This window comes from Adiantum capillus-veneris, chromosome 29 (genome assembly GCF_014529385.1).
Source record: "Adiantum capillus-veneris isolate H3 chromosome 29, ASM1452938v2, whole genome shotgun sequence".
Taxonomy (NCBI): Eukaryota; Viridiplantae; Streptophyta; class Polypodiopsida; order Polypodiales; family Pteridaceae; genus Adiantum; species Adiantum capillus-veneris.
Genome location: NC_140959.1, coordinates 35,504,034 through 35,567,916, shown reverse-complemented (window position 1 = coordinate 35,567,916; position 63,883 = coordinate 35,504,034). Strand labels below are relative to the sequence as shown.

Below are 63,883 nucleotides of genomic sequence, written 5' to 3'. Positions count from 1 at the left end.
GGCATTGCTTAAGAAAGTGAGAAGTTTGTTACAAGCAGGTTTCATATATCCTGTTGAAGACTCAGAATGGGTCTCCCCAGTAGTAGTCACACCAAAAAAAAAGGTAAGTGGAGAGTCTGTGTGGATTATAAACCTCTCAATGCAGCCACGAAGAGAGACCACTTTCCCCTCCCATTCCAGGATGAAATACTCAATGAAGTGGCATGTCGCGAACGATACACAGTATGCGATGGCTACTTAGGATACGTCCAGATTAGCATTGCGGAGGAGGATCAGAAGAAGACAACCTTCATCACACCTTGGGGATGTTTTGCCTATAGAGTGATGCCGTTTGGCCTCACTAATGTCCCAGCCACGTTTCAACGCTATGTGAATTTTGTTTTCCAACCCTACTTTGGAGCATCAATACGGGTTTTCATAGATGATTTTTGCATCTATAGCTCACGAGCCCTTCATTTAAGCAAAGTCTATGATGGCTTAACCAAGCTGCAAACCTTGGGTGGCCAACTCAACATGGACAAGTGTCACATTGGTGAGAGCAAAGTCACTCTCCTTGGTCATGTAATTTCAGCAAAAGGAATCGAAGCTGATCCTAGCAAGATTCAGGCTCTGGTATCTTTATCATCACCCACCACCGCCATGCAGCTGGTTTCTTTCCTTCAGAAGGTAAGATACTTAAGCAGGTTCATTCACCTGCTATCTCAAGTGGTCCTTCCCCTACAACAACTCACCCAGAGGGATGTCTTCTCATGGAGTGAAGAGAATGAGCAGCAGTTTACTGAGGTGAAGAAAATCCTAGCTAAGCTTCCCACTATTTCACCTCCTAAGTGGGACGAGCCATTTTATGTGAACCCTAGTGTGGGAAATGATACACTAGGAGCAGTGCTAATGCAAAAGGACTATTTACTTCTTTCATGCGCCCTATTTACTTCTCTAGTCGAGTCATGACCCCATCAGAAAAAGGATTTACCGAAGTAGAACACATGGTTCTGGCACTAATGTTTGCTACCACAAAATTCCACGACTATCTCTTGCCTAGACCATTTGTAATCTTGACAATGGAGGAGGTTTTCCCATATGTAATGCGACACATAGATGTCTCATCTAGGATCTCAAAGTGGTTAATTAGACTACAAGAGTTTGACTACACCATGCAAGTAGAAAACTCCACCAGGGCTAGTTTAGCGGGAATTCTCACTCATCGCCATTATGAGAAGAAGCTAAAGGTCAACACGTAAGCAAAGGAAGGAACACTAGCGATAGAAAGTCCTAAGCTAGAGAGAGCTCACTCTCTTTTCTTTGACGGAGCATGCAAGAGAACAATGGATCAGTCTGCAGGCAGACATGGTCATTTTCAATGAACAGCAAGAAAGAGTATTCTCCATGGGACAGTTATTACACTCCCACTCCAACAATGAAGCAGAATACGCAGCCCTAATCCTTGGGTTGAACAATGTATTTCACAAAGAATTCAGCGCCTAAATGTGTTCGGCGACGCTTTGCTTTTGATAAGACAGATAAGTGGCACCTGGGAGTGCAAAAATCAAGTTTTACTTGGTCAACTTCGCCAAGTTAAGGACCTTCTAAAGAAGTTTGAAGCAGTGAAACTCTTCCATGTCCCCAGAGCAGAAAATCAAGAGGCAGATGCACTAGCTAAAGAAAGAATACAAGACGTTCTCGTAGGAGCAATCAAATTAAAACTACCCCTCTTCCAAGGTAGTGATGCTATGCCTGATATCATCAGCTTTCTAGATACAGGAGAATGTCCAGCAGGACACACTAAAGGCCAAAAACAATGGCTGGTAAGGAAGGCTACTAGGTACCGCGTTATACACGACCACTTGTATTGTAAGGACAAAGATCAAATTCTCAGGCGGGTGCCAACCTCTAGTGAAATCACAGAGGTAATTTCAAGTTGCCATGACGACATCTGCGGCAGTCATTTTGCTCTAGGTATCACCAGTAGGAAGATTCTACAGGCAAGATACTTTTTGCCTAGTTTGAACAGCGATGTACACCATTGGTGTAAAACATGTAAGGCTTGTCAAGTGGCTAGTGATCGCACGTTAACCTACGAGCCACAAACCCCTATCATTTCATATGGTCCTTTTGAGAAATGGGGAATAGATGCAATCGGTCCCTTACCAAGGGCCCAATCAGGTAAACTGTACATCATAGTGGGTGTAGACTACATGATGCGATGGGCAGAAGCAACGGCCACCACCCGCATTATAGCTCAAGAGGTGGCAAAGTTCATTTTTGAGCATATCCTTTGCCATTTTGGCACTCCTCTTGAGATAATATCAGATAGAGGACCAGGATTCAGAGGTGATTTGGTGGGAGAACTGATGAACAAATTAGGCATCACACGTAGGCATTCCACACCATACTACCCACAATGCAATGGTCTGGTAGAGAAGGTAAATGGAATGATTTGCAAAATCATCACAAAACAGGTGAACAACCACACAGGGGACTGGGATAAACATCTCATGGCAGTTCTTTGGGCCTACAGAACAACGTTCCAAACATCACTAGGTTTCACTCCTTTCCATCTAGTTTATGGGAAGGAGGCAATTCTACCCATTGAGGTACAAATAGCCAGCTTACGAGTCTTGGCTAGCCAGACACACCGTCCAATTGTAAACCTCCGAAAACACATCTTGGATCTAGAGAGACTCCAACTGGATAGGGAAGAAGCAATCAATCACTATACAGCACAGGTAGAGCGACGTCGGCTCACTTTCAATCAAGGGCTTAAAGAAAAGGGACTGAAAAAAGGCATGTTAGTACTGCGATACGACAACAGATTTGACACTAGGAAAAATAAGAAATTTCAACCCAGATGGGAAGGGCCATTCATCATCAAGAAACGTTATGACAACGACAGCCACAAGACTAGGGTCAATGGATGGAGACTGAAAAGGTATTTTCTTAGGTTTGACCCAGAATTCGTGCTAGACATTCCAAAAGAGGGAGAACCCTCTAACTCTACAGCTGAAGAAGCAGAAGAAGGGCTAGAAGCATGAATGCCTCTAGCCAAAGGGAGAGGGCTAATGATAGCCGACTTTCGGAAATCAAAGAAAAAAAAACTCATCCCCCCCCCCCCCCCCCCCCCCCCCCCCCCCACTCTCAGTACCCCCCACCGTAGCTTATTCCCCCCCCCCCCACCCTACAGGCATTGGCTAAAAACACCCTCTCTCTCTCTGTCTCTCTCTCTCTCTCATTTTCCCTACATACCCCTTCCTAATATCTCTCTCTCCCAATTTACCCTCTCCGGCTAGGCGGAAACTTTGAACCCCCCCCCCCCCCCCCCGACCCCTCTCTCGTTCTCCCTCGGTGTGAGCCGTATGGAAACCCCCCCCCCCCCCTTTGGCCCGCTAATATTCCCTCCCCGACCCCTCCTCCCTCTTCCCCACCCGCTCGCCTCACCCTCCCCTCGGCCTCATTCCCCCCCTCTTGGCCCGCTGATATATTCCCTCACTCCCACCCATTGACTTGTTCCCCCCCCCCCCCCCCTCGTCCTCAAGCTCCCATGCAAGACAGTAGAACCCCCCCCTCTCCCTCTCACCCACACATCTCCCCTACCCCACTCCAAAGCCTCACCCTCCCTCTCTCTCTCTCTCTCTCTCTCTCTCTCTCTCTCTCTCTCTCTTATCCACACCTCACCCCTCCCTCTCCCTCACAATCTCTCTCAGCTCAGTCCGCGGACACTCTCTCTCTCTCTCTCACCCGGGCGCTCAGGCCACGCAAGCAGCGGAATTCTCTCTCTCTCTCTCTCTCTCTCTCTCTCTCTCTCTCTCTCTCTCTCTCTTCCCACGGATAGCAGCAGTAGATAGGACCACTCTCTCTCTCTCACCACACACACAAACAATCACCCCCCTCCCCCCCCCCCCCTCTCCCCTCTCTCCCTTCGGCGATGTGCGCGCAGTCCGCAATACACACACACACCCACCCGGGCGCTCGCGCAGGCAGCAGGCCATACACACACCATACCTACATACATACACACACACACACACACACACACACACACACCGCACACACACTCTCTCTACCCCTACCCCATATTCCCCCCCATCTGCCTCGTGCAGAAGCAGGCCATCCGCCGTCTGCCATCAACCAAAAAAAAAAACAAAAACAAAAACAAAAATACATATATATATATATATATATATATATATATATATATATATATATATATATATAAGCCCCCCTTTCCACGCACATTTTTCGCGCACACATACATATACATACACGCACACCCGTCCTCATGCACGAATACATACACACACACGCGTATACACGTCACACCACAAATACAAAGGAGGAAAAACGACTACGACATCGACAAATAAAAGAAGAAGGATCCAAAGCACGCGCCGCCAACAACAAAAAGAGAAAATGCGCCGAAGGCATGCCCCAACCGACTCCGAAAAGAAGTACGCTCGACACCGACGCACCAACAACACACCATTCGCCGGAAACACGCAACCACGATGCCATCCCAGTAATTTATAGGTTATTTTCATCCTTATCTTCAGTTTTCACCGGAGCCATTGTAAATTTCCACTTTTTGTAAATATCCTCTCTCTAGGTGATGGTCACAAAGGCCCACCTAGAGATTCCCATCTTTTAATAACCCCCCAAAACAAAGCAAGGGTCAACCACACCAGGCCCACCACTTGCTTTGTCTCCCCGATTAAGCTTACCCTAACCACACTGGGATTACCATAATCCAAGCAGCCAACACCTATAAATTGGCACTGAGAGGTCACTATCGAGGGGGGGGGGGGGGGGGGGGGGGGGGGGGGGGGGGGAATTCATGAGGAGCCAAGCATTTGGTAGAGTGTAGTGGGAAGGATTGGCACTATCACCATCACGGGGAGAGGGCTTGTGTGTTGGGTTTGCCTTGAGAATTGCACCATGCGAAGGAAACCACATCCATCTCTCGACTCCAATGGTCGATGCACACACGTATGCACGTTTTTGGTCGTAAGTATTCACAATCATTGAGTCGTCTTAGAGAACGCACCAAGTAGGTTGCACCACCTCCTCTCCCTACCTCTCTACCACTATGGCATGCCACTTTGTAAATATTGTAGAAATAATTCACCCTCACACCCCCGAGGGTTTTCATCATTTGCAAATCTCTCTCTCTCTCTCTCTCTCTCTCTCTCTCTCTCTCTCTGTGTGTGTGTGTGTGTGTGTGTGTGTGTGTGTGTGTGTAGGCTTGCAGTGTTCATATCATCGTGGTTTTGCGTCCTAGCCGCTCAAAGCTAGGTGGTGCCCCCTATTCACTTTACCGTGGTGGCAGGCTTGAGGCGCGTCATTCGACCCCCATCGTTTTAGAGGTCGTCGGGGTTCGGGGTTCGCTTTGCGTCCGTCACCCACAATTATGCTACCTTCTTTCTTGTTCCTTGTGTGGTGAAAGAGTTGAGTCATTAGGGAGAATTTGGACTCTCAAAGAGGCTTTATTAGGATGTTTGACTTTTTCTCTCTTGTCCAGAGTGGGCAACATGGTGAAGTCCATGAAGGCTTCTTCAAAAACCCATCAAGGGACATCTCATTGGAAAGATCTTGGAAAGTAAATTGTAGATCCATGAATGTTGACAAATTCGGATCTCATTTGCGAAAGTTATCACTAAAGTTGAAATGTGGGAGAAATGAAATCTTTTAGAATACGAGGAATCTAATGATGAGCTATGTATCAATAGAAAGATCTAAAAAGTATATTTTAACTTCAAAAGGTTTGACAACTTTTGGGTTCATTTTGTGAAATTTTTTATCATGAGCTTATTTTGGACAAGAGAAAGAAATTCAACATGCTTATATGGCCCCTTGAGAGTCCAAATTTTCTCTAATAGGCATTGATTCATCCAATATCATTGCAATGCTTCTCTCTCTCTCTCTCTCTCTCTCCCCCCCCCCCCCCCCCCCCACCCACACGTCCAACACAAAATCCAAACTATATCAAATTTGGAACAAGCTAAATGTAAACTAAGTGGTGGCCTTACATTTTTCAAATTGTGTTGGGTGTAAATGGTTGTGTATTGTTGGTGGGATTTTTGTTTTGTGTTTGCATTATATCACAGTCTGTATGAGCAACATTGTAGCTTGAAGAGGTAATTAGAGGCCACTTTACTTCTTTCTTGTCTTGGATTGCATCATTTTTTTGGTGCATCGTTAAGGAGGGCTTTTTATTTTTCCTAAAGGTTATTAAGAATTTAACCATTGCATCCAAAGTAAATAAATTCAATGGTACCAGATTTCATACTTGACAGACAAAGGTTAAAGCTTATTTAACCTAACCTTTAACCTTATGGAAAAACTTAATGAACAATTACAAAGCCTCTTGAATCATATATTGTGGGTACATATATTGCTATTGCACAAGCTTTATCTGCCTACACAAACAAAAAGACAAACATGCTCTTCCATTAGATCTTGCAGGTACATCTGCAAGATGTACCTGCAAGATCTTGCAGGTACATCTGCTGCTATTGCACAACCTTTATTGGTTGAGGATGATTTTATACATTATTTGAGTGATGTGAATTCTACTTCTAATGCTTGGACTACGTTGAAGACCTTATTGGGAGGAAATAGTAATCAAGTCATGTGGTATTGACTACCAACACACATTTGCACTAGTAGAATTTGGAGAGAAGTCTAACTATAATTATATCGGTTTGTGAGAAAGCTAAAGAAGAGCCCTACAATAGTGTCCATCACCAATTCATACTCTGATCAAGCCCTACAGGCGACCAATAAGACTAGTTACACACCAATGGGTAGGCATGCACCCTCATTTTGGGGTGGTGGGCAAGCAGTCGTGCTTTACACATCCACATGTCCAACCTCAAATAAATATTAAATAAACGTGTCACTTTTCAACAAATGTCGTGCAACGTGTTGGTTTTTCTTTCCCTCAGCACTAAGTAACACGGGGTCTTCAATGAATCCCCCCAACCATGAGATCCACGGTGGGGAACTGCAGGCAAGAATCACGAGAAGCACGGCACCCTCCGATCGGTGAAAAGTAAACTAGGATACAATTAGTAAACAAGGACAAGGGAAGGTGGGCGTCAGAGTTTAGTTATAAACGTTATGTTTGTCGTTGCGACATGCGTAGTGTAGGGATGCAATCGCATAAAAATAATTGATGCAAAGGATCAGATTGCTAAAAAATATATCTTTCCCTTCATATGTTCTTAAAAAACAACCCTCTCATCACCATGGCATTGTTTCGATTGAGCACGTTATGGTTGCCTGCTCCACATGAATCTCATAAGCAAGAGTATTAGGGATGGCTTTGCACCTCTTCTCTTGCCCTTGGCTCTCTACTACCTTCCTTGCCCAACTTTATAATGACCTTAGGCACATTTTTTGCAAGTGGGCACCGGATACTGCCAAAAGTTTGGCAATTTGCCCCAAAATTTGGAACTTGGAAACTTTTGTGAGGATGGTTCCTTAAAGTTGGATTTTTCGATAGAAGAGGCAAGGGTTTAGGCCATTGTGGGCTTGATCCCACCCCAAAAAATGAGGTCACCTCTTAGTCCTTGAGGTGGTGAGAGTCCCTTTTGCAAATAAAAAAGAAGAAGATTGGCAATTTACCATTGACCAAAGCTCCTGCAATGAAGGGTTTTTGTGGCCGCAATTGCAAATAATGATTCTCTCATGCAAAGAAAATGTGCCCAACTTCAACTTCAAGGCCACCTCCCACCGGTTCTTCTATCCTCTTCTCTCCTTTCAAACTCTTACGAGGATTAACTCAAAAACCTTCTAAAACCACAAGGGATTCACTAGTAGTACTAGGGAGACATCACCTCCATGCACCAAAATTGCCTTTTTCACCTCTATATACAAGAACCTCCTTTGTAAAATCTATCCTTTTTTCCTTATAAAACCTCTTATGTACGAGAACCTCCTTCATAAAATCTATCTTTTTTTCCTAATAAAATCACGTGAACCATAGGATAACCCTTAGTTACTACCCCATATCTAAAACCTCTTGTGACAATGTTGATTAACAAAATATTGTGGTGGATCGGCGGCTTAGCCTCTAGACCATGTATCATACTACTATCTCATATTTTATGCCATGATTTGGTTCTATTGGGCTTGTAGATTCTCCCTATGCCCTCACAATAATTTTTTGGACCCACCTAAGTCCACGACTAATTATCTACTAGCTTGAAGTCTACATGCCCATTTTTTAATCCTTTACCTTCTTTTTTTTTTAGCAGTCCGGGCATTCCTGCTCGGGCAGATACAAGAGGGCGTCTTCGAGCGTCACCCAACCGCAATCAAACCCATGACCCAGGTCACGGAGTTCGAATGGTCAACCAACTAGGATGGCTCTCCCGTCAACAATCCTTTACCTTCTTGTTGATGCCCTTGTGAATTTTACCTTTACATTTGTCTTCCAAATAGTATTCTCTTACTTTGGAGCACTTTTTGTGTCATCCAAGTTTTTTCCCTTTGCCACTTATTTTGCTTAGATTTGTGTGTCTCAAAATCATTACTTCAAGTGGAAGATTGAGTTACCACTCGAGAGGCACTCCATACATAGCAAGGTCTATGGTGCCTTTAGAGTGGAAGCTCATGATGTGGTTTATTAAGCTCATGTTGTAGGAATTTGTTTATTAAGCTCTTGTGAGTAAGCTTACCTCTTGCATCTTTTTTTGCCCCCCGACACACAAGAGGGCCCACATGGAGAGGTGCTTTTCCCATCCAAATATTAGCCATGTTACATGGTCGGGCAAGGGCCGCGTACCATCAGGCAAGAGCCACGCATAGGCATCACCATGGCCACCTAATTGATGCACCATGTGCTAGGAACAACGGAGAGAACTCGTAGCAACCAGCTAGGAACCTCCTCCTCAAGTGATCCACCCCAAGAGGAGGATGCACTCGAGTACCCAAGGGCAAGATCCCTAGCAACATGAACACCAAGTGAGCACAAGGTGTCCCTCTACAGTGTGACCTAACAGTGGATGTTAACGCACAACCCATAGGTTGAGAGGCCAAAGCTTTACCGTTAGACCAACTCTTTGGGGACCTCTTGCGTCATTTTTCAAAACGCAAGAGATCACACTCTACAAATGTTATACTATTGAGGAACAATGCTAAGCAACTATAAATTGTCTATCCTTTTCATCTATGGTGAAGGGCATCAAGCTCGTCTCTTGCATTAGGTGTCTACCGATAGATGCCCATACCATAAAATTGTATATCCTCCTCATCTATGGTGAAGGGCTTCCATCAAGCTCGTCTCTTGCCTTAGGTGTCTACCTCATAGACGCCCATATCATAAAACGCAACTCTTAAAAGGGGAACAAACACAAGTTTAACAACGCAAGAGAGCCCTGATTATCGAAATAGGTGCCTTTTGCCATTGTTTGGTATCTCCCTCGTCACTATATGACACAGGATTCCCTCTAAAGGGAATCCATGGCTCCTATCACCTGGCGCGAGGTAAGGAGAATCTGGGCCATCCAATCTTTATCGATAAGTAAACTAACATAGATACAAATGACTTAATGAGAAGGAGGTGAACAAGGTTAAACTAAGGGGGAGTGAGCTAAAATTACATGGTAAACTACACATCCCATGGCATGAGACGTGTGATAGCGTGATGGTAAGGCGTTGGCGAATTGGGGGTCATGGGTGAACTAGGAGTAAATTGGGTGCCTTTTAACCACCACCTCTCTCTCTCTCTCTCTCTCTCTCTCTCTCTCTCTCTCACACACACACACACACACACACACACACAGCTTACCCCTAGTTCACTCAACCATCAAACAGCCCAAATCCCCCCCCCCCGCCACGCGGATTGAGGAGAGCCATAGGGGACCCCATGCCATATAGTGACAAGGCTATCCTTTTGCATAACTTTTCCATCTTATAACCATTGATATATGACTTGGCTCTTCGAAGATCCTCGTCTCGAGATTAAGACCTGCATCCCAAGATTAGCTTTCCCCGCACTTATCTTGGCATCCTTCGTCTCTATCTACCACAAGGTAGAATAAATGGGATCAATGATCCCTGTGCAATGGCAAGCCCATCGCTTCATCTTGTGCATAGATCTATAAAAACTAATCCCGAAATTAGTTTTTATCCTACGATTAGCATTTTTAGAACTATAACCACACAAGCCCGCATCTAAAACAAGATACACACACAGACGTAATGGTTAGCACGTTGGACTCTCACCACATTAGCAAGGATTCAAATCGTGGATGTGGAGATAGGGCGTCCCAAGATTAGGATCCGCATCCTAAGATTAGTTTTCCCCGCACAAATTTGGACATCCCAAGGTTAGGTTTTACTGCACAACAACTAAGATACCCCACATCCCCGAGATCCATCCTCCATTGAGGTTCCCATTCAACCCGCCCCATGGGAGATAAAGCCGAGGTTCAAAGATACTAAACCTTGAGCGAAGATAATTCGAGCAAGGAAACCCATCTCCTCGATAAGAGTTAGATAAGGCCTATGTTCCTTTGCAGAGGAGAAGGGGGGGGCGGGGCAAGGGGGGTGTTCAGCTATAAAAATGCAAAGTATAGCACATGAGTTCAAAATAAAGTTTATTTGGTAAAGAATTTAGAATTTAAAAGATTTTACATCACAAAAGGAGTTTTTATATTGCATTTTGAGAAAAAAAAAAGGTTCTTGCGAGATAGGTTCATATTATCATCTCATGGCATGCAAGTAAAGAGGTTTTATTAATGTCCTTTTAATGCACAACATTTCCTATAGATCCATCCCTCCAACTAAATTCCTTAAAAAGAAGGATACCAAGGTCACAAGACTTCAGACTTAATCTATCTATCTATATCTATACTATTATAAAAGGGGGAGGGATTCTGGCCAAGCTCAAAATGTGTCAAAACAAAGCACAAGGTTTAAAGATGAATCCAAGATAAGCCCATTCAAGGGAAAGTGCAGGGTATAGACTCATGGGAGTCACCCACAAGACAATAGTGGACCACTTGAAGCCACACTACAATATTATGTATTACTTCACGACCCACACTAAAATATTGTTTGATGTCTGCGAACCTGCTGTTTCAAATTAAGCGAATTATCAGAACTCACAATGGAATGTGTTATTAATAGCAGAAATGAAAATTGAAGTAATCTTTCTATCATAATAAATGTGTTCTACAATCAAAAATCTGTGCCTATACAGCTAGCACAAGCCCCAAATCAAGGCTTGCCAAGAGTATTCCCACCAAAATCGAGTAAGACCTGACCTATTTCATAGGAGTGTCTTCTTTGGTCGCTTTGGCAATGGCACCCACATTCACTACATTAATTCAAAGTCAGGGGCAACCATTTATTAGAGATCTAATTTCTACATCAATTTCTTGATGAAGTGCCCCTTGTCATTCTAAGCAACGATTTACAGACAACAATACATATAAGGGTTCAATGACCAAATGGAAGAGGGAAACAATCCTAGTAATGCTCCTCTTAAATTTAGCACATTATTGACCTATTCTGGTCTGCAGAGTGCCTGAATGTCAGGCACGAACTATGATAGCGTAAGAATAATTTTGTTGCGCTTGATGACCACCTGGAATCGCTGCAGAGCTGGCACTTCAAGAATGGAAGAACCAAGCGCATACATCCATGACAATGCTCTTCCATATCTAAGCACACTCTTGATCTATCCCATTCTGCAGATCAAAGAAAGACTTCAGACAATATAAATAAGCCGGCAGAATTGGCATAAATCAATAATAAATAACTAACTAAAGGGATGACCAAAACTCACGAAAATGGGATGGAAGCCATACCATACAGTCAACTGTTAGTGTGCTTACATTTAATTAAAATAAAAATTGGGGTGTGTTAAGCTGAGAATTGCTTTCTTTTTTCAATTAATCATCATTAGCTAGAAGGTCGAAAAATCAAACAGAAGTGACATTTTCTTCAGTTCAATGACAAAGTGGAAGCCTGCAGAGAAGGGCAGTTCAAGAATAGCACAACCCAGGACACACCCCCCTACCAACCATAGTTACAAGAAAACTCTGTTTCGAGGCCTATTGGATTGGAGACTCCGTTTCCATAGTCCCCTGTTCCTCGTTTCCACTTAGCCTTTTCTTCAGGAAGTTCCAAACATACATACACCTATAAAAAGCCATTCCAAACCGTTCCAGTGAAAAGAGCTATCCGTTTCCGTCTTTGATGGCCTTTCCCATTTCTCCTTCCATGTGATTATGCTACCGACCCACTTCTATATTCCACAACAATACTTACCTATTCTGTTGTGCAGAATGCTCAAATCGGACAAAATGCCACTGGATTAGCCAAGAAGGCAAGGACAATTTTCTTATGTTCGTCTATTTTGGCCAAGACTTGTACCCACTACTCCCCACTGCTTTGTGAACCCAATGGCAACCGCAAATTTGCATTTGGTTTCAGTTTTGGTCAAATCCCTAACAATTCAGAGTTTACATATTAATTAGGCCGGGTTCAGACGAGCCCGGCGGCAGTTTCCGTGCTTTCCTTTTGCCACCAAAGGGGGGGGGGGGGGGGGGGGGGGGGGGGTTCTTTTGCTGTCTGTGGGCTGTTTTCAGTGTACCAATCGATTGCATTGACGTCTTTGCCCTCTTCTTTTCAGCAGCAACACAAAATGGCGGCCCCTCCTCCACCTCAAAGGGACTCAGGAAGCCCCCTCGTTCGACACCCTAGAACCGACCCTTCAATTTGCTCTTTCACTATAAGAGCAAGCGAGCTTGATAGCTGATGTGGAACGGCTCCAAGCCACCTCGGTCATTCACAAGATTGTTGGCACACGGCCCAGCAAAGGTAATATTCAGGACTTGCTCCAAGCCCAACTCCTCACCGAAGTGGGCAAGATCATTGATGTGCACATTCTCAGAGAGGCTATTACCAGATAGAGTTTGAGTCTCCAGAGATGGCAACCAAAATGATTCGATGAGGCCGCTAGGTATCTGGGCGGCTCGAGCTTACTTCAGACAATGGCACCACGGCTTCGAACCGACTTAGATGTGCTTGAGGAGGTAGATCTTCCTATCTCAGTCTACTTCCCAGGCTTGCAGTGGGAATATCTTCCTTTACTTTCAGGATTGGTTCCATGATTGAGACGGTTTTGGAGAACCCGCACACTTCAGCATCAGTTGTGGCCAAGGCTGCATGGTTACCCACTACGGGTTCTTGTTCAGCTGAAAGAACTTCTGAAGCACCAACCGTGGGGCCCGAAACCCTAAAAAGACCAAAATCTTGAACTTTGAGGCCTTCCATAAAAGGCATTGATATGCTGACGTGGTACTCCGTACGAAAGATGACGTGGCAGGGCTGTACAGATTTTTTGCATTTTGTGCTGCTCTGCTAACGTGGCAAGCTATACGGATTTTCGTAAATTACGCTCGCAGCTTTTGCAAATTCCAATGCTAGCTTTTGGGGACCATAGATTTTGAAGTTTAATGCTCTTAGAACTGATTGCTTTTGAAGCTCTGCTTTTGGGCATCCCTTGTAAGAATAAAAGAGCCCTTGGGCCTCTCACTCCGCAGAGCATCTAGACGCAAATTCTAAGGACCCCTGGGAATTTGTACTTCGCAGTGATCAATAATAAAGAAATATCGAAAGGCGCGCCAATCTTTTGGGCCAGTGCTTCTGGGCGTGGAACTCCCTTGTGCTCTCTCTCTCTCTCCCTTGTGCCCCTAAATAGTCCCTGTTTCAAGGTTGCATCTGTATGTACATACGGATTCGTACAATACGGTACATCCATACGGTATGGGTCCTTACGTTATCATTAAAAAAAAATTGGCCATCCTCTCTAACGTCGTGTTAGGTGTAGCGGAATGAATGTTTGCGCTTTGCTCAAGATGAGTGCTCCGAACTGTGCTCAAGGGTTCCTTTTACTTACGGAAGGGAGAGCTTTCCGTTCCTTTAGTGAGAGAGTGCAATGGACACAAAGTGAATGAACACTCTGAATGGAGGTGTATGAGACTAAGAGATAGAGAGAGAAGAGAGATACGACACCAGAGACGTTGTAAAACCCTCCTCCGAAGGCCCCACTCTTGTCGGCGAGAGTGGTCTACTTATAATTGCACAATCTGGTACAAATGGAATGCATGTGACTGATGCAAGTCTAGGCTATGTTGACGACGACGAGGGGGATGACGAAGTCGACCTAAGGGCTGAAATCTGCAATCTTTCTACTGCCGTCCAAAAACGCTATGGGCTGAAATCTGCGACTAGTCCAAAAACGCTGATTTGGAGACTGTATTCTGTGGGTCTTTGTTGCTGAAAATCTGCAGGTTTAGGGCTGAAAACTGAAGTTCTTCAAGGCTGAAAACTGATGGTCTTTCCGGGGCTGAATCTGCTACTCTTCGAGGGCTAAATCTGCAACTATTTCATTGCTGAAAATCGCTGCATTGCTGTGGGTGGTATCTGCTGAAAACGCTAGTCATGGGCTCCCAAACGTGATGTATCCTCCTACAATTCCTTGTGCTACCTTTTCATCTAAAGTAAGCTTAAGCTTAGCAATTGTGTTAGCCTTACCCTTAGATCCATTGGAAATATTCTTTTCTGAGAGACTGTTGGAAGATAGGCTAGAAGAGTTACCATTCTTACCGTTCTTACCGATCTGAGAAGTTTGCAAGGTACTTGTGGAAGTCTTGGTCTCATTAGGCTTTCCCTTGTTGTGCTTCATCTCCTGTGCGAGAGCAATCGCTACCGCCTTGTTGAGATCGATTGGATCGAGCACCTCGACATCGTACTTGATATACTCGTCCAATCCATAAAGGAATGCCTCCTTGCGTTCATCATCCGACTTGCGTAATTAGGTACCTAGTTGCAAAACATGATTAGAAAAAGACATAACCGGCATACCATTTTGCTTGAGAGCGCGCCAATCGTCCTTCAATCGTGCGAGGTACTGAGGTGGCATAAACCGCGCCTTGAGCTTGTCTTGGAAATCAACCCAATTGAAGGAAAGGGGCGTGAATTCGTCGGCTTCCTCTAGGTGCGCGGCTAGCTGTGCCTCTTGCCATGCGTGGTACCAATTGATGGCATCACCGGCAAGGTACATAGCTGCTGTCAATACCTTGCTATTCCCTGTCTTCTTAGTTGTCGCAAAATAAGCATTAAATTGATGCAACCAAGAATAAATAACCGTAGAATCCATCTTACCATCATACTTACTGAAAGTCAACTTCTCTGTGACTGGGTTGTTGGAATCCGCATCGTGGCTTGCGCCACTTGAGGAACTCCCACGATCTTTGGCTGGTTCGGATTTCGAGACAAGTACTTGTCGAATCAATTCTTGAGTGCGTAGTTCTCTTTGAGCCTCACGCTCGATCTCCAAGGCCACTCTTTGAGCTGCACGCTCGGCCTCCAAGGCTACGCTTCGCGCTGCCACTTCTTCCTTTCTTTGTTCTTTTCTTTCTTTTCGTTCGTCGCGTTCACGTTCCAAAGCAATGCGAGTCTCTTCTTGTTTGGCCATCATATTAATGCGATTTGCTTCTTGTTGTGCGGCAATTCTTTCGTTTGCTCTGCAAAAACGCTGGGCTTGAGAGGATCTTGCGGGGGAATCTTGCTTCTTGCTTGGAGGGAATCCACCAAGTAGTCTTGTTGAGAAGTTGCCTGCTGAGCTTGGCGCATGTTGCCTCTTCTGCCATTTAGTGCTAACTTTGTTTGCTTATATATTTTCTTACTCAAATTGCCCTACCTACTTTTGTTGGAAAGTCACTTAAATTAATAAGTGAAAAATGCCAAAAATAGGTAAAATAGGCTAAATACACTGGAAAATCCCCCTAACTGATTCTATTGGATTCTGATGGGAATGCTTATGATCATGCTGTGTGCAACCAGAGGATATGCATCTACACTAAGTGACTGGGCATGCACGGTCTACAAATAGACTCACAAAAGTGCCAGATCACTTCTAAATCTAGACTGACTGGACTGACTGAACACTTGTCGTGTTGTAGCTTGTCCACGGACACATAGGGTTGGATGTGTCACATGACATGTCATGTGGGCGCGTCGGGCATGCGATAAGGTTATTTGGTGTTTAAAAGGCTTGGGAAGTGTGAAGGCCAACAAACCCCCCTATATGAAATTTAACAAATCCAAAGAGTAGACTCTTGTTGTAAAGAGTTGCAGAGAGGCCTGCACACACCTACACCAGCTAGTTTCCTCGTCTAGCTTCCTGCTTGAGTTTTCAGTTTAAGTTTTAAGCATTGTACAATGTATTCGATATAAGTCTAGCAAGTCACTGGGTTAGAGGTGACAGGTCCATGAAAAACTCAATAAATAAAGGGTTGTTTACAAACGATACACATTGATTACGTACCTACAAAAGTATTCGGTAAAAAAATACGTCCCATACGTATGAATACCGTACCGTACCTGACGTACCTTTTCACCTTGCTCTCTTTCTCTCGGTCTAACCACACGGTAGGAGGTATGAATCTATCTAGGATAGATTGTTTTTACGCTAGTGACCACATCTATGACATGGGAGGATCGGTTTGCATTTTGGTAGGGACTACTTTTTCGGATCATTCGCCAGTGGTTCTTACCCTGTCAAATAGATAATGGGCGGGCAGTGTCATGCTACGTATCCCAGAGAAGATTTTAAAGCTCAGAGAGCAAGTTGTGGAGCTTTGAACAGAGTATTTGGACACGCAGGGGGGCCCTGCTGCTAGAGCAGCCACTGGCCTTGTGGAGCATAGTCATTTCTTCGAATCTGCAGCTTGCTTGGTTGCAACTAGGGAGAAGGAGAAGCGACTCCGGCTGGGCATTGCCTCTTTACAATGGATACAAGGCGCCACCCAGGGCCGAGGCACCCCTTGGATCAAGGAACAAATGCAATAGGCTCGGCAAGAGCTGATAAACATCGAGGAGCGGCGCCACGAGTTTGCCTTTCATCGTCACGCTTCTCAGTGGACTCGGGTGGGCGACAAAGTTATTAGTGAGTTTTTTGAGATTGTGGGTCCACGCCATGCGCACACCAATGTTGGCCTGCTGAGGAGGCCCGATGGGTCTGTTGTTGCAGAGCCCAAGGATATGCACGCAGTCAGAGCGTTAAGATGCATGCAGAGAGCAGGTGTGGGCACAGATGCCTTGTTTAGTCACTAAGGAGATGCGCCAAAGACTTGAGAGCCCGCTCCAGCTACAAGAGGCCCTCAAAGCATTTCCTAGCGGTAGCTGCCCACGAGAGGATGGTTTGACTCCCAGTTTTTTCTTAGAGTATTGGGAGGTGCTTGGTAGAGACCTTTGTAATGCTTAGCAGCACATTTTGCACACTGGGGAGATGCAAGACAGCATGAGTGAGGGATTGATCTATATTATCCCCAAGGAGGGAGGCTCCGTGGACGAGATTCGACAATGGCGAACTATCACCATTCTCAACTCAGCCTACAAAATCTTAGCAAAGGCTCTGAGTTTGAGAATTCAGCTGCTACTTCAGAGCATCATAACGAGACACAAGCAAGCTTTGTCAAGGAGCGCACGATCTGAAACTAACCCGTAGGGCGGTAGGCTTTGGCTTTCACCAGAAATTCTTTACTTCTCACACACACAGAGAGAACGTGCAAAGGAAACCTGCTACGGGAATAAACAGTTAAGCACACACACGGCTCAAAAGCTAGAATAGGCCCTGAGATTGGCGCCCTTTTCGATATTTCTTTATATTTTTTTTCCTGGAAAAAAAAAACTTCTGTTAGTTAATGAAACTGCCCATAGGGCTACAACCACCTCTACAAGAGAGGGCTACAACAATCATGATGGGGAGACTCTCCCAATGAAAAAACAGAATATGTACAATGAGGCTAAATCAAGAAATGGGAGGGGGGAAAAGCCACACAGATGGACGGTAATGCAATCTGAGTACACCCTCGACCATAGTGAAAAAAGGCATACTCAAGCATAGGCAAATATTGTTCCCACTTGCACTTGTTATCTGGCACATAGCATTTCAGCAGATTTAAGACTGTAGAATCATCCTCTTTTGACTGTCCATCAGTTTCTGGATGAAACGAAGACGAGAACTTGAGCGTAGTGCCCATGTTCTCAAACAATCCTCTCCAGGACAAACTGGTCATGCGAGGATCACGATCACTGATAATCGAATGTGGCATACCATGGTACTTAAACACATTGTACATGAACAAGCGTGCCATCTGATTAGATTTTATCTTCTTCCTGATAGGGATAAAATGGGCCTGCTTGTTGAACCTGCAGATAATGGTCCATATACCATCATTCCCTGTTGGCGTTCTTGGAAGATCATAGCAATGCTTTCCCATGGCTTATCCGAAATCAATAGTGGTTGTAACAGCCCTAGTGCCTTTTGCCTATCAAACTTGACCTTTTGGCAAATTATGCATACTCGCACAAAGGCATCCACATCTCTCCTCAAGGTAGGCCAATAGAAGAATGTCTCTACCGCTTTAACTGTTGCATCAATACCACGATGCCCTGCATACGGTGAGACATGACTCTCTTCCATGACCTTATGTCGCAATGACCTAGTGACACAAAGTCTGCCATGCATCATCATAAAACCATCTCTGAGGAGGTAGTGTTCATGATGTTGCCCCTCTTGCAACTGTTCAAAGATCCTTGCAAACTCTTCATCAGTAGCATACTGTTCCTTCATGTCATCTAACTCATGATGATAAGGAATTGACACTACTGAAATCTGTGGCTTTCTTGATAACGCATCAGCCACAACATTCTTCTTGCCTTCCACATGCATAATCTGGAAGTGGAAAATGGAAAGAATGTTTGCCCATCGCATATGCTTTTCTAAAAACTTTGACTGTGTCAAGAAGTATAGAAAGGTCTGATGATCTATTTGGACAACAAAATCAGCACCTAAGAGGTAGCGCTTCCAGCTAGAAAGCGCATGAATCAGGGCCAAGAGCTCTTTCTCATAGACTTGCATAGTCTTCTCTGGCCCTTGCAAAATTCGGCTTTCATAAGCTACTACCCGTCCTTCTTGCATTAGCACTGCTCCGATGCTACTGCCACACGCATCACACTGGACCACAAATGACTTCCTGAGATCTGGCAAAACAATTACTGGATCTGAAGTCAACTTTTCCTTTAAGAGACTAAAAGCTGAAATCTCTTTTTAGGTCCATTTAAAGTGACCTCTTTCTTTTGCAAAGCGTGAAGAGGTGATGCTATCTCTGCAAAATTCCTGATAAACCTTCTATAGTAGGAACACAATCCCAAGAAGCTTCTGACATCGTGCATAGTCTTCAAGTCTAGCCATGTCTTAATAGCTTCGACCTTTGCGGGATCCATTCTGACACCATCCTTTGAGACTATATGGCCAAGAAAGTGGATCTCTTCTAGGAAGAATTCACTTTTCTTAGGATTGACAAGTAGCCTGTGACTGCGCAGCTCTTCAAACACAATGGTCAAGTGACGCCTATGCTCCTCTTCATTCTTCAAATAGACTATCATGTCATCGAAGAACGTCCCAACCAACTGTTGATGGGAGCGGAAAATCCGGTCCATCATTTTGTTGAACGTGGCAGGAGCATTGGTTAGACCAAACGGCATCACTAAAAACTCATAAAGACCAATTGTCATTCTAAACGCAATCGTGTGCACATCCTCTGGCCTTATACAAATCTGATGGTACCAACTCTTAAGGTCTATCCTGCTGAAAATTGCAGCACCCTCTAAACAATCGAGAATATCATCAATTCGAAGAATAGGAAACCTATTCTTGATGGTATTCTTATTCAACGCACGGTAATCAATACACATGCGCCATGAGCCATCCTTTTTCTGCACTAGGAGCACTGAGGAGCAAAAGGGTGAAGAATTAAGCAAAATCAGCCCATTCTCTAATAACTCCTCAACCTGGCCCATAATCTCTTACTAACCTTGTAGGGAGATCTATTTGGTGGCCTACACCCTGGCACCGAATCTATCCAATGGTCCTCAAGTCTCTCTGGCGACAATTGCAACGGTAATGAATTACAGAAACAGTCACTAAACTCTCGCAAAAATGCTGACTTTTCTTTATCTAACACAGATATATTTGACTGACAATTATCTAAGACATCACATGCAAAAATCAAGTACACAGAAAGATGATTCTTTATTACAGAAGTGATAGCAAAAGCAAATACAATAGGGACAGACTCCCCTTTTGAGTTTTACATCCAAAACATGAGTTTTGTCCCTATGCTGAAGGATGATCGTCTTGCCGAAAGCATCCAACATGCCATGCACTCTAAACATCCAGGGAATTCCAAGTAGCGCATTGCACCCTTCCAATGGCATGATATAAAATTCTTCTGTGTCTACATACAACTGGATATGCAGACGCAGCTTTCCAATAATGGGAGTAACATACTCTCAGTGGCCAGGACATGCCAACCCTGCCTGTGCTGTGTACCCCATCTCTTCATCTCTGATGCCCAGCTTCATAGCTAACTCTGGTGAGATAAAGTTGGCTTTGGCACCTGGATCAAAGAAGATGAGTGTCGTCCGATCCCTAACTTTACCCCATGCCCTGCATAACTCACTGGCATCTGTACTGGGCCTATCACCCACCATATCTAGCACTAAACCTGCCGTGCGTTTAGGCTTCTTGCCTTTTTGGTCTTCTTTATCATCTGAGGCAGCTGGTCTTTTCCTTTGTGGACAGTTGGTAGCAAAATGACCAGGTTGCTCGCATATAAAGCATTTATTTTCAGCCACTAGAACCTTCTTTTCCTCGAGCGACTTGCGCGCAAAAGGCTTCCTAGTCTGTTTCTTTGCCTGCGCTCCAAAAGTCCCAACTGAATCCTTGTCTTTGGTGGCCTTTTCTGACCCCTGTGACACTTCAGGAGCCGTTTTCACAAAGGGGTTCTTCACTGAATTTTTCTTTTGCTGCCCTCCTTTCTCGTTGCTCGGAAACCCACTGTCCTCTCCTTTCAACAAGGCAAGACCAGTGTTAGCAACTTCCATAAGCTGAGTGAGGGTAGCCACTCTGTTCTTGGTACAGTAATCGCGAAGCCCTTTAGGCAACCCACAACAGTACTTCTCTATCTGCTCTGTCAATGGCACAAATCTACAGGAGGTCACTAAGAGTAGCGCTTTACAAAACCTCCAATTGTACTCCAGCAAGCTCTTGCATGTAGCCGAAGTAAGCTGGTGCCAGTCTGTCATGACGTCGCCTTCAAATTCATGACAGCCAAGCAGATGCAAACATTTGCTTGAAGTAAACCCCAGTGGCGGGTGCCTGTCCTTACATTAACAGTGTCACTGAGAGTAGCGCTTTACAAAACCTCCAATTGTACTCCAGCAAGCTCTTGCATGTAGCCGAAGTAAGCTGGTGCCAGTCTGTCATGACGTCGCCTTCAAATTCATGACAGCCAAGCAGATGCAAACATTTGCTTGAAGTAAACCCCAGTGGCGGGTGCCTGTCCTTACATTAACAGTGTCGTCCACCATGTAAGCGCATTGTCCTTTAAGAAAGTGGCAGTTTTTCTTACTTTAGAGGCCTCTATCAAATTCCCTCCTGCATAAGTTGTATCAAGCTGCTGGAGGAAAGTGAGGGCCTTTGCTTTATCCTCGAAGCCACTGAAAGTGCTGAACTTTACAGCTACACCACCTTCTTTGTAAGCTTTCGGCTTCTCTAGTGCCCCCAAATTGTCATAAGGAATAGTCTGCAACATGGACACTATAGTAGGTGAAAAGGGCCCATAGGGCGGTAGACGTTGGCTTTCACCCGAAATTCTTTACTTTAGACACACACAGAGCACTTTGCAAAGATGACCTATAACGGGGATTAACACCTAAGTACACACACGGCTCGGAAGCTAGAATGCTCCGAGCAGACGCCGACAACCTGTAGGCCCCAAAATTGGCGCCCCTTTCGGTATTTCTTTATTCTTTAACAGAGGGAATAAAGCCTGTGATCTCCTACGAGCTGCCCCACACAATCTACGATTTCGGTAGCATAATTGTACTAGGACGCTTAACAGTTAGTATCCCCACGCAATGGATGACTTTCCTGACACATACGGACACTTTGTGAAACCTGGCAAGAGCTGAATTCTCTGTTTTCTGCCCCGAAAATGCGCCAGATCACCTGTACAACGGTCCCCTCGCGTCCCCGAACCTCCTGGGGGTATTAGGGTCCGTTTAGGGCCGAAACCCTAAACCTGCAAAAATACACAGCAGGCTGTAATTCCCTGTTTTGGGCTCCGTTTCACGTGCCGGTCGCATCTGTAGCAAGACCTCGAGCTCCCGCACCTGTAGGGCTACTTGCCCTTTGAATCGGACGAGATTTCTCACGTGAAACCTCTCCAAATTCACCTGTACCTAGGGGGATTAGCCACTAGCTAACCCAGTACCTGTACAAGAGTCTCTTGCCTCGGCAATCGCGCATGAACCCACATAACTGTACATTGGTCAAATGAAAAGCCCACTAGAGGGGCATAACATACTGCTCATAGGGGAGAGAGAGAGCAGTACGTAGCGTGCAGGGCATCACTCCTGGCACCGCACTGTACATAAGAGGGAAAGGAAGCACTCCATAGCTCTTAACCTGTGACAGAGAGCTTGCAAATGAGCCTCCCAGCTATAGATTCAGCGCCACTTCTTCTTTGCATTAAGCAAGTGCACAAAAATGTGCCACTTGGCACATTTACAAGCATTTTCCCGTTTCGGGTTTGCCGCTTAAAAATATCCCGACTGGTTGCTCAGTTGACTTCGCGGCAGAGTTGTAAAATGTTCCCCTAGTCATACCAGAGGTAATGACACGAACACATTTCACGGCCCAAAATAGCAGTTCCCTAAATTTTAGGAAATGATTCCATTGGGCTCCCACAGGTCTTCTGACCATCTATCCTCATTGGGACCGCATCCAAAAGTGCAATGTGGCCCAACTGTCGGATACTTTCTGTCGGTAGTCACACCTTGACTTTAGGCCTTTATTGAGTTCACTTCCTAGTATCCACCAACTTGCTAAGTGCGATGGGGGGACCTATATGATCTTGCTCTGAGCCTAGGCATCCTCCTACTATACAAATTCCAGTGCCGACCACTTCCCGTCTGCGGATGAAACTACCATTCACATTGGCCATACAATGTCCGACCGTTTGCTACTTCTAAAAGAGGGTCTCAAAAATAAAACAAAACCCACTGGAAAGAAACCAACAACTAAAGTTAGCAGTTGCCACGTCCTCGTGACATAGTTAACAGTTACCACGTCCCAGTAGGCATGATCGGCACATCTTGGCCATTAACATTTTGTGTCAGAGGTGCGATACTGCTGTCCAGAAAAACCAGCCATGCCAAAATGACCCTGTGGCACCCCAAATTGGCCCTGCTTGCACTGAAAACCTTGTTGCATGCCGATGCTACCATACATGGGGTTTGGCATCATGCCTTGCATACCCCCAAACACTGTTCCTAGCATGTACAGCTGACTTCCAGGTGCATAACCAGCCATACTTTGGAACACTGATCCACCCCCGAAATGCCCAGGATGTACTGTGGGTGATGGAAAACTCGTGCATTGCCTGGTAACCAGTTCCCTGTCCATTCAAGACAGCATGCGGGCTCTGAAAGGTGGCGGGCTGAACTGGCATAACCTATCGAATAGGCGCTCTAGCCACCTGTTCAAGCACGGGAGGAACGTTTATTGGAGCCCCCGACTCCGCAACATGAGAGTGTTCCCTATTCTGCAGAGTCGCATGAAGTACTTGGGCCCTTCAAATAAAGCAAGTCAATCACACACTCACTGTAACTATGTCAGTTTTTGTAAATAATTAATTTATTTACTAGAAAACAATTATTTAAATAGTTGTGTGCACACCAGAATAGAACTAGTAGTTCTAGGGCCTTAGGTGCGCCTAAATGTGGACCTAGTGAAAAATACCCTGAAGCCCTAGTGATTGGGAAATCCGGCCTTTAGAAGAGGTAGATACTAGATAGTAGCCTCAAATTGTTGGCTTAGAAAAGTTGCGTGCGTCAATGCTAGCACAGGAATGAGATGGGCTTCTTAGGATAGTGATCCTAAGGTAGGTATTATTTTTAATAAGGCCTGAGGATAAGTTAATTAAACTAAATTTATTTATTTGTGCCCGGGCCAAATGGCTGGATAAGTGCAAACAGGTGATGCAAGAGCAGTGCCAGTATGGCCTTGTGCCGGGGAGCATATGATGTTTTTCGTAAGTAGCATTCATGTGATCAATTGTGAGCTAATTGCACATTTAATAATGGCCTAGTGAACTTTTATTTAAAAGTTGAATGGTTTTGAAGTGTGCACTTGGCACACTTACCCATGCAAACTCTCTCTCTCTCTCTCTCTCTCTCTCTCTCTCTCTCTCTCTCTCTCTCTCTCATCTACTAACGCCCCCTCTTCTTGATGGCTATAAGAGCAGCACCTCTCTCACTAGAGAGGTTAGCAGTGCACCCACTCCCCCTAATGTGAGCGTGCTCTACGCACTAGAGCTCTCCATTGAAGCTTGAGGATCAGCCCTTGTGGTGTATGTGGAGACCTTGAGCTCCCATCACTTAGAACAAGGTAGCTCTTTATCATAGGTTGCTGTGGGAGAAGATTGGTCGCGAGAAGTGGAAGGAGACTCTTCTTCTCTCACGATTAGCTGCTGTATATTCTCTGTTTCCAGCCAATAATCACCTCTATTAGGGTGAATTTCAGCAGAGCACTCCTAGAATCTCAGTCTCCTCTACCTCCCCTATGCATACACAAAGTTTGGTGCAATTCCACCACGAAAAAGGCCTCCGTTTTGGCATTGGTGTGTGCATAGGGTAAGATTTTTAGGTTATGTGCAAAAAATTACAGCAAGCGTATGTGTGCGCGTTTTGCGTATTTTCTTCCTTGTGTTCATTGCAGGAATGATTAGATATGAAAGGGACAAGCTAGTGGAAGATAGAAACTCCTCTTTGATAGCTTTCGAGAAGATTTGTGGAAGATAGGCTCTCATTTTAGAGAGCTTCCAAAATCTCATAGAAGAGGGAAAAATCCTTGTAGTAGTTAGAGAGTAGTTCTCTCACTCTCTCAGTCAAAAGCAAAAAAAGGACAAGAAAGAATGGAGGACGGGCGTTTGTCCCGTTCCTGTGCTTGTAAAGATTCTCCCTTAGTAATAAAGATACTCTCTTTATGAATAAAGATACTCTCTTTATGGAGGGGTACCAACCCATCTTCTCGTCCCCAATGATTGTCTTCTCTCTCTCTCTCTCTCTCTCTCTCTCTCTCTCTCTCTCTCTCTCTCCAATTCTCTTGAGTAAATGAATTGCATTTAAAAGTTAGTTTACGCTTCCGTCTTTTGTGAGAGTGGTATCAAAGCAAGGTGATCTCTCTCTTTCTTAAGGGATTGACGACTCTTGGCAGACTCCAGAAATGGAAGGACCTGAGATAGAGTTCACTCTCCTCCACCAACAAGTGGCAGAGTTACATGAAGCTTTCTCCCATCCAGAAGTTTAGAAGATTCTTCATACCCTTAGAAAAGAGAAGGAGAAAGTGTTGTTGGAGTAGGGAGAAATCCCGCATAACCCAAAGAGACAAGAGCCTCAGAAAGATCCTCTAGTTGGAACCTCCAACATACACGAGAGTCAGATTAAGCCTCCAGAACATCATGTGCGGTTTAAACCAAAGGTTCAAGGACTGAATCCTCTTAATTCTCTTGAGTTCTCTTTTATGAAAGACTTGGTTGACATAGTCTCTCCAAAAGACATGTTCCTTGACGAACCGCTGCAGCAGGAACTGCAGCCAAAGGAAAGAACTCCTGTCGACAAGGAGTCTAGACATAGAAAGAAGGGAGTATCATAAGACAAAGCACCACAGGCAGAAATCATTCAAGTCAGGCGACAAAGATGTAAAGTTTGATTCCTACAACAGACGGCGGGACAACCACAAAGATCTAGCTTTCATCCGCCGGTTTGAAGTCGCATTTGTAGAAGGGAATTTTAAAGAAAGGTCTAAGCTTTGCCATGCCAGTATGTACTTGAAAGGCATTGGTGGTTGACTCTTATCCTCGAAAAACACAAGCCTCAAGATTGGACTTCCTTCAAGAAGTAATTCTATACTCAATTCTTTTCTCTCGACTATGAGAAAGAAGTAAAGAAAGAATGGGTTCAACTTTCTCAATTAGAGAAGGAATTCTATACTCAATTCTTTCCTCTCAACTATGAGGAAGAAGTAAAGAAAGAATGGGATCGACTTTCTCGGTCAGATAAGTTTTGGGACGTTCTCTTGAAAGTGACCCCATTCAAGAAGATTAAAAATTCGGAGAAAATGAGGAAATTTGAAGCCGGGTTGCATGAAGCCTTGCAAAAGGCTATGAAGCTTTACCCACGAGGCAACTTACAAATACTTATGGAATCAGCTTGCATAGTTGATGCTATACACTAGAAGGGAACTCCCAAGAAGCTGGAACAAAGCACTTATCACGCTAAGCAGAAAGCTCTTAATAATCAGCCCATTTCTACTTCTTCTTCTCAAAAGAAGAAAAGAACTGCCTCAGATGTAGAAGCAAAACCCAATCAACCCAAGAAAGGGAAATATCTCTCTCTTGCAGAATCGAGAACTTATATTAGTGAAGGGAGATGCTTCAAGTGTGGACAAATTGGACACATGAAGGGTGATTGCCCCACTAAAGCCCCGTAGCTCCCTTGTTCTAATGTAGTAACAGATGTGCAGGGAAATACAACAAAGGATGGTAAAGGACGATCTCTTCTAAAAGCATTGGGTAGCATCAACAAACAGCACACTTATATTGTTTGATCCACGTAGTACACATCTACAAAGCTTGCCAAAGATCTTACAACAGACACTTATACTGTTTGATCCACGTAGTACACATCTACGAAGCTTGCCAAAGATCTTAATGTACAACCCAACCGCTTTGGAGTCTCTATTCAAGCATCATGTGTTTTCAAAGGCCAAAACTCAAGTTCTACTCCTATCATAGGGAAGCTGAAATTAAAGGTAGATAACTACAAAGATCAAGAATCCTTCTTACTAGCTTCACTTGAGGGATGTGATGTAATCCTGGGAATGCCTTGGCACTACAAGATGCACCCCATCCCTGATTATGTTCAGAAAACCATGTCCTTGGATCATAAAGGAAAGCAATATGTTGTAACTGCGGATGCAGGTGAATGGTGTATTCCCATCGCCAACCACATTGCGATTAAGAAAGAAATGAAAAAGTGTGTTTCAACGTACTTAATTTTTTCAAGAGAGAGATGTGTCTTCTTCACAACGTTCTTCATTCCGTCGTCCACCCGGATACAATGGTTGGAGTACGTATGGTTTTCCCTATTGTTATCCACATCATGGAGTTGGACCAAATCAACCAAAGGATTTCAAGGATGGGGAAACTACAGTAACATTTTTCACTTTTTTTGGAGTGAGATATCAAGAATGCCTTGCAGTTCCTGCAACAGTATCATCATCTATGCCTTGGGAACTACACAAAAGAATTAAAGATCTCTCGAGGTGCGGGATTTCTGAAAGATAACGCTATGCTGTGGTGGAGTTCAATTGCTACCTAACCGCATGCTCCAAGGACTTGGCAGGCTTTCAAGAATATTTTTGCGTGAAGCTACATGACCTCCTTATTCGAACTACAACTTTTGGGAGAATGGGGTAATCTGACAATTATTGCCATAAAAACCATGGAAGACTACAACCAAAGGTTCGTCGATGTGTACCTTCCGGTGTCTTTCTTCAAGTTGATTACCTTGGGAGGACCAATGCGAGCCCTACGAAATTGGACTGCCATCACCATTACATAAATATTGTCTATCTAAACAAGCATCTACGATGCATGGACCATGCTGCCGTTGGTTACAAACAAATGTGTTACAAAGCGCAACCGACCAACACTCAGAATCCTCGACCACGACGAAGCACTGCTCAGGGCTCTCACGACAACGCGACTCAAGTAGCTATACCTCGTTTGACTGAATGCCAATGAGACGCTCTACTCTAAGAAGCCTGATGCTTTGAATGTTTCCAGATGGAACACTTACAACAATTGTCCTACTAGAGGGGATACGCGGCACGCCTCCAGAACCACCACATGCAAAAACTGCAGTGGCCTCAACAAGCTCCGTTCGTGGTGTAGGTTGTCTATTTTGCTGTTGCACTCGTGGCGCTTGCAAGAACTCCATAAACCTTGGATTTTGCACCAGTTGCGAAAAGACATTCACCGCGGCAACTAACCGAGTCCTGAACACATCATCCTGAAGTTGCCCAGTCATAAAGCCCTGTACTATTTGAGGGACATTCACATCAACAGGAGGTACGATCTGACGTGGCCGTGAGCTATCGCTAATCTCGAACACCATAGCAGTCTTTACCCAAAACAACCAAGGCTCACTCTTTGAAGAAAAAGCGATTGATATCCCGGCAATGGAACCTTGAAACCGGCCCGTAGGGCGGTAGGCTTTGGCTTTCACCCGAAATACTTTACTTTAGACACACACACACAGAACGTGCAAAGGAAACCTGCGACGGGAATTAACACTTAAGCACACACATGGCTCAGAAGCTAGAATGCTCCAAGTAGACGCCGACAACCTGTAGGCCCCAAAATTGGCGCCCCTTTCGATATTTCTTTATACTTTGAGAGGGTAAATTACAAAGTAGAGTCTTGGGAATCCTTTACCTGTATCCAGCTAGATACCAACTGTTTTGGCCAAATTTCAGCAACATAACAACCCCAAAACTTACGCGAAACCAAGTCCCCTGTTGGAACTCACTTCCACTGGCATAAACCCTCTGGCATAAACCCTCTGATTCCTGCCCAAAAACAGTAAATTCAGTACGCTGTATTTACTGGTTTTTGCCCTGTTTTCAGCCCCAAACAGTCCCCTAACCGTCCTCTGCCAGTGGGGCACTATTCCCAATGGCTCTGGCGTCCATATGGCTGAAAAACAGTCAATTTACAGCACATACACAGCGCTGAAAGCGCACCTGTACGGTGAGATTATGACCCTCACCGGTGCTTTGGAGTAGCAATTAGCTACCCCTGTTCCTGCTCAAGGAGGCTCTTGCCTCAGCACACAAGCATGAAACCACACAGCTGTACATCAGTCAAATGAAGAACCCTCTTGTGGGGCATCATGTAACTGCACGTAGGAGGGAGAGAGAGCGGTGTGTAGTGTGCAGGGCATCACTCCTAGCACCACACTGTACAATGAGTGGAAAGAAAGCACTCCATAGCTCTTAACCTGTGAGAGGAAGCAAATGAGGCCTCTCCCAGCTTAAAATTCAGCGCCCATTTTTCTGAATGAGGCAAGTACACAGGAAAGTGCCACTTCGCACTTTTCAAGCATTTGCCCGTTTCGGGGTTGCCGCCTAAAACTCTCCCGACTGGTTGCCCAGTTGACTTCGCGGCAGAGTTGTAAAGTGTTCCCCTAGTCATACAGAAGGTAATGACGCGAACACATTTCACGGCCCAAGATAGCAATTCCCTAATTTTTAGGAGATGCTTCTGTTGGGCTCCCACTGGTCTTTTGACCATCTATCCTCATGGGGACCGCATCCAAAAGTGCAATGTGGCCCAACTATCGAATACTTTCAGTTGGTGATCCCACCTTGACTTTATGCCTTTATTGAGTTCACTTTCTAGTATCCACCAACTTGCTAAGTGTGACGGGGGGGACCTACATAATCTTGCACTGAGCCTAGACATCCTCTTACTATACGAATTCCAGTGCCGACCAACTTCCCGTCTGCGAGTGAAACTACCATTCACATTGGCCATACAATGTCCATTTGCAACTTCAAAAAGAGGGTCTCAAAAATAAAACAAAAATCATTGGAAAGAAACCAACAACTAAGGTTAGCAGTTGCCCCGTCCTCGTGACATAGTTAACAGCTGCCACGTCCTCGTGACACGATCCTTGAAAACATTTTTACCTTTTGGGAGGCGACCACCCTCGCACGTCTCCGAGGAAGGGATTTTGTGGTACTCCTCAATTTTGAGAAAGCGTATGACACAATTGATTGGGATTTCCTTGCGGGCACTATGTACCGGATGGGATTTCCAGATGCTTGGATTAGGAGAGTGTCAAGTCTCTTCAGGTGTGCACACAATCAAGTGTTGTTGGCAAGGGGAAGAGGGAAACGCTTTATGCTCACACAATCGGTTCGACACGGCTGCCCTCTTGCCCCCTTCCTGTTTCTCTGCTATGATGAGGCGATGAGCAAGTGCTTGACCTCACAGGAGGTTGATTTGCGTGGTCTACAACTGCCTGTTCGGGGAGATGAGCTTTTGGACATCAAGTTTGCCAATGACTCAGGCATGTTTTTTGGTTGGGGGGGGGGGGGGGCAACTTGCCTAGGTGTGAGCAGGCGCTTGAGGTGTTCTGTTGTGCCTTGGAGAGGGCTTTAGGTGGATTCCTCAAGGGACACCAATACGCTACTTGGGTTGTCAGGTTGGTTTGAATCTGTCTCCAGAGCAGCAGATTGCTCCTCTCCTCTTCATTAGGAGGAAGCTGCTCTATTGGAGTTCGGCACGGCTTTCTCTTGCTGGCAGGGTTGTGGTAGCCAACCAGGTATTGTTGGCCACTATGCGCCGTGCGGTACGTCACGTCTTGCTGGATTTCTCGAGTTCTTATATCAGCCATCTGGACAGGAAAACCAAGAACTTCTTGTGGTCAGGGTGTGACACACAGTCGGCTCAAGCCAAGGTCTCCTGGCAACTCATCACTTTACCTTGCTCTCAGGGAGGGTTGGGGATCATCGACCCAGCACAGTAGAATAGAGCCCTTCTTCGAAAGCTTGTGGTCAAAGTATTTCTTCCAAGGGAGGAGCCCTAGAAGGAGCTGTAGCTACACCAGATTCGGGCCCAAGTGCCACAGACGAGCGGCCCACGGCCGGCCTACACTCCAGCCAGCCACAAAGTTAGTCCCTCGGGAGTTAGGCAGAGATAGAGAGTGGTGTTGGGAGCTCATCTGCAAACTGACACTGTGGTTCATCTAGTGAGCTCGCTGCTTCCACATCTTCAAGGCTCGACCCATCCCACCGGTGGTGGAGACTGTCCGTAACATTTGGCTGGAGCTGATCCACACACTTAGGGGCCAGTTTGAGAGACTCCAGGGTAACTCCGACCGCATGGGGGAGCACCGTGGGACTTTCTTGCGACTTTGGCACCCACGGCCGTTCTTCACCATGGTTCATGGCACGCCTAGCTGGCAGTACCGTCCACCAGTGTGGTTGTTTCCCCCTCCCATCTCCTGATTTAGCCATCATTGTACATATCTTGTCTTTTCTTTGGGAGAGTCTCCCCACATGTCGATGTAGCCCTGACAGATTGAAGCCCATTGGGCAGTTTTTTCTTAACTAATGGAATGATCTTGTTCTTGCAAAAAACAAAATAACAAACCAAACAATTGAGGCAGCTGTGCATTTTGCAGATCAATATGTGGATTTGTGCACTGTTTTGTGGTCCAAACAAATTCAAACTTGATATACAACGACAACATGTATGAGCAGATTGTATGCATATCTTAAGAATCGTGATTCTTAACAATTGACGAAAATTTGGAGTTTTGAGGTTCAGCCTGTAGCAGAGTATCTAGGAAGTGATTTTGCACTTCTGTCAAGTATGAAACACAATAGGTGCAAAGGTATCGTAGAACCACACTTAGCTGTAAACAACAGCTACCCTGCTCTGATACCTTACTCAATCATCCTTAACTTTCCTGAACATGGCAAAAACTAAAGAAAAGGCACCAAACAAAACAGAACGATAGGAGAAGGCATACCTCATGATTAACCAGCCTTTGCTACTGCATTCAGCAAGGATTTATATGCTGCACCGCAATCCTTGAACTTCGCCTCTGCTCTGACCTACAGTAAAGTCATACGGCAACCTAAATAAATAACTATTTTGTGGAAGTTCCACCTCAAAAATCTAAGACCCATGTAGCAAAGGGGGGGTGGGGTATAGCCAAAAAAAGGTCATGGAAGTTGTCTGACTTTGTAAGAAGCCCTATTTATTTGGGCATAATACACCTCCTGTTGTTCAAGTTCCATAGCTCAAAAAGTCTATTAAAGGTGCACGAGGTCTTACTGTCTAGCCATTAGTAATTTGCATCTTCACAGACAATTCAACTTCCCCAAGTCCATGTTGGAGACAGCACGACAGTCAATACCACCAGAATTCCCAAACCTATCAGCACATTTAATTATCAAATTTAACTAAGAAAGAAATAGCGCATGGTGGATTGCCTCCAAGCCTTCTTGCATAAAAGATAAGAGGGAGTCTGACTTAGAAGCATGACGCCAAGGTCCAAAGCCATAAGCTCAGCTCCTCAGTACAAGTTAAGAAGTGACATTTGACGCTTAGTGGTGCTTCAGGTACCACTTGCAGACTTAGAAGCATGACGCCAAGGTCCAAAGCCATAAGCTCAGCTCCTCAGTACAAGTTAAGAAATGACATTTTGATGCTTAGTGGTGCTTCAGGTACCACATGCAGACTTAGAAGAGGACTCTTTGCCTCCTATACAGATAGAGCTTCTAAGAAGTCATGCACTCCATCTTAAAGATGCTGGCCATTTGCCATGGCCAAAACCTCAGTGGGCACTTGAGTCAAGCGCACACACAGTCATCAATTTCCTTGCCTCCACTAACCATAAAAACGTACCACTTGAACATCAGCCCCAGAGTCCAATAGTAACAGAAGCAAAGGAGTCCTCACCCGCTCTATGCCTACCTAGACTTTGATGCTACTCAGAGGCACATTACTACATAAAGCTTAGGCTCCCAAGCTTCTACAGCATGAATCAACTTTCAGTTTCTCAGTACACCACTTGTTAAAAACAATGGTGATCGCTTAGCCACTGCACAATGAGAGAATACAGTTTAAAGGAGAATTTAGGTTCCTAGAAGTGAGATCTGCTTCAAAAGTATACTGCCAAGTTTTTTGATACAAAGGTTAGAGAAGGGACATATCATCGTACAGATTTGGTAACTACTTTCAACGGTTTGTATGAAAGATAAATAATTATACCCCGAAAAAAATAGTAATACTGACCTTGGCTGCATCTGCATGTCTGTCTGGATGCCATTTCAATGCAGATGCACGAAACCTTCATAATATCAAGAAAGACATTTATTAACTTCTATTAGGACATGCTAATGTGGCATATCAGCTATGAACACTAAGGTTACTGAATCGAAAGACTTCATAAACAGCATACAGTGGAACTGCCAAAATGCTTACGCTTTTTTCAATTCTTCAATTGTCAAAGAACCAGAGGGAGATAGACCAAGTGTTTGCCTATCTGAAGGTGACCCAATAGTTTGGGGTCCAACCTTTGCCTTCTTTTTGCCCGGGTTATCATCGCACGAACAGCGACATGTACTGGTTCTACCTGTGCTTCTACCTGTTGTATAAGATGAACCAGGCTCAAATTCAAAGTCCTCATGGAAGAAATCTCCCCACCATTCAGTGTAAGAATCCTGCCAGGTGAACTGAGAACGATCTCTTTGGCCGGCGTATTGAGCAGCTCCTGAAACCAACCGTATGATATGTTGACATTAGCATAGATAACATTTTATTTGAAAAATGTCATGACACATACCTACTTAACTTAAAATCCCCTTCAGTGCCTTTCAAGTGAACTCCTTCCAATCTATCTGGCTTTCACCCTCTCAGACTTGTCACCCAACACCACATCTCCTACCCACATCCTCAGATGATCATGTATGCAGATGCATGCCAGAAAATTAGAGCTCTAACCATGAATTCTCCGTGATAAAGATTGAGAGAACTCATGTGCGTACACTCCAATATGCCGGTAGTCTTCTTGGACAGCCTTAATCTCTTCTTTTGGCAGTGATGTCTGAAGCCATCAAAACATCCCTATGATACCTAGCATATATCCTTTTGAGAGCTCACTGTATTTTGTCCACACCTGCTCATACTGGCTCAATTTTCCTTGGGAGATTTCTCTTTTCAGTAAATAAAATTATGGGGAAATTACCAAAATACCCTCGAACTTCAAAAATTCCCAAAATACCCTTGTATCAATTTGGGATGGACTGCTCCAAATTTTGCATAATTTAGCCTCTTCGACAATAGATGTCAAACTTTAAGTGGCTTATATAGAAAAATTGCACCAATGAGCTCACAAATGGAGGCATTTCTGTCTACTAACAATAAGCCATTTCAGCTTGAGGGCCCATAATGCCACCCAAAATCCTAGTTCTATCATCTTCGGTTGAGGGAGAATTAATCTTCTTATAAAGAGTTGCAAAAAGGGAAATGGTTGGAGATGTTTGTGAGAATAACGAGGGGTAAAAATTGTAAGGCATTTTCGGAGTTTCTGGGTAAAATATGAGGGGTATTTTGGGAATTTTTGAAATTTGATGGGTATTTTGGGAATTTCCCCAAATTTCAGGAGTATTTTGGTCATTTTCCCTAACATTATTTGGAGTTCAATTAAGCCTAAAGAATTTAGGATGGTCTTTAACCTCCAAACCCCTCCAGAGTTCAAGGGCCTCAAACCTCATGTTTTTGCTCCTCAACAAGGACTATGACTCCTACTGATATTATTGATCTTCACAGCTATTTGATGCTACTGTCTTATGTTGATTTATGTTCCATTTATGGGCTGAAAACATAGCGTATTACAGATCATCAATGCCATGAATGAGTATCCAAGCATGGGCCAAAAACCTGGCATATTACAGGTCATCAATTCCATGGATGGTCTACAACCCCTGTCCTTTTAATAAGTCCTGTTGAATATCCAGGAAACATATAGTAATCTGCAGAGTCCCCTGCCAAAAAGCAAGCCCTTGAATAGCAACAATCTGAATGACTTGATTGAACCCCACTAGCAACCCCATATCTACTGTCAGCGTCATCTGAACCTTACTTTGAAGCCCTCTTTTGTGTACATATAAGCTGAATAGGAGGATTTTCTTGAAACATAACAGTAGCAAGACCTCCAATCTATTAAACCAAAAGGGTGCCCATTCTTGATCTTCACTATCTGCAATCTGAGTAGAACGTAGATTTTTATGTTACAGCAAGAAGCTCATACCCCATCTATCAAGCTATTCGCATGCAGAAAAGGGTATAAAAAGTGAAAATTACTTTTTTGGTTCTTGGATCCATACTGTACATCAAAATCGCTATAATCCTTGTAGGAAGAGTATCTAGCAGGGCCCCATCGCTTTTGAAATTTACGCATATTCACACCACGACACCGATATAACTGGAAAAGTACAAATGTCTTACATGACGTAATCAATACCAACTTAACTTTTATGACGTAAGTCGGCTATTTCATAAACTTTGACGCTTGTTGTACATACCTGCTCGACATAAATTTCACATGACACCCATCTTAAACATTCCAATTTTTCAGCTGCTCTTCTCTTTCTCTTCAGATACTTAAAATAGTCCTGCAGGAACGCAGTTTGAGCAAAGGCTCTGAGCAGAGAGCTCATTACATCTTGTAAACATATGCAAGCAGGTAGCAATTCATAATTATCCAGATTGAATTCTGTAGCTGAAAGAAAATACCTTCAGGTTGTAACCATTGGAAGCCTGAAACATGAAACAAGATAAAAAATGGGTCTCTCTCTCTCTCTCTCTCTCTCTCTCTCTCTCTCTCTCTCTCTCTCTCTCTCTCTCTCCAACGGAATGAATGATGAACTTTGCTCAAGATGAGTGCTCCAAACTATGCTCAAGGTTCCTTTTTCTTATGGAAGGGAGAGCCTTCCGTTCCTTTAGTGAGAGAGTGCAATGGACACAAACAAAGTGAATGGACACTGTGAATGGAAGTGCATGAGACTGAAAGATAGAGAAGAGAACACGACACCAGAGACGTTATAAAACCCTCCTCTGAAGGCCCCACTCTCGTTGGCGAGAGTGGTCTACTATTGATTGCACAAATCTCTACAATGCTTGGACTTGCCGACGATGTCGACGACAATGAGGACGACGACGAGATGGGCTGAAATCTGAAAATGCTAATGGCTGAAATCTGCAAATCTTTATTTGATGAATTCTGACTCTATGTCGGTCACGATGTCGATGACGACGATGCGACGATGATGCGCTGAAAACGCAGATGCTGCATTTTCTGGGCTGAAACTGTAAACCTTGCGGAAACTGACCGTGCAGCGAGGAACTGCTGCGGGAAGGTGAGATTTGCGAGGTTCGGGACTTGATTTGCGGTGTCTAAGGGATGAAAACTGAAAATGCTGAGGTTTCTTGATGTTCCGTCGCAGGAAATCTGCAAAACGCTGGGGCTGATCTGCAAATCAAAAACGCTAGGGCTGAAGATGGTTCTGCTATCGCCGGATGTCCTGCAAATGCAAAACGCTAGGCTTCTTGTTGAGTCTTCTGTCGCCAGGGATCTGCAAGAGCAAAAACACTGGCTGATCTGGTCCAAAAACGCTAGGTGGTTGCTTTGGAGCAAAAACGCTAGGGCTTGGGGTTCTGCTGAGAAGTTGCCTGTTGAGCAATGGTGCTCCTGCTGCCAATTAGTGCTAGCCTAGGTTTGCTTATATACAAACTTACTCAATTTGCCCTACCTACTTGCCAACAAAAGTCACTTAAAATAATAAATGAAAAATGTCAAAAATAGGAAAAATAGGCTAAATGCACTGGAAAATTCCCCTGAAGGATTCTGATGGATTCTCATGGGAATGCTTATGATCATGTTGTGTGCAACCAGAGGATATGCATCTACACTAAGTGTCTAGGCATGCACGGTCTGCGAACAGACTCACAAAAGTGCTAGATCACTTCTAAATCTAGACTGACTGGACTGACTAAACCCTTGTTATGAAGTAGCTTGTCCACGAACACATAGGGTTGGATGTGTCACATGACATCCCCTCCTTTTCAAAGTGAGGTACTGGTACCGAACTGTATGGCGTCAAGGGAGATCGCCAACGATGTCCGGAATCCTCGAAAGGACTCTTCGCCGGCCCACTCTGATGTGTGGGTCGTGCGATACTTGAACTTCATAAAGGTTTGCAAAGTCTTCTTCTTTGGGCCGCACCAAAAGCGACACAAAGTCATCTTCAATGCTTCCACTTCGTCTGGAGTCATGCGTCTACCTTCTTCAAGAATCTACGATGCTGAAAATTCCTGAAACCACTTCCAACACAAAAACATGAACATACCCATTCCATGTAAAGTGACTGGAAAAAATCTCATCTTCTCTAAAGACTGTGCATGCAATGTAGATGAACAAATAGACGGAGTGTCAACCCGTTCACCACACACACGCAAACAATGAGATCGAATCTTGTGTGTCTGATCTAAATCAATCAACTGTGGCAAATCACAATGGAAATGCCGATGCTTGATGCTCAATCCTTCTTGTGCTCTTTCTACGACTGTGTCATGCCAAGGAAGAGACATGGAATGTGACTTCCTTGAATGCATAGTTTTCAGCTTTTCATGAAAATCCCGCATACATTCGTGCTCAACACACAATATGTCATGCCTAGGAAAAGGGATCACATAAAGATGCTGACTAAAATACAGGAAACGATCACGAATGAAACACTCGAACAATGCATGCGTATCAATCATGCGAACACATAATACTTCCTGTGAGGGTTCTTTGGACCTAGACTCGAGAGCCAAGATCGATCCTTCGTGATTGATCGAATCTACAACGAGGTTAGCTTCGCTAGCAAAAGCATCCACTAACTCATCATCCTTGTGAACAATCACGTCATCTTTATGCAAATCATCATGCTTGTGAGAAATCACATCTTGATCATGCAAATCATCATGCTTGTCAGTGTCATCCAACTCATCATGCTCATCATTATCATTCAAATCATCATCCGTATCATCATGCAAATCCTGCATGTTATGCTGTGGAGAAGAAGAGACTGAGAGAGTCTCCTTTTCCCGAATCTCTTGCATCTGTGCCTGCACTTCAGAAAAGAGTCGCAACATCTCTTGCATTCTTGCTTTGTTCTCGCGATCAAATTCTGCTAGTCTTTCTTTGTTCTCACGATCAAATTTTGCTTCTCTTGCTTTGGCTTCTAAGCGTGCTTGCTCGCTCTCACGCGCTATGGCTGCCATTCTTTCTTCATATTTGCGGTCGATGGCTACTATTCTTTCTTCGCTTTCTAACTTCCTGTCCATCATCCTCTTGTCGAAAGCCTCCATAGGAGTTAGTGCAATCCTTGACGTAGATGGGGAAGGGGGAGGATCAGAAAAACCTCCTGGTGGGGAGAATTCTTCTTCGCCTCTCTCATGCTCATCACCTCCAAGCGAAGTATCCATTCCGCTTCGAGTGATGACCATCCACTGAAGTCTGGGGTTCTTGTGGTCTTGGGTTCTTAAGTTCACGAGGAACTTGAGTTCTTGTGGGTCTTGGGTCTTACGGTTCTTGGGTTCTTGGGTTCTTGGGATTCTTGAGGGTCTTCTTTTGCTTGCAATCTGTGTTAGAGAAGGATCTTCTCTTCACCCGAGTTCTACTCCTTTCCGCGGGCACACTCCTTGGCGGCCTTGCGCTCACACCAAGGTTGCTTTTTCCCACCTCACGTCGATTGGCCGGCCGCTAAGTGCACGGTCCGCTCTCAATGAGTGAAAAGAAACACAGGGGGAGGCTGGACAAGCCCTTCTTTCCTGGGATTCCTGTCACTCTTCAAAAACACGATTAGGAATCGACACGCCCAAGCGAACTTGGGTTCATGCGACCGCAACAAGCAAAAAAAATTCTTATGATTCTTGTGGTTCTTTCCTTGAGTGATATAGAACACTGCCAAAGCTCTGATACCAATGTTAGGTGCAATGGAATGAATGATGAACTTTACTCAAGATGAGTGCTCCGAACTGTGCTCAAGGTTCCTTTTTCTTATGGAAGGGAGAGCCTTCCGTTCCTTTAGTGAGAGAGTGCAATGGACACAAACAAAGTGAATGGACACAAACAAAGTGAATGGACACTGTGAATGGAAGTGCATGAGACTAAGAGATAGAGAAGAGAATACGACACCAGAGACGTAAAACCCTCCTCCGAAGGCCTCACTCTCGTTGGCAAGAGCGGTCTACTATTGATTGTACAAATCTCTACAATGCTTGGACTTGCCAATGATGTCGACAACGATGAGGACGACGACAAGACAGGCTGAAATCTGAAAATGCTAATGGCTGAAATCTGCAAATCTTTATCTGATCAATTCTGACTCTATGTCGGTGACGATGTCGATGACGACGATGCGACGACGATGCGCTGAAAACGCAGATGCTGCGTTTTCTAGGCTGAAACTGTAAACCTTGCGGGAACTGACCGTGCGGCGAGGAACTGCTGCGGGAAGGTGAGATTTGCGAGGTTCGGGACTTGATCTGCGGTGTCTAAGGGCTGAAAACTGAAAATGCTGAGGTTTCTTGATGTTCCGTCGTGGGAAATCTGCAAAACGTTGGGGCTGATCTGCAAATCAAAAACACTAGGGCTGAAAATGGTTCTGTTGTCGGCCGGATGTTCTGCAAATGCAAAACGCTAGGCTTCTTGTTGAGTCTTCTATCGCCAGGGATCTGCAAGAGTAAAAACGCTGGCTGATCTGGTCCAAAAACGCTAGGTGGTTGCTCTGGAGCAAAAACGCTAGGGCTTGGGGTTCTGCTGAGAAGTTGCTTGTTGAGCAATGGTGCTCCTGCTGCCTCTTCTGCCAATTAGTACTAGCCTAGGTTTGCTTATATACAAACTTACTCAATTTGCCCTACCTACTTTCCAACAAAAGTCACTTAAAAATAATAAGTGAAAAATGTCAAAAATAGGGAAAATAGGCTAAATGCACTGGAAAATTCCCCTAAAGGACTCTGATGGATTCTTATGGGAATGCTTATGATCATGCTGTGTGCAACCAGAGGATATGCATCTACACTAAGTGTCTGGACATGCATGGTCTGCAAACAGACTCACAAAAGTGCCAGATCACTTCTAAATCTAGACTCACTGGACTGACTGAACCCTTATTATGAAGTAGCTTGTCCACGGACACATAGGGTTGGATGTGTCACGTGACTCTCTCTCTCTCTCTCTCTCTCTCTCTCTCTCTCTCTCTCTCTCTATGGGATGGAAAGGTGGTGGTATTGGAGCGACGCCCCGCATGACGATGCGAGACCTATGGGACCACAGTAAAGATGGCAACCTGGAACTGTAATGGGTCACTCCGTCTTGATGTAGGGGCCTTTGAGGATAGTTTCACGGGGAGAGACATCATTTTCTACTCTGAGATGCATCAAGCACCTGGGCAATCCATGCCACAGGTGAGCGGATATAAATGGGAGACAGCGTGCAGACAGGAGACCAGATCGGAGCATCAAGGACGAGGCTCGGGGAGAGTGGCAGTTCTATTCAGGGAGGAGTTGCAGCCATTGATTCGAATACGTCAGACCTTGAAACAAAAAGAACGATAAGATTTTCTATAAGCTCAAGCTGACTGTTTCTCTGAGGGCTTACCAGGCGAGTTCCTTCCTTTGCATCCTGAAGATCATACGATTGATTTGTCTAGTGCATCGGTACTTAGAGTCAGTGTCTACTGAACTCGTTTATGGCTTATGTTTGATGTTGTAGGCGTAATCAAGGGCGATCACAATTCTTTCAAGAGGGGGGTATGTCACAAACCGATGACAGTGCATGACCACCCACGAACAGAAAATGATGACATGGCATTGTCTGCTGTACGGACAAGCTGACGTGGCAGTTGTACGGACCGACGCATTTTGCACTGACATGCCACGTGGGCAACAGTACGGATTTTCGCGTTTTGCGCTAACAGATGCTGACGTGGCAGGCTATACGAATTTTCGAAAATTACGCTGGCAATTTTTGGCCAGTAGCCTTTGAGTTTGAAGTTTTTGGACTAACTGCTTTTGGGGCTCTGCTTTTGGCACCCTTGTAAACTTTATAAGAGCCCCTAGGGCCTTGCTCTACAGGGGATCTAGACGTAGAGACTGAGAGAAGAGGACCCCTCAGGAGTTGTACTTGGCAATGATTTTTGATAAAGAAATACCGAAAGGGGCGCCAAACTTTGGGGCCAATACCTCAAGGCACGGAACTACGCCAGGCCATGTCGACTCTCTCTCTCTCTCTCTCTCTCTCTCTCTCTCTCTCTATATATATATATATATTAATTAAAGTTCAGTCATTTTGAAGTTTATGTTCGTGTGTTGCTATTGATTTCTCGCTTGGAGTGTCCAAGCTTGTTACACCCATACTGGTATTAGTACTTAACATAGTGATTATTACTTATACGCACTGATCAGTCCATATGCATGCATATATGCATCCATGTATATTAGGTTATAAACATATGTATGCATATATGTCGGTGTGTATGCATATTTACATGTACGCAACCATGCCTAAGACATGTACATCTTTTGTAATCAGTACTTAATGTATTTTTTGTATTGGTAGTGATTACACATACTGTACAACATTTTTTATCGTATTTTCCCTACCGTATTTATCGTACGTATCCACCTTGTTGTGATGCAATCCATTGACATTCCAAGTAACAATATGCAAATCTATGTGACAAACAATGGTGAACTCGAAACCTCAAATGACATTCCAAGTAACAATATGCAAATCTATGTGACAAACAATGGTGAACTTGAAACCTCATAGGCATACATCAACTGTGTCAACATCTATAGGCTGAAAATCAATGTCGAGCCCTCTTGATCCTTGGTCTAAGCCGTGGAAAAAAGCCAAAGGAAGGTCATCCTCATCGTGTGGTAAAAGCCTGAGGAGCTATCCCAGAACAAAGGAGTGAGCAGTTGTAAACCAAGAGCTGAAGTAGTCTGAAGAGCATCGCAGTGTGCTAACAACTCTGGACTCTGACCATACTCGCATTGTGCAAGAGATCGAGGTAGTATGGTCCACAAACAGTGTTGCTAGATTAGCTTCATCTGAAGGGAATATAATTCTAAATGAATTATTGGATTTAAAAGTAAGAGGGCTTTCTCGCTTGAGACACCTAGGAAAAATGTAACAGACTTGGGCACCCCAAGTCTAGAATCTTTCGCGACACGAGAGAGAGATTCACTGAAAATACTTCACAACTTAAATCACAGTTCAATTCGAGACGACACGACCGGCGTAGTTCCGTGCCCAAAGGTATTGGCCCCAAAACCTGGCGTCCCTTTCGGTATTTCTTTATTATATTAAATCTTGAGCAAAGTACAACTCCCGTAGGGGTCCTTTGCTCTCAAACTCTGCATCCAGATGCTTTGGAAATTGAGGCCCTTGGGTGTCACGTGACACATCCCAACCCTATGTGTCCGTGGACAAGCTACACCACAGCAGGGTTCAGTCAGTTCAGTCAAGTCTAGATTAGCAGTGATCTAGCACTTTTGTGAGTCTATGCCCAGTCACTTAGCATAGATGCATATCCTCCGGTTGCACACAGCATGATCATCAAAATTCCCATCAGAATCCATTAGCATCAGTTAGGGGAATTTTCCAGTGCATTTAGCCTATTTTCCTATTTATTGGGATTTTCACTTATTATTTTTAAGTGACTTTCCTACAAAAGTAGGTAGGGCAATTTTGCTAAGTTTCTATATAAGAAAACCCAAGTTAACACTAGATGGCAGAAGAGGCAGCAGGAGCTTCCCGCTCAACAGGCAACTTCTCAACAATACCCCCCCTTATGACCCATCGCCATCCACCTCCCATGCCTGGCGTTTCCTCCCACAGTCCCTAGATCCAGCATCGCCAACAACCAACCTTGCCTGGCGTTTTTATCACATGCAGATCAGCCCCATCATAGCAAGTCACTTCAGCGTTTTCTCATCAAGCACTAACGCTAGACCTTGCTGCCCATCCCAGCGTTTTTGCTAGCAAATCATCAGCGATTTCAGCCTTCTAGACCAGCGTTTTTCAGCAGGTGTTCCTCATCATTGGCCGCGTTTTCAGCGGGTGCAGGCCCTAAAACGCAGCTCAGCAGGTACAAAGCATCAGCGTTTTCATCTGCAGCATGAACCCCGAAGGAAGAGATCATTTTCAGCCATAACCACAGCAAGAAAACAGTCATTTTCAGCCTTGAAACAGTCCCAGAAATTCAGCATCTAGAAGATCCCAGATTTCAGCCTAAGCCGTCGTCATCGCCGTCGTCGTCATTGGCATAGACCAAGTTGCATAGTCCATTGCATACGCATTGTACACCTTTGTGCAATCAAAGAATAGACCACTCTCGCCGACGAGAGTGGGGCCTTCGGAGGAGGGTTTTACAACCTCTCGGGTGTCGTATCTCTTCTCTCAGTCTCATGCACTTGCATGCACAATCCACTCACTTTGTTCGTGACCACAGCACTCTACAAGACGGAAAGCTCTCTTTCCCTAAGAACTAAAAGGAACCTTGAGCGATAAAGATCACTAATCTTGAGAAAATACAACATTCATTCCGCTGCACCTAACATTGGTATCAGAGCTTTGGAAGTGTTCTGCATTACTCATGGGAAGAACCACAAGAATGTTTTTTGCTTGTTGCGGTCGCAGGAACCCAAGTTTACTTGGGCGTGGCGATTCCTAATCGTGTTTTGTTAAAGAGTGACAGGAATCCCAAGAAAGAAGGGCTTGTCCAGCCTCCCCTTGTGTCTCTTTTCACTCATTGAGAGCGGACCGTGCACTTAGCGGCCAGCCAATCGACGTGAGGTGGGAAAAAGCAACCTTGGTGTGAGCGCAAGGCCGCCAAGGGGTGCGCCCGCAGAAAAGGGTAGAACTCGGGTGAAGAGAAGATCCTTCTCCAACGCGATTTGCAAGCGAAAGAACACCTCAAGAACCCTAGATTCTCACGAATCAAGGACCTCAAGAACCCAAGTTCCTCGTGAACTTAAGAACCCAAGACCCACAAGAACCCAAGTTCCTCATGAACTTAAGAACCCAAGGCCCCCAAAGAACCCACAAGAACCACGACTTCAGAATGGTCATCACTCGAAGCGGCATGGATGCTTCGCTTGTAGGTGATGAGCATGAGAGAGGCGAAGAAGAATTTTTCCCACCAGGAGGTTTTTCCGACCCTTCCCCATCTACGACACTGATTGCATTAACTCCAAAGAAGGAGTTGAAGCTGTTGTTTATGGAACAGGATTTACAACGCAAAGCAAGATATGCCGTAAGGATGGCAGCCATAGCGCGTGAGCACGAGCAAGCACGCTTGGAAGCCATAGAACGACAAGCCACATTGGATCGTGAATCCAAAGAAAGAAAAGATGAAATTGAACGCAGACACACGGAGAACCAAGCAAGACAAGCAGAATTTTATCGCGAGAACAAAGCCCTCAAAGAACAGAGCGACCGACAGAACAAAGAGATGTTGCGACTTTTTTCTCAAGTACAGGCGTACTTTGCACAGAATCAAGGAAAGGAGACTGTCTCAGTCTCTTCTTCTCCAAAGGATGATACAAAGGATTGGATTTGCATGATTGTGTGAAGCATGATGATGAATTGAATGATAATGATTTGCATGATGATTTGAAGCACAATGATAAGCATGATGATTTGCATGATCAAGATGTGATTTCTCCCAAGCATGATGAGTTGCATGAAGAAGATGTGATTGTTCACAAGGATGATGTGTTAGTGGATGCTTTTTCTAGCGAAGCTAACCTCGTTGTAGATTCAATCAATCACCAAGAATCGATCTTGGCTTTCGAGTCGAGGTCCACAGATCCCCCACAAGAAGATTCGATAGATCACGAAGGATCGATCTTGGCTCTTGAGCCTAGGTCAACAGAACCCCCTCAAAAAGAACCCACTCAAGAAGAACCCCTTCAGGAAGCACAGATCTTGGCTCTTGTGCCTAGGTCTCACGAACCATCACAAGAAGTATTATGTGTTCGCATGATTGATACGCACGCATTGTTCGAGTGTTTCATTCATGAAGGTTTCTTGTATTTTAGTCAGCATCGTTATGTCATCCCTTTTCCTAGGCATGACATATTGTATGTCGAGCACGTTTCTCTCATGGATGAGCACGAATGTATGCGGATTGTTCATGAAAAGTTGAAAAGTTTGTATGTAAGGAAGTCGCATTCCATGTCTCTTCCTTGGCATGACACAATTTCCGAATGAGCACATGATTGTATGAGTACCAAGCATGGGCATTTCCATTGTGATTTGCCACGGTTGATTGATTTTGATCAAACAGAAAAGATTCGATCGCATTGTTTGCATGTGTTTGATGAACGGGTTGTCACTCTGTCTCTATGTTCATCTACATTGCATACATAGTCTTTAGAGAAGACTAGATTTTTTTCCTTCACTTTACATGGAATGGGTATGTTCATGGTTTTGTGTTGGAGATTGTTTCAGGAATTTTCAACCATGGAGATTCTTGAAGACGAAAGAAGCAGGAATATAGACGAAGTTGAAGCAAGAAAGGAGATTCAGAAGACTTTGTGTTGCTTTCGGCACGGCCCAAAGAAGCAAACGTTGCAGACCTTTATGAAGTTTAAGTACCGCACGACCCACACCTCAGAGTGGGCCGGCGAAGAGTCCCTTCCAGGATTCCGGATGCTGTTGGCGATCTCCCTCGACGCCATACAGTTCGGTACCAGTACCTCACTTTGAAAAGGAGGGGATGTCACGTGACACATCCCAACCCTATGTGTCCGTGGACAAGCTACACCACAGCAGGGTTCAGTCACTTCAGTCAAGTCTAGATTAGCAGTGATCTGGCACTTTTGTGAGTCTATTCGTAGACCGTGCATGCCCAGTCACTTAGCATAGATGCATATCCTCCGGTTGCACACAGCATGATCATCAAAAATCCCATCAGAATCCATTAGCATCAGTTAGGAGAATTTTCCAGTGCATTTAGCCTATTTTCCTATTTATTGGGATTTTCACTTATTATTTTTAAGTGACTTTCCTACAAAAGTAGGTAGGGCAATTTTGCTAAGTTTCTATATAAGCAAACCCAAGTTAACACAAAATGGCAGAAGAGGCAGCAAGAGCTTCCCGCTCAACAGGCAACTTCTCAGCAGTACCCCCCCTTATGACCCATCGCCATCCACCTCCCATGCCTGGCGTTTCCTCCCACAGTCCCTAGATCCAGCATCGCCAACAACCAACCTTGCCTGGCGTTTTCACCACATGCAGATCAGCCCCATCATAGCAAGTCACTTCAGCGTTTTCTCATCAAGCACTAACGCTAGACCTTGCTGCCCATCCCAGCGTTTTTGCCAACAGATCATCAGCGATTTCAGCCTTCTAGACCAGCGTTTTTCAGCAGGTGTTCCTCATCATTGGCAGCGTTTTCAGCAGGTGCAAATCTGCCCTAAAACGCAGCTCAACAGGTACAAAGCATCAGCGTTTTCATCTGCAGCATGAACCCCGAAGGAAGAGATCATTTTCAGCCATAACCACAGCAAGAAAACAGTCATTTTCAGCCTTGAAACAGTCCCAGAAATTCAGCATCTAGAAGATCCCAGATTTCAGCCTAAGTCTCGTTGTCGTCGTCGTCGGCGGCATAGACCAAGTTGCATAGTCCATTGCATACGCATTGCAAAAAATCAATTGGTCAAAAATCTTCTAGCAAAAGCATCAACACAATTTGCGAAAATCCGTACAGCAGTGTAATGTGCAGCAGAAGTGAATGATGGTGTATGGCTCAGGATGAGTGAACAATAAGTGCTCAGGGTTCCTTTTACTGACGGGAAGGGAGAGCCTTCCTTGACTTAATGAGAGAATGTGCAATGACCACAACACGTAAGTGGAATGCAAACTATGAGTGGGTGTGCAAGAGAGTGCTAGAGAGAGAGAGAGGAGACGACACCAGATGGGGTCCCAAACTCCCCTCCAAGGGCCCCCTCTCTATTGCTAGAGAGGTATTTGCTTTAGATTGCACAAAGTCAAGTACAATGCTTCTAGATGTTGTGGTACTGATGACGACTATGTCGACAACGATGATGGAGACTGTGACGATGACGACGGAGGTGTCATCGTCAAGTCCGGGATCTGCGATGAAGGTGTCATCGTCAAGATGGGAATCTGCAATGATGATGACGATGTCGACGACGACAGCGTCAAGGCTGAAAACTGAAAATGCTAGGTAGTCTCCTGGGGATCTGCAACCGCTGCGTCGGGCTAGGGCTGAAATGCAAAAACGCTGGCTGATCTGGCTGAAATTGCAAAACGCTAGGCTGATCTGCTGAAATCTAAAAACGCTAGGTTGATCTGTGTCTTGACGGGGAAACTGGCGAGTATCTGCAACCGGGTTCTCGCGAGGCTAAGGCTGGAAACTGAAAACGCTGATGAAAGCACTGAGGTCTACAGCTCCAAAGACGCTCGCTGATTGTGGGCTGGCTCTGTTGCATTTCTTCACTTGTGCATTGATGCCTTCATCTGTGTGCTTCTACTGAGTGCCCAATGGGTTTTATTTATAGGAATTATATGCTGGGTAGGGCAAGCTTCCCAACAAACTTACAAAAAAGAATTCCAAAGTCACTTTTAATCAAATGACTTATAAGAGGTGTTTCACACGCTGTCGCAAAATTGAGTCAATGTGGGGAAAATGCTCATGCTTGGTATTGTATCATGATGCTAATGATCTTGGGTTGTGCAATCAGAGGGTATGTAGCTACTCTTAAGTGCCTGGACATGCACGGCCTACACACAGGCTCACAAAGGTGCCACAACACTTCCTAGGCTTCCTAAACCTTTGAAGTAGCAACAGCTTGTCCACATAGGGTTAGATGTGCACCTGACAAGCAGCCACGTCATAAGTCAGTGTGAAATCCGGAGATCCATACAACGTGCCACGTCAGCATCCGTACATCATGCCACGTCAGCGTCCGTACATCATGCCACGTCAGCAGTTTGTTAGCGTCTGTACAGCCTGATCATGACACGTCACCATTTTGTGGCATACCCCCTTCTTGAAAGGATTGTAATCGCCCTCGATTACGCCTACAAAACAGACATAAACCATAAACCAGGTCAGTAGACACTCACTCTAAGTACTGACGCACTAGAAAACCCATATGCAGCACTTGTACAAAGACGACAGTCACATCACATCACATTCAGATCACAGTCGGATCACATCACATAGAATCTAGAACCGTAATTCCTAGCGATGTATTTAGCAATCGCATCTAGATAAGCACCGGACCTCACTAATGTCGATTAACTAATCCCACATCGCGATCACATCGATTCTGAGACCAAAATGTTGCAGTCATTTAGTCAATCATTCCACTCAAGCACTGTCGTGTGCGTGTAATCATTTTCAGAAATCCCATGTCGAAGTACTTCTCATAAAGTCATTCAATAGAATACTATTAGCGAAAAGGGAAATCAATCACTTTATTCCATCCAGGTAATCTGTGACAAAGGAGTGGAGTAACTCCCCTCTTGTGCACTCCCGCTTGCACCAGATTCAACACGTTGATCTGTGGGAACTCTTGGAATAGCCACAGCTAGACCAAAAGCGTCGAGGTAAAGTTCCAAATCTGAGGAGTATCTGTTGGGTCGTCCTCCATCCAATTCGCATTTAATGCCGGATGGTTCTTAACTAAGAACCACCGTTCACTTTACCTTTCTCTTTCCTGTCTTGGAAAGTCAGTATCTATTCCTGAAACACTATCTTCTCACTCTTTTTCAATTCAGGTTCAAGGGGAGCTATCATCGCTCCAAAGCCATCATCATCATCTCATTCATAATCGTGTTATATGCTTACAAATAACAGGTTGTTTCATACAACATTGGTCTCATCCAAAAAGAATCAAAATCTTCTTCCAAAAAGTCTTATTTCAAAAATTCATACAGCAAAATAATGCTAATTCATCCATAATGCTCTATCTAAAATCTGTTATGGAACGAGTATCTCCTTGTCCTGCTGTATTTTCATTTTGCCAGTCATCCTTATTCTTGTGCTTGTTGGGGCATCGTGCGGCGATATGTCCTTGTTCTCCACATTCAAAACACTTTCTTCCTTTGAGATATTCATCTTTCTGGTCTTCTGTCAGTCGAGGTCGTGTATCTGTCTGTTGTCTGTTTCTGTTCTTACTTGTCGAAGGTTCATCTGGTGGGTAAGTCAAGTTACCTGAATGCAAAGCGAATCCCCGCTTAGCATGTCCCATCAATTGTTGAATGGACTATGACTTCTTCTCAAGACAGTAGTCTCGAATTTCTGTGGGCAGTCCACAACAAAACCTCTCAATCTGCTCCTTAAAAACTGATCTTCTTGAAAGAAGAGTCGGAAGAAAAGTATGCCAAAATCTTTCACAGTAATAAACCATCTTAGGAGCATCTTGAAACCCTAAAAAGGTTTCAAACTTTACTGCTTGTCCATCCTCTTTGAATTCCTTGGCCTTCTTGCCCTTTTTGACCTCATCACTCGAGCAGGGTTTAGGGTTTAGGGTTTAGGATGAGCTATCCGAGCTGTCGGAAGAAGATGAGGACGTCGAACTGGATAATGCTTTCAAGTGTACACGCTTCTTCTGTTTTCTTGCTTTCTCAATAGAGGATTTTCGGCCCAAAAGTAACCAAAGAAGTCAATAGTTGATTCTCCTTTGACCCAAATAGTTGGTTGACTCGTTTTTCGACAATGTCCTCGAATTCATCTTCAGTAAATATCCATGGGACAGAAGGTTTCTTGATTGTCGGTTTTATTGGGGACTCAATGGCTTTCTGCCAATGAGTATGCACTTCATCCATCGCGTGCCCGGTCAAAATTTTGTCATACTGTGGGTCCTAAACAAACTGGAGCATCGACTTTGCACATTCATCAACCTGTTGTTGACGTTGCATCTCCACAAGTTGATACTGCGTAGGCCAAGGTGGTCCGTACTCGTTCTCTCCTAATCCACTTGAATTTTCCGTACCGCCTCCCGTTTTCGAGGTAGCAGGAGGAGTCATCTGATTCTTGCCTGAATCCATGTGTCGCGAGAAGAAGGATCGGATTCCCGATAGAAGAGAAATCGGTCGTTCTTTGATACCACTGAAACAGACTCGGGCACCCCAAGTCTAGAATCTGTCACGACACGAGAGAGAGATTCACTGAAAATACTTCACAACTTAAATCACAGTTCAATTCAAGACGACACGGCCCGTCGTAGTTCAGTGCTTAGAGGTATTGGCCCAAAAACCTATGGCCCCTTTCAATATTCTTTATTATATTAAATCTTGAGCAAAGTACAACTACCGTAGCGGTCCTCTACTCTCAGACTCTGCATCCAGATGCTCTGAAAAGTGAGGCCCTTAGGCTCTTTTTATTCTTACAAGCGATGCCAAAAGCAAAGCCCCAAAAGCTTAAACTCAAAAGTAAAAGAGTTCCAAAAATCAATTGGTGAAAAATCTGCTAGCAAAAAGCATCAGCGCAATTTGCGAAAATCCGTACAGCAGCCATGTCATCAGTCAACGTGAAATCCGGAGATCCGTACAACGTGCCACGTGAGCATCCATACTGCCTGCCACATTAGCAGTCTGCCAGCGTCCATACTGCCTGATCATGGCACGTCACCATTTTGTGACAAAAAATAATTCTAAATGAATTATTGGAATTATAAGTGAAAGGGTTTTTCTCGCTTGAGACATCGGAGTACAGATATTTCTAGTGCATCATTCAGAGTAATGACGGAAGCACTATGAATGGGAATATTTGTAGGGCCACAAAGAATGGGTACTTCTGATGCGTCATATCGGATGGGTGACAACATCGGGAAGAAGTATTCGACTATCCGGAACACACATCTCTGATGCGTCATGGGATGGGTGACATAGAGCATTGCGAAGGAGATTGTACCGTAAGTTCGGAGAGAAAGGACTAGGTGATGGGTATTCCTAATGCATCACATGGTGGGTGACGAGAGCATCGAAAAAGGAACATTCCATAATCAAGAGGGATTCCGGACTAAGTTAGAATTTTGCACAAGAAATGAGGCAAGCACTTGAATGAAGATGGGTTCAAAGGAAACTTTGAGGAAATACAAATGCTTTCCCGTTAAGGAGTCTATGTTCGCATTGCATCTATGCATGAGACTGCATCCAGGGACACCTAGGTTGTGATTGTTATTATGTAAGCATTGTTTTCAGCTTATAAGGTTTTACTCAGTTTTTGGCAGGTTCAAACCATTTTTTAATGTGACCAGCCACCCACTTAATATGTCGGAAGCACAGGATTTAAAAAAAGCACCAAAAACCAAGGCGCCCCCTCTCTCTCTTTTTTAGTAGAAGAAAAAGCGACCTCTTTCTCTCGCTAGCCCTAGGTGCCCCCTCTCTGCCCTATTTCTACTGGGAAGACCCCCTCTATTCCTGCCGGTTGCCAGAAGCTATAAAAGCGGTCTCTCTTACTCTTAGGCACCAGAAAGGCCAGCACTGAAGATCAACCCATGCTGCCGCAAATTTCAGCCACCAAGATGACGCCGCCGAGGACTCCCATGGCTGCCCCAAGTGTATCGGATGTTGCAGCGACCAAGTAGGCAAGTTTTATCGCAAAGAAGTGCCTACGGAGATTGTTTCCATCACAAAAAGTAGTAGTTTTTCTCTGTTTTCAGCCTATGAACGTCATAGACGAGGCTGATTTACAAGAAGGAACCCAAGAACACACCAGATTGGAAGAGAGGTTTCTCTGCATAAGATCTCTTCCGCGAAGTTGCTTTTTGAGAACCGAGTCACGCTCTAAGTTTCGAGACTTCGCACGTGACTTTTTTCATGTTTTGATCTGAGTGTTGGTTTGCAGTCAAGGCCAGTGTTTTGGGTCTCTCCATCTCCAGTATTTTCTCTCTCTAGCAACGTTTTCTCTCAAGCGTTTTCCTCTCTAGTGTTTTTCTCTCCTAGCATAGGTGTTCCAAATCCCCCCTCTCCCCTCTGCCTTGGCATTTTTGCAAATCTCTCCTTCTGTGCCCTCTCCTACCCTAGGCGACTCTCCTCCCACAAGTACCTTGTAGATCTGGGAGCTCACCGCGACAAGGTTGCTCTCGGCAGCTCCACATTCGAACGTTGTTGTCTGACATCGGATACGAGAGCTTTTTTTTTCTTTTGGCGAGAAAAGGAATTGTATTCTGTGTACATAAGTGATACTCAATGGCCTATCACCCAGAGGAAACAAAAGAGAAGCGACAATGTGTAGGCTTATATAAACATCAAGGTGATCCGTACGATGAATGTAGAATGTACCATTGTGGGGATGCAGAATGCCATGTGGTGTGACCCCGATCCAACAGAAAAGAACTGACGACCGCACCCATGTGTGAAGAAAGACGCATCGACGTTGCTCCGTTGCCCTAGAGGAGGCAGCTGAAGAATCCCACCGACTGCAAAGAGTATGCAGCTATGTCCAGATGGCTGTCAAAATGGTGGACGTAGGGGAGGATTGTGAGCCCAGAATGTGAGCACATCGAGCCTTCCACATGGTCCAACCCGTGATGTTGCATATCATGGTGAAAAATGTCTCTCGCTGGCAGAAATCCAACTCGTGACCTGCATCTAGGATCATCTGTATAGTGCAGCAGCCAGTGTGGAAGGCAGATTGTTGTTTGTTGATTAGAGTGGTCATCCATGATGGGTTAGTGAAGTGAGGGGCATTTGCATGGCTTTTGCATTTCCCGGGGTCACACAACTTTTTTTAAGGCTTACCGACAAATCTCGTCTTCCTCCTTACTCCCTTGGGTTATAGACTGGCAAAAGGACAAACCCAGAAACAGTGCCTCAAAGACTCAGGCTCTGAAGTACATCTCTGGCAAGTCAGATCATGACCACTGGTCGCCGACCAAGTGCCAACAACAGGCAATCCTGCATGGGCTATCATCCACATGAAAAAACATATCCTGTGGCTGATCCAGAGGGTCCAAATGCATGACCAAACTGTCTCTGGAAAGGAAGGAGGATGCGTTGATCCTGCCATACCTCAAACTGGCGTGGACGGTGAGGAGGTTGCCGAGTCTGCAAAAGCAACCTCCTCCCAAGGGAGACAGTGTACTTCTTCATCCTTCAACGAAAACCATTGCCACTCACCAGGATCCCAGTCCAGCTCAACAAGTGGCTTTCCTTGCCACAGCCACAGTCTCCAAAGTGGTGCCTCCTCAGTAGTGAAAACAAGGTCAACACATAACCTCCTCTAGAAAGAGCCTACCACTCGACAGGCTGTCAATGGGCAGTCAACTGTTGATTAGGCGAAACCTCACCCTGAAACTCCAGTTTGATGTGACATCCATGATGGCCAGCTCCGCAATGCTAAAAACTTGGATTCCGATACGATAGCTTGTGCACCTGTTGCCGCTGTTTTCAGCCATATCCGTCCATCTTCCGCTGCCACTTCCGACACACCTCAATATAGTTAAGGATGGAGCTAGCCAGATTGCATACCATGCTTTGTATTACATTATGAGCCCAACAGCAGAGCTCCATCCTCATTCCCCCACTCACTATATACTCCAGATTGAATCCTAGCGTTAATTTATCACTCCGTTATAGTCTTTCATTTTCAGTTCAGCTTTACTTTTTTCAGGATGACAGAGGATACATCACACACGTGCATTGATTTGTCTCATAAGTCGAGTTCTGCCTATCGAAGCCATTAATCAAATCTCTCTTTTTTTTCCGAGACAAAATTTTCTATGAAAGTAAACATCTCGGTGTGATCCCAAAAATGTCCAACTCTTTGTCAGGATAATCATTTCAAAAGGAATGTCGCACAATGCCAACGGAGAAAAGACACAGGGACGTTTCTTGTGCAAAGAGATGAGCATCGAGAGACATGCAGACTAGCCATACACTAAATTGTGTTCTACAATTATGAGCGTTCAACAAGCACAGTGGAAAGCCAATGATAACAAAGATTGAGTGAACGATCTAGTGTTGGGGACTTACACATCTAAATTTGTCTGCTCGTTTCTCACACCAAATGGAAGATGCATGGAAGTAAGCCATTTTGAAACCGAGTAAAGCAGACCCCTTCAGAAAAGGTGCGCTGGCTGAGATTGAAGCGAGCATGGCGGGAGCTCTAGTTCTTGCAGAGAATGGCACGAATGAGCTCCTTCTAGCGCCTCTAGCCAGCTGAAAAGGAGCCTCTTTCCATGTTGGCCGGCAGAGTGCTCAAACCGAATCCTTAGAAAAGAGGCCTGCGCAGGAATCGGCCACCGCAGAGAAGTGCATTCGAAGGTTGGAACGTTGCGCGGTGACGAATCTCCAGTTTGAGTGTAAATTTAATGAATTTTCCTGCTGGAAATGTGAAACTTCCCCTCCTAAGAAGGGTCTTGAGTTCAAGACTTCTTGCCCCTTGGAGGTCGACCTCAAAAGAACTTATCTCTTCTCTCTCTCTCAAACCAGGTCTTACAGAAATAATAGTAAAGGCATAATTCAATGTGTGTCTTACACGTGGATGGCCAGTGTTGAAGGAATTACATGTACCTCATTTATGGAATTCAACAAATAAAGAAAAGATAGGGTATTTTGTGTTGTATGCATCGGCCATGACGCTTGCATTGAAGAACGCCCTCTGCGGTATCCACGTGCCTCAATGCTACCAGAGGCGAGGGAGGGGGAGGTGAGGAGGGGGACCAACTTCCTCTCAAAATAGTTTATGGTGATGGGTCTGGCAACTTCCTAAGCAAAAGCCAGAAGGGTTGTTGTGTGAGCTAGGCCATAATTTTTGTCAAAGAGCTAGGGATCATTGAAGAACGCCCTCTGCGGTATCCACGTGCCTCAATGCTACCAGAGGCGAGGGAGGAGGAGGTGAGGAGGGGGACCAACTACCTCTCAAAATAGTTTATGGTGATGGGTCTGGCAACTTCCTAAGCAAACGCGAGAAGGGTTGTTGTGTGAGCTAGGCCATAATTTTTGTCAAAGAGCTAGGGATCTAGAGAGAATGGGAGACTCTTAAAGCTTCTATGACATGCAAGAGTGAAGACGGAGTGGAAGAAGGTAGTGAGATTGAGGGGGCTAGAAAGAGAAGGGGAATCGAGATGGCCATCACCCACATCTCCTTTGTTGGCCATCTACAGTAACTATCAAATCTTGATGTGCATACATGTGTGATCAATCTTTATCAACATGATCATTACACATCTATGAAGGGATTTTGATCTCTCTCTCTCTCTCTCTCTCTCTCTCTCTCTCTCTCTCTCTCTCTCTCTCTCTCTCTCCAAAAAGTAGGTCTTGTACCCTCTGCATTACATAAATGTGAGGGAATCCTTGAAATATACAATGACAACATAGGGATAAAATACCCATATTACCAGTATGACACTACTGACTTTTCCAAGGCATCACTAATCTTGCACTCATACATGTGTGAGAACTATCTAAAAGTCCATGGGCATCTGCTCTTGTAAATAATCATAGATAGTAAAATCTTTCAAGGGGATATCATGCAAGGTTTGCAACTTGTATCTAATCATAGATGCTATCGTGGGACCTACAAATGGCATGCCTCATCCCAAGGAAAACTGCAAGGTGATAATATCAACACATAATGGCCCTTCCCGGAGATTTCCTTGGACCAAGAGTAGTCGGTGGCCACATAGAAAATGGTACATCTAAAAGTGAAGCAAAATTGTAGAATAGTTAATCTCCTCAGCAAACCAAGGAGACTTTGTATCTTGCTATTTCACAACAATGCCCATAGTGAGAGAGGCATGTGTGATTGGATGTTCTAAGGGCCAACATCATGGGCCGAATGTTGAATTAGACACGCCAAGGGAACCCTCCAAGGGCACAAAGATTATAGCATTAAGTTGTTGAATCCAAGAATCACAAGACTTTTTCAACACTTATACATTGATTTAGGCATATGTGCAATTTGTTGAATCCAAGAATCACAAGACTTTTTCAACACTTATACATTGATTTAGGCATATGTGCATATCCAAAAGCTAGAATCTTGGAGGAGTGGCTTGCCCATTATGGAAATTATGTGTGGCTCTAATGATTGCATAAATATCGTAGCAATAACAAGAGGGAAATCCAAAATTCTCATTTGCATAAAAGTGTGGCTTCTATCTTTCTATGGTAAAACTTATTTGCCATTCATTTCATGGCCCCTCCTATTTTAGCAGCTGGTCATGATGTCATTTTGCTTTGCTTTGCTCACCATCGTCATTGCTTAGCTCCCTGAAAGCTATAGAGCAAAGTTAGCATCCTCATGAATGACCATAAGTAGAAGGTCTTATTGTGAAATTTTATGATACTTTAGATGGTGTGGTGCTACAATGAAGATGTCATTTATTGTGGCATCCCAGTGTGGTACTTTGATGCACTCACCTTCAACCGAAGCCAAATATGGGAGGTAGTAGGCTAGCACATGGTCAAAAGGTGTGGATATTTGGAGGCCTTGGTAGCTAGTATTTAGTACCCCTAGTATTGTTGCATGTTGCAATTGGTCTTGTGAACATGAGCCATTTCCAACTCTACCGGTCTCATCCAAGAGAGGTTTGTTATCCATCTCTATTGATTGTGGGGATGTGGCATTAGGGCGTTTTCAAGGAGTGCCTTGCAATGGCCATCAATTGTTGTAGTTTTTCATTTAGAGAGATGCGTGCCTAGATATGCTACATGGTTAGAGCTAGAGAAAATTGCAGCTATAGCCATGAGGGCTTCATAGTGCCACTTTCATTACAACAATAAATTCATGTTTTATTTTGCTCCAAGATGGATTCTAATTCACAATGAGGAACATATCCCTCCTACAACCAACCAATATTGCTATTACAAATGAGGGTGGCATTCAAAGCCTATGGGCATACCCTTTATGCAATTGGCCATATAAAGACCTCTAACATGCAGATAGGAATTTTTGACTTTGGAGTGCCTTGCAAGGACCTTTCAAGTGTTGTTTTCTTCATCTTAAGAAGCTACTAGGGAGAGTATCTCTTTGATAGTACCAAGGTCAATATCACATTGGTTACTCATGATTCTATGCTTCTAGATGAGGAGCTCCATTAGGAAATTTCGAAGGTCTTTGGAGGGCCTTTTAGTAGAGAGAGAAAAAAGAGCTCCTCTAATGAGAGAAGGGCTAATGTTACGTAGAAAAAAAGGTTGATATCAACAAAAATATGAAAAAGATATCACCCACTCAGTCAATGATTGAACGGTCCTTCAAAACAGTCACATTTTCATTAAATGTGAGTGTTTTTTCACGAGATCAACACCGCTCAATTTTTGCAAACATTGTGCAGATGCCATTTTACAAAAGTTTGGAGTGCCTCTCGCACGCCCTTTGTCAAAAATCTCCCTCTCTAAATGTCAGAACAGGGCAAGTAGATATTCGATTTTTTGGTTTTTGGGCGTTTTAGACGCATTGGCCGTATCAAAATCTTCAAATGCTGACACTAGTTAACATTTTTTGTGATTTTTTTCATCTCCGTGATGACAAAAGCCATATAGAATGAGCGGCACCACCCTAGTGAAAAAGACACTCATATTTAACAAGGTGATCGTTTTGAAGGGACGTTAAAAAGTTAGGTTTACTTTTCAAAGTATCTAGTTGTCCTTTTGGACATACTCAATAAGTGCAAAGGCATTTTAAGAACATTTTCTAGAGAGAGAAATATAATTTCTTAGAAGGCCCTCCAAATGACCTCCGAAATCTTCTAATGAAAGAGAAGGACTCCCCTAGAATTAAGCTCCACCCCATCTTAACATCAAGATTGAAAATTTCAATTATGTTAGAATGTAGCAGGCTTTATGTTGTTGGGACCCATTGTTGGAGAGTAATTAATTACACTCTTTTCACCCTATAGATGCTTGGCTTATTGCAAAGGCTTTTTCAAACAAAATTTCACTACAAAGATATCTGGAGGCAATATGATTAGGTGCATCAAAAAGGCCTTGAAAAATAGGCAAATCTATTTGAAATTATCCAACCAAAGAAAAATTGTTAGTGATCCTATGAGTACCATATTCCAAAAATCACTTATAGCACGTACGTTCAAGAGGTATGTTTTAAACCCTTCTACACACAATTTACCATGATTTAAATGACCCCTTTTCTTTTATTCATTTGTAACTTTGTTTTAAATTCCATTTTCTAACCCCTCTTGTAAAAGCGCAATTTTTACCTCTTTGAAATTATATAAACCCCTCACAATGAACTCACATGCTACACTTACAAATTTTGAGGTGCTCCCCTAGGTTAGTGATGCACATTGTATGGTTTGTGCACAAGGATGATAACAACATAAGCGAAGCACGTCAAGGAACATCATATACCCAAGATAATAGCACAGATGAGGTTTAGTGTGCGAACAAAGCACAATTTTGTACCTACTTGCCTTGTATCTCTTTGGATATGTGCACGGTTGCACCCAAGGACCATTGCACTCAAGTCTTGGGGAGGTAAATCTACAACTTGTAGGCAAAAAGGTCCTTCTAAGAGTGCTGTGTGAAATGGACCACAAATTTAATAGCCTCTTCTACATATCAAAGTCATCCTTCATCAATTGAGCTAAAGGTTGTGCAAGACTCCATGAGGATTTGACACATCTACAATCATTCAGAGTGCATGTCTCTTTGGTTCTTTCCATGGGCAATTATATAGTTTTTCCTCATGGTAGAACGCCATGAACTCTTACAATGTGCTTATCATACACTAGGTGAAAGCCATGTTTATCAATATATGTTTTTTGTCCTTATGATTATCCTTGGTTAAGAGGTGATTGCTAGTTGATCTGGCAGCTCAATGTTATCTTCTTACATTGATATGTAGACTCTACATAGTACTTGTCCTTGTTGACCATGAGTTGAGAATCCAATTTTAGCTCTAGCCCTAGTAGGAGGAGCTCGAGCATTGTTTTACCCCAGCGTAATTGATTTGTTAAATCGCTTTCAAGAGCATGGATAGCTCCCTTTCTTTTCTAATCTCTAATGTTTTAGCAAAAGTTTTTATGTCACAAATGTTGATGAAGCATGCAAGATAATGAATGAGCCTAACCTAGATGGTTAGGGTTGATGCTCTCTCTCTCTCTCTCTCTCTCTCTCTCTCTCTCTCACACACACACACACACACACACACACACACACACACACACACACGCCAAAAACAACAACAACAACAAAAACATGTAAAATTGACATGCTTAAGCAACACCACTTGCTTGCAACTACCTAGACAATAGTGATGACAAGGTCACACTACATACCTTGGACAATTTAGGCACATGTATATGTGGGCACACACACACACACATTGATTAAAGATAAAGAAGAAATGAAAAGGGGGCACAATAGATAAGAGTAAGTGACTCCTTAAGCTATACATATGTACAAATGTAGTGTGAGACCTTTTCTTGAAATTCCTTCTACCTATTTTGGTAGTCCAGTGAAGAATCCATAGAAAGCATGATGTCTATTAGTTCTATGAAAGAGCAGTTGCCTCTATTTGAGCAATGAGTACTCATATTATCAATTTACCACTTCAAAAGACTTGTGAAAGTTACTAACAGAGAAGATGCTAGTAAGCTTATAAAAACAAATAAATAGTCTTGGTTTCTTTAGTTTTGTAGTTGCTTTTCATTCTCTCTTTTTTAAATTTTCCTTGAGAAATGTTTTCTTGTGGTGTTTCTGTTAGATATATGTATGTGTATGTGTGTGCGTGCGTGTGTACACACACACACACACACACATCATACGTGCTTTAAAAAAAAAGCCCCTATACTTGCATGCTTTGAGGTACAAAAAACAACTTCTTTTTTTTAATGCAATAAAAAACCCTTTTTGAAAAATGTAATTTTGTTAATTGTTAACAAAAATTTTCAATAAAAAAACCCCTTATTTTGAAGTCACATGCTATACTTATGTTTTTGGGGATCAAGCCCTCCCTCTCCCTCTGCTGAGTATATATATGAAGAGAAAGAGAAAGAAAGGTCTATGTGTTAGGAAATTTGTCACATTTCAACATATTACTCTTACCCTACTATCATTCAATAGCCCACTATTAGAGGCCTTAATTGGAATGCTACAAATGCTCCAAATCAGTTGGAAGACATCACATATGTTTATAGAATATAGATAAGGTGAACTCTGATGATAAGCTGCACAATGTTTCTTGATGTCAGCTAAGAATATTGAGAAGACATCGTTAGGTAAGTTCAGAACCCCATCATAAAGAGAATCCACTACTCACAAGGATTTGAGTTTAATTTGATGACAATTAGGGCTTGTTGGCTAAGAAGGCGAGTCATATAATTTGAGAGGGGAATGCAAGTCTTTAGTATGCAAGCTAGCAATAGAGATGTATGCAGAAGCAAGAGTTGGAGCCTCCATCTAAAGTCTTTTATGTGAGCTTTCTAGATGGACATGAGGTTAGGTAAAGACATCTCATTATCCACCCAAAACAAAAGTAAAAGACTTTTGTATTTGCGAGGAAGCAAGGCAATAACTATCCTTCACAACAGTCTTGTGAGGTAAATGTAGCTCACAATACCTCCTATTGTGCATCTTTTAAAAGGAGATGTTTAGGAAGATTGATGATCTTGTCACGGGACAAAATGTTTAAATAGAGCCATAGTTCTTTAATGTTTCCTCTAAACATAATAGTTGAGTGGGAATACGATCGAGACCCTTAGACATCATAGTTTTAACTTTCCCTGCCTCAAAAGGTGCAAGATCATGAAGAAAACATGATTAAAGTTTGGTTTAAACTTAAAAGGATACAACACAGAACACTTAGGAGTTTCCAATTAGTTATATCTCGAATTGGCATTACGTAACTTCAATTTTCATAGGTTCTAGAAAAAGCCAACTAAAGCATACATTGTCCCAAAGAGAGTTTGCAGGGACATCAACCCTAAAAAGTAGTTGTTTTCAAACCAATGCATCAACTTTATGCCCATCATGGCATTTCTATCAGTCACATGGTAATATAAGGTGGTCTTATATTTGTGGGGAGAAAAAAATTCTCATACTAACTTCATCTCTTATTACTTTCTTCTCTAATCACAAATACGACTTCAGAATTTTGTGCACATTGAGGGGTGAGAGCGGATCTAGTGTGTGAGACAAGGTGAGATGCAAAAGGATTGGCAGTAAAGTTAGAGGCGACTTTTATTTTGCAAGCTAGGAGTGTGACTTTAGAGTAGCTAGCACAGGACCCGACAAAGAATAATGAGGATGAGGCTAGAGGTCTACATGAAGAGAGGAGGGGGTATGTGTGGTTGGGTTAGGTATCTAGGGTTGTATTGCCCCATTGTGGCTTGGTTTTATTGCAGCCCTTGCCATGGTCCATCCTTCCTCTTTTTTCCACTTATGTAGTCTACACTATTTTCTCAAAAAGAAAGGACAACCTTCTATAAGAAGGATCCTAGTTCCGCACTGGGAGTACTAGGTGGGACATATTGGCATAAGGTTTCATGTTTGACATACATTTTAAGCTTGTCTCTATATAGTAAGTGAATGAACACGCCTTTACCGCTTCTTGTCCCTCTCCAAAAATCTACTTTAGAAACTTTAGCGTGGATTTCTTCATTAAATTTGTAGGGAAGAAGGTGGTAAATTTATGTTGCATGAGCCATAGGTCATGATCAAACCAAAACACATTCCCATCCTTGTAAGAATCCCGTTCTCCAACAAAATCACACCAATACTTTATGAAAGGGTGGTGAATGTTCCATGATTGGGTGGTGTAACTATTATCTCAATTATCAAGAGAATAATAATGTTTGTTACCATATATATGGTAGTGATGTGTGTGAACACACTTAGGACAGCCGGGGCATTTTTCCTCTCACTAGGAGGTTTTTTTCCCTCGTGCATTGTATATACGCCCATCATTCTAGGGCTCAACTTTCTATTGTGCACTAAGCAGTATAATCTACGTTGTGTGCCTTGAGCTTCTTCATCTTCTCCAAACTATGTGTGCATCCCTGCAACCCTAATTCCAACAATTGGTATCAGAGCAGGTGCATCCTCCCGCGCATGTAGTCGTCAGCATCGTCAGCACCACCCACCTACTCACTTTCTACGATTTGGGTGAGCTTTGGTGAGCGTCTACAAGTTGATTAATACTTCAAGATGGCTTGTAGATCTTGGTTTGCTCATAATTTTGATTCACACTCATTTCAGCCTTCGTCTCCACTACAGACAGTACTGCACAAGCAATTTCGCCCTTTTGTGCAAAAATTTTGTGAGTGCAATTTTTTTGCAAAACAAGTCTCTTATAGTCCTCTTCAAGTTGTGTTGTATAGCACATGTTAGTCTTTCTTTGTTTTTCCTCTTTCTGGGCAGTTTCCACATCAAGTGCAGTCACTTGCCATGGTTGACAACAACACAATATGTTTTCAAGATGTTCACTACTGAGGGTAAACTAGATGGGGACAACTACCCAATATGGGCTTACATAATCACACATGTTCTTGTGTGAAAGGGTATTCGGAATGTTGTACAGGGCATTGATGTACGTTCACCTTTCATGCTCTACTAAGGATGGTGAGGTTCTTGTAGGTCTGTTGCTGCTAGAGTTGTTTTGCCTACGGCTGAGCATGCTCATTGGGATGTTAGAAATGTGTAGGTTCATGCATTGATTGCCTTATCTCTGAAGTACACTATTACTCCTCACATTCGCTCAGCAAAATCAGCAAAACAGGCTTGGGATAGTCTGGATGACACGGACACTTTTCTTCCTCGTATCAAGGATATTAATGAGAAATTCATTTCTATAGGCAAAATCATTTTTAACAATTCACTTGTGGAGATTGTTCTCGATACATTGCTAGACTCTTACCACACTTTTTCTAGTACTCGGAGACATGACCCAAGGAGCCCTTCAAGCTATCAAGTTTGATGCCTTATGAACATTGCTATTGCAAGACTCACTTTCACGAAAGAACAGGGCAAACCAGCGTATAGTTGAACATGATTTTGCTGTTGCTCAAAGAAAAGGTGGTAGCAGCAATTAGCCACTTCTCACAATTCTTTAATGCACGGCAAATCACTTGTTCCTAATTCTTCTATTGGCAGCACCTCATCTAGGAATTTTGGTGAAAAGGGTAAGAAGAAGTTGCGTATTGCAAGGCTAACGATTACTTGATAAAGCAATGTCCTAAGTTGAAGGCAAAAGAGACCAAGAAGAAAGAGGCTGGTTCCACTACAAGTGTAGCTATTCTAGAATCTTCTAGGAAAGGAGATTGTGATGCTGGTGAAGATGCAGAATGGGCATTTAGTGCATTGTACTTATGATCCTTCTATCCATGATGCATGTATGTTAGTTGCTGCAGATTCACATGTGTGGTACTTTGATAATGGTGCTACAAAGCACATTACCTCACATCATGACTTGTTTACCTCTCTCGAGTTTGTCCCTCATGGGAATAAAGTCACCTGTGCCAACAATGCCTCTTTTGTGGTCAAGGGATTTGGAAAGATTGTGCTAATTGCTGCAAATGAAAGCTCTTTCACACTTGTTGATGCACTTTATGTACCAGGGATAAAAAAGAACCTTCAGTCTGTATCTGCACTTGCAAGACTTGATCTTGTTGTCAAATTTGTGGATGACTGATCTCACTTTCAATTCTAAAATAGTTGCATCTAGCATTTTGTGTGGTGGTCTATATAAGCTCACTTTGTATGATGAGTGTGGGCAAAATTTTGCAAATGCACTTGTGAATTCAAAGACTGTTTCAGATGAAGAACTTTGGTATGCATGTCTTGGGCATCTAAATTTTGCCAGTTTGCTCCGTTTGCAAAATTTTGATACGGTTGCTTCTTTGCGGCCTCTTGAGGAAACTTCTAAGCATGTTTGTGAAAGTTGTATTTTGGGTAAGATGCAACATTCAAAGTTTCCAAAGTATGGTTTAGTAAGGGCTACATACAGGTTGCAACTTGTGCATAGTGATGTTTGTGGGCCTCTGCAAGCTCCATCCTTAGGCAATTACTCTTACTTTTGTGACTTTCATTGATGATTACTCCATGCATGCATGGGTGTATCTGCTTAAAGCTAAGTTCAAAGTGCTCATGTGCTTCA

The 63,883-nt window shown here is 43.9% G+C and overlaps 1 protein-coding gene across 1 annotated transcript; it reads right to left on the bottom strand.

Moving 5' to 3' along the window:
* Positions 1-11,133: 11,133 nt before the first annotated feature.
* LOC147419035 (uncharacterized) lies at positions 11,134-54,140 on the bottom strand. Its single transcript, XM_086506099.1, has 8 exons — positions 53,800-54,140; positions 35,523-35,546; positions 35,312-35,401; positions 35,091-35,211; positions 33,210-33,498; positions 33,021-33,075; positions 31,750-31,834; positions 11,134-11,690 (listed from the first exon to the last, which is right to left on the bottom strand). The coding sequence occupies exons 1-7, from the start codon at positions 53,920-53,922 to the stop codon at positions 31,757-31,759; spliced, it is 780 nt and encodes a 259-aa protein (XP_086362225.1). The 5' UTR covers positions 53,923-54,140; the 3' UTR covers positions 11,134-11,690; positions 31,750-31,756.
* Between the last annotated feature and the right edge of the window lie 9,743 nt (positions 54,141-63,883).

Bases quoted from the DNA above. Each gene is read 5' to 3' on its own strand.
- LOC147419035 (XM_086506099.1), bottom strand. From the start codon at position 53,922: ATGCTCGCTTCAATCTCAGCCAGCGCACCTTTTCTGAAGGGGTCTGCT. The intron at 35,212-35,311 runs GTATGTACAACA...GTACTTTTCCAG, and splicing joins GTGAAATTTATGTCGAGCAG to TTATATCGGTGTCGTGGTGT. The intron at 33,499-35,090 runs GTAATTTTCACT...GGTTGGTTTCAG, and splicing joins TGGATCCAAGAACCAAAAAA to GAGCTGCTCAATACGCCGGC.